Below are 72089 nucleotides of genomic sequence, written 5' to 3' on the forward strand. Positions count from 1 at the left end.
CCTAAATCATTGAAAACAAACACTCAAACATACCTACATACACACATGTTTATAGCAGCACTATTCACAGTAGAAAAATCATGGAAATAACACAAATGTCCATCAATGGATGAAAGAATAAACAAATTGTGGTATATACCTACAGTGGAATAGTAATTCAGTCATAAAAAGGAATGCAGCAATTAAATATCAAACAATTACACGTCCAAAAGCATTTTTTTAAGGAATGAAATACTAATACATATTACAGTGTGGATGACTCTCACAAACATCATGTTAAGTGAAAGATGCCAGACACAAAGGTCACACATTGTACGATTACATTTATCTGAAATATCCAGAATAAGTAAATCCATAGAGAAAGAAAGCAGATTGGTGGTCTCCAGGGCCTGATAGAGAGAGAGAAGTAGTATCTTCTCAATGGGTACAGAGTTTCCTTTTGGGGTGATAAAAATGTCTGTGGGAAGTAAAATTTTTTTAATTGGAAAATGATTGATTAAAAACTAAAGTCTGTGGGGTATTTCTTGGTACTGCCTTTCCCAATTTTCACAGTAAATGGTCAAGTACAGCAGCCATGGTTTGAGAAAGAAATGATGACCAGGGCTCAGAACACTCACTCAGGGACGAGGGTGAGGGTCACCCCACCAAGTAAGCCATCCATTTTAGCAGAGATATTATCCAAGGATGAGGGGAGTTGAGAATGGATGGCACAAGAGGGAGACAATGACTACCAGTTGTGGCCTTGAGGCCACCTACAGTAACAGAGGCTATAGTTCAACACACTGACCCTCCTTTCACTAGTAGTTCATCTCACTCACCCTCTCCCCTAAAAACGATCCATGGAAACTATGAAAGACTTGTTTCCAGAACTTATGCAAAGACGTTGATCCGAGTAAAGGCAACAAAAGCAAAAATAAACAAGTGGGGCTACATCCAACTAAAAAGCACAACAAAGGAAACCACCAACAAAATGAAAAGGCAACGTACTGAATAGGAGAAAATTTTTACAAATCATATATCTTATAAGGGGTTAGTATTCAAATTATATGAAGAACTCATACCAAAAACTAGAAAATAAATCCAACTAGGGCATCCCTGGTGGCGCAGTGGTTGAGAATCTGCCTCCCAATGCAGGGGACACGGGTTCAAGCCCTGGTCTGGGAAGATCCCACATGTCACGGAGCGACTAGGCCCGTGAGCCACAATTGCTGAGCCTGCACGTCTGGAGCCTGTGCTCCGCAACAAGAGAGGCTGCGATAGTGAGAGGCCCGCACACCGCAATGAAGAGTGGCCCCCACTTGCCACAACTAGAGAAAGCCCTCACACAGAAACGAAGACCCAACACAACCATAAATAAATAAATAAATTTTTTAAAAATCCAACTAAAAAATGGGCAGAGGATCTGAATAGACATTTTTACAAAGAAGATACAGAGATGGCCAGCAGGTAATTAAAAAGGCACCTAAAATCACTAATCAGCAGAGAAATGCAAATCAAACCACAAAGAGATATCACCTCATCCAGGTTAGAATGGCTAATATCAAAAAGACAGGAACTAACAAGTGTTGGCAAGAGTGTGGAGAAAAGGGAAGCCTTGTGCACTGTTGGTAGTAATGTAAATTGGCGCAGCCAGTATGGAAAACAGTACAGAGGTCCTCAAAAAATTAAAAATAGAACTATCATATGATCCAGCAATTCCACTACTTGGTATTTGTATGAAGGAAACAGAAACTCTAATTCAAAATGAAATCTGTACCCCCGTATTCACTGCAGCATTATTTACAATACCCAAGACTTGGAAACCCCTGTGTTCATTGATGGATAAATGGATAAAGGACATTTGGCATAATATGCCAAATTTTATATATATATATATATATATATATATATATATATATATATATAATTCAGCCATGAGAAAGAAGAAAATCCTGCCATTTGTGACAGCATGAATGGACCGTGAGGGCGTTATGCTAGGTGAAATATGTCAGACAGAGAAAGAAAAATCCTGTATGATCTCACTTTATATGGAATTTTTAAAAAAGCTCATAGATACATAGACTGGTGGTTACCAGAGGCAGGCGGTGGGGGGTGGGTGAAATAGGTAAAGATGGTCAATATGTACAAACTGCCAGTTATAAAATAAATAAGTCCTGGGGATGTGACTATAGTTAATAATACCGTACTGCATATTTAAAAATTGCTATGCTAGTTATTTTTCTCTCCACAGTGTATGCTGATTCAGTCAAGAACCCCCTCCTCATTTCTGATGGCCTGAAGAGCCTCAAATAGAGGTATATCAAAGAATGGGAAAGAGCTTCCTGAGAGATTCAGCTACTTGGTTTGTATCCTGGGCTCCTCTTGATTCACCTCCGGCCGCTGTTACTGGGAGACGGATGTGAGAACAAGCAGAGAATGGGGGCCTGGGAGTTTGCAGAGAATCTGTTCACCGACAAGGAGAGTCCAACTGTCCTCAGAACTTGGATTCTGGACACTGAGCTTGAGAAAGGGAAGCTACTTTGAGGCCAACACAGCACCTCAGACTGTCCTCTGGGTGACCCCTGGGGTACACGACTGGGCATTTTTCGAAATATGAAAATTGGAAATATTTCCTTTTTTGACATTAGCGATGGAGCCCATATTTTCTCATTCAACAAAATTTCTGCTGCAGAGACTCTGTGCTCATTCTTTTCACCTTCAAATCCAAGTACGTAATAGTGATCAGGGTACCCTGAGGATCTATCCAGTGTTGCATCCAGGTTCAGTAATCCCTCCAGTGCATGCTAGGGAAGACCAGTGAAACTCTTAACCACAAACACAAACAGAATACTTGGGGGGGGGCGGAAATATGTACGTGATACAGAAGTATTCTGCTAGTTTTACAAATTAAACATGTCAGAGGACAAAAATGTATGGAACCTTTTATGAATCATCAACCTAGATTTTAATAATTTAATAATTTGTATCTCTTGAACATTCAGATCAAGAACTTGTATTTTGTTCTAAGGACTATCTAATGTATTACAGAGATTTTTTTAACTCAAAGAAAATATTTTATAAGCTCTAAGTACGTCATGATTTTTTAAAATGATAGTAATATTAGGTTGGCCAAAATGTTCGTTCGGGTTTTTCTGTAAGATATGAAAAACCCGAACGAACATTTTGGCCAACCCAATATTAGGCCCTCTTATAAACCAGTAAATAAAATTTATATACTATAAAATTGAGAAATGAATAAATAGATTACAATTTATATTCTTTTTTCTTTTTTTGGTCGCACCACACGGCATGCGGGGATCTTAGTTCCCAGACCAGGGATCGAACCCGTGCCCCCTGCAGTGGAAACGTGGAGTCTTAACCACTGAACCTCCAGGGAAGTCCCTATAATTTATATTCTTAAATAAATATTTTCACCATTATGAAGTCATGGAGTTATTTTCTAATGTTTCACTACACCTGAGTGTCTCAAGGTTATCAATGACCCTTAGGTGCTGCAGGCATTGAATGCTGTTGTCTAAAGGCTACTGTTGGAAATTTCCAGTGGTTAAGACTCTGCACTCTCACTGCTGAGGGCCCGGGTTCGATCCCTGGTCGGGGAACTAAGATCCCACAAGCCACACAGTGTGGCAAAAAAATAAATAAATAAAATAAATAAATAAAGGCTACTGTTGTCAAGTTGGATATAATCATCATTCCTTTGCCCTCTAACTTTCTGCTGTTGGCTTCCCCATTGCTGTGCCCTCCTATAATTTCCTTACTGCACCACTGGTCAATTGAAAGGTAAGACTTTTGGGGGTCATTTTTTGATACTCATTTCCCAAATTATGACCTTCCACCACAGATAAAGTGAACTCAAAGTTTTCCTTCAGATCTGCAGATATTCTTTAGAGTTTCAGAACTCTAAGAACTTTCAAATGCAAAAATTATAACTAAGAACCTTCAAATGCAAAACTCAGCTATTATTTAAGAAGAGATTTGAGATTCCTGTTTCCAGAGACCCTGAGGAGCCCGTATTTCCCGTTCACATAAGAATACTGGAGATCTATCGCTAAATTATTTAAAGATGCACTTTCGGTCAAGTCAGGGAGATACGAGGACCCAGTTACGTGCCAAAAGCTAAATGTGGAGCATTAATTATCAAGTGCTGTTGGGATGACCTTGAGCAAAGCCTGTGTGTCGGAGCAGATCAGCTCTACGCCTCAATCTTGGGTTCCAGGACACATGTTCAGGGACAGGAGGTGGGAATTTGACCCCTGCTGAGTGAGATCTTGAAACACGGGGTCCAATCAAACATAGGAGACCTTTAAAGTCCACAGCTGTCAATGAGAGCGGGCAAGGAAAGCTTTACCACTGACCCAGGGGAAGGCGGGCAAGCTCCTCTCTGTGCAAATCTCCAAAAAATATTGTAAGTAACTCCAGGATCAAAGGGCCGAATCCCACCCACCTGGACCCTGTGAGGAGCAGGAGGTCTGATGACACAGGTGGGAGTGGTGACCCTGGTCCTCCCAGAACACACTCAACACGACCCATCATGAGACCTGCACAGTAGAAATGGGCAGAGACCTGGAATGCACATTTTCCCCTAAAAATCATTGTTCTTTCTAACACCCGAGCCAAACTTTGCCTCTCAATTAAAAGAAAATTAATATGCTTTAATAATAAAACCATAAATGTTTAATAATAAAACCATAAATAATAAAACCATAATATGTTTAATAATAAAACCATATTCTTACTGGAATAGACTGAGTAAGGTCACAGAAGATATTGCCTTTGAAAATAGAACACAAATTATATTTGTTTTCTTTATTTACAAAATTGGAAAATAAAAGAAATGTAAGTAACTTAGAATCCTAACTCCTTAACATACCCCCAAGGTAGCATTGCACTGAATTTCCTTCAAATTTTTGTGTTTTGCTTGATTTTTATTTGTTTATGAAAAATCGACAGAACCTCAGCCTGAGAAACGGTGCCATGAGCTAAGCCAGGCCCTCCACGGGGCTCCACAGAGGCTGAGGGGTCCGCAGGGCAATGAGAGACTCCCAGCTGGGCTTGGATCCTGCAGTGTCCCCTACTTGATGCCAGGGCTACCACATGCCTACAGGGATGCAGCAGCACTGGGCCAGGTGAGCTGTCTGCTTGCATGAGAAGAAGCCCCGGTGCCTCTGTCCTCCTCACCCTTTACCCAGGAGGCCTAAAACAGGGGAGGTCAAGGGCATCCCACACTGTCTCACCACACTGATCAGCTGAGGTGCTCCCTGTTCACCTTGAGAGGCTTGGGAGGGCAGGATTGGGTCCTGTGGGACTAGGATGTTGAACCAATCCAGGGACACTTTCCACAAAAAACACAACGCAACCTGCACCTCCCGAAGTCATGCATATGGCAGCCCTACAGCACCTAGAGTGCTCTCTTTAGGGCCTTGTAAGGACTGGTTATCCATTCCCTGGGATACGTACTCAGTTCATCCTTCACTCGCTGGCACTGATATTAACCATCATTTATCTCCCCTGCATGGTCACATGCAGTAGTGGCCACCCCAGAGCGCTCCTCCGGTTTTTTGGTTTTCCTCAAGTGCCCTTATTTGCCCTCTGTGCTTCCTCATGCCCCCTCTACACTCACATTTCCTCTTCTTGTTCTTTTTCATCTCCTTTTACTTTCTTGATTCATTCTCTTGAATCCAGGATGAGAGGATTTCTGAAATCAGATTCCTGATGGGATAATCCTTTTTCAAAAAATTGTGTAATCTTGATAGCTGAAAGGCAGAAAACAATTGTGCATGTCCAGAGCCATCCAGTGCAGAAGAACCCCCATAGAAGGGGTACACAGCTCTTCTGACACCCAGCCCACCTCTATGCCTGGGCCACTCAGGGTTTCTCAACATGGCTCAAGGGTGCAGACAGGGTGTCAGGAGACAGGATGACACTGAGAGAGTGGGGAAGGAAGGCTGGAGAGAGATTTTATAAACATTGAAGTTCCCAGGACCTCAGGTGCCTGGATGAGACCAGGCCCTTCAGGATGAGAATCATAAAAAGAGGGAACAGGGAAGAGCTACAGAGAGGAGTCTACAGATATGAAATAAACAGAATAAAAAGAGAGACATAAGTAGGAAATAAATTACGTGCCAATTGCTGGTGTCTGTATCCTAATCCTCAGAATCTGTAACACAGGCTTCTGCAGGTACCAGGGCAGTGATGGTGATGGAGTGGCCTTGGGAAGAGAAAGCACGGAGTTTAGGGTGGAGGTGAGAACTTGGGTCCCTGATGCCCCCTCTAACTTCCCCACCCCTGGCAACGCCCTTAAACCAGGAGTAAACCTGAGGACAGGACATGAAGGTGCTGCCACAAGACCTGAACGTGCAGAGGGAGAATGTCTGCTTCTCACCCAGCACCTGGATCACACACGAAGGACTCTGCAGGTTCAAGTGTCTGTGAGGGAGTAGTGTCCAACCAGATAGCCTGCATTGTAAGTCAACCCCAAAACCCAACCCCAGAACGCTAGTGCTCAATTCCCAAGAGATGCCAACCAAACACAACCTTATTTATCTTATAACTTGAAGTTTGTACCTTTTGACCACTTTCAGCTATTTCATCCACCTCCCGCCTCTGACAACCACCAGTCTGTTCTATGTATCTGTGAGTTTTTTTTTCTTTTTTTTAAAGATTCCACATATAAGTGATCTCATAAGTATTTGTGTTTCGCCGTCTGACTTAATGCACTTAGCATAATGCCCTCAAGGTCTATCTGTGTTGTCACAAATGGCAGATTTCCTTCTTTTTATGTGGCTGAATAAAATTCCATTATATATATATCTCTCTCACATTTTCTTTATCCATTCACCTGTTGATGGACACTGAGTTGTTTCCTAGTCTTGCTTTGCCTATTTTATTTTATTTTTTTATCCACACTGCATGGCATGCGGGACCTTAGTTCCCTGACCAGGGATCAAACCCGTGCCCCCTGCAGTGGAAGCGTGGAGTCTTAACCACTGGACCACCAGGGAAGTCCTCTGCCTTGCCTATTTTAGAATCAGATTATTTGGGGTTTTTTTGCTATGGAGTTGTGTGAATTCCTTATAGATTTGGGATATTAACCTCTTATCATATATGTGGTTTGCAAATATTTTTTCCCATTCCTAGGTTGCCTTTTCATTTTGTTGATTACTTCTTTTGCTCTCCAGAAGCTTTTTAGTTTGGTGTAGTCACATTGGTTCCTTTTTGTTTTTGTTCCTTGTGGTTTTGTTGTCATACCCAAAAAATCATCACCAAGACCAATGTTAAGGAGCTTTCTCTTTATGGTCTCTTCTAGGAGTTTTAAAGTTTCAGGTCTTACATTTAAGTCTTTAATCCATTTCAAGTTAATTTTTACAAATGGTGTAAGATAAGGGTCCAGTTTCATTGTTTTGCATGTGGGTATCCAGTTTTCCCAACACCATTTACTGAAGAGACTATCTTTTCCCTGTTGAGTACCCTTGGATCCCTGTCAATTAGTTGCCTGTATGTGTGTGGGTTTATTTCTGGGCTCTTGATTCTGTTCCATTGGTGTATGTGTCTGTTTCCATGCGAGTACCATACCATTTTGATTACTATAGCTTTGTAGTATAATGTGAAATCAGGAAAAGTGTTGCCTCCAGCTTTGTTCTTCTTTCTCAGGATTGCGGTGGCTTTTGAAGTCTAGTGCAGTTCCATACGAATATTAGGATTGTTTTTTCTATTTATGTAAAAAAATCATTGGAATTTTGATAGGGATTGCACTGGATCTGTAGATTGCTTTAGGTTGTATGGACATATACTCTCTGAGTGAGACGTATATGTAGGTGATTTGCCTAAGACTTATTAAAGCAAAACAAAAAAAGTCAAAGAAAATGTTACATTAGAAAAGACTAAACGTGTAGAGTATGGGCGGCTGATGTATGCTCGGGATGATCCAGCCCCTTCCAGGTCAGAGAGGTGGGTGAGAAGCAGCAACTACAACAGACAAGGATGATCCTCCCTGTTTACCCCTCCCCCGGGGCCCATTTTATTCTGGGCTGCATCGTTTAAATTCAAAACACACTTTTGATATAGGGCCCTTGTAGCCATCTTGTTGTGCTACTCTTCACAACCCATGAGCAGGGTCACAGGAAACGGTAAACAGGTCTGGCTTTCCATGTCACCACTCATACAAGCCAGTGCTTTTCCACACTTGATCTACAGATCACAGACAGGTGAGGATTATGAAAAAAACAAGAACAAAGCTTTATTATAAGTTATGAACACAACACAAGGGTTCTGGAAGGAAAACAGGGAGGGGGAGGAGTCAGCTACAGGCAACAGGGGGCATCCCCTTGTTCCAGGACAAGCACAGAGTTGTGCTTGATGCCACAGAAGGGGAAAGGACAGGAAGGCTGCGTGACGCCGAGGCCCCCGATGGCCTGGGTCTCACCCCGCAGCGCACTGTTGATGCGCCGGAGCACTGCTTCTTCCTCTGAGTCTACATCTTCAGCGGTCACCCGGAAACCCAGCTCAGGGGGTGAGGGTAGCCTCAGAGGCTCCCCTCGCCTGTGTGGCAGCAGAGGAATCCTGCGTTTTCGGGGCCTGGGACTGTCAGATGTGGGTGAGCAGTTCGTCCTGGTCCGTTTCTGCCCTCTTGCTGCCTCTGCATCCTTGTCAGGCTCACTTTTGCTCTGGGAAACCACTGGAGCTGCAGAGGGCGATGGAGGGCCCTCCTCGCTCCCTTTCTTTGAGGACTTCTGGGGCAGCCCTTGCGGTATAGCAGGACCCCTCCTTCTTTGCACTGGCGGGAAACCTCGGGTGGAGCTATATGAGCTCGTGATGGCATTTCTTTGGGGGCAGGAGCTCATATAAGAGGTCTGGAGTTTCCTTTTTTATCTGTCTTCTGCGCTCTTGGTGTGGAGGTTTCTCTGCAGAGGTCCAGGCCTGGGCATGAAGAAGGAGACCCCCAGGGGCCTAAATGCAGATCGTGCACCCCCCAGTGCCATCGGGGCCGCTTCTCTGGTCGTCGTTCCTCCCTGTGACTGTGGGGACTTCCTCCTGCTTGGCCATCCCTTTCCGGCTCTCTCCCAGGGCCCTCAACACCGTCTTCTCTGTGCACCAACTACTGTTCGGGACACACCTGGGTGTCGTGGGCGGCACTGGCTGCCCCCGCGCCACACTGACAGTGACTGTGTCCACTGCCGACACTGAGCTGCGGGACATCGTGGAAGTGTGAGCACCCATCAACGCCTTCTTCCGATGGCCTCACCTGCAGATGGAGATAAGGAGCCCCAGAAAGGAGCGCAGGGTCTGCGGGATGCTACAATGTGGTCTCAGAGACTCTGTGGCAAAGCTCAGATGCAGAGTCACTGGACAGACACTTGTGGGCTGGCCTGAGAGTGGATAGCGGGCCATGGACAGCTGGGTGACCCGGGCCGGCCACGGGAAGTCGGTGGGAGCGGGGAGCGGGCTGGGGGCGGCCGAGCCCTCCTGGCAGGTGCTGGTCCCCCAGTGCCCTGGGCGGGAGTGAGGGGCAGGGCCTGCCTAGGTAACTGCCTCTAGGGAACTTGGGTGAGGTCGGTCCTTGGACAGAGAGCTGGGCTCCGAGCGCTCTCCTTCAGATTCCAACTCGGCCAAAGGCGAAGTGCGCACTGTTTGGCCTGTTGCTGGGACGCAGCTCTGGAACCTGTGAGCGAAGAATAGGCGCGCGTGCCCGCGGCCCACGAGGAACAGGCGCGCGCAAAGGTTCCAGAGGGATGGCGCGTGCGCGGAGGACGCGTGAGGACCTGGGGCTGCATAGGTGTTTCCAGATCTCCCAGGGTCTGTGGGTTGCAGGTGTTTGCCTTGAGCGTGATGAGCTTCTTGGCAGGGCAGCTGCCCCTTCTCCCCTGGCCAGCTCTAACTGTACAGGATGGGTCCCCGGCCACCAGAGCGGGAAAGCTGAAGAGCAGGGTACCTGGCTCAGCAGCCGCCGCCCGAGGTGGCAGCTTTGGCATCAGCGCCTGTGCGTCCGCCTGCCCTTCCGCCTGGTGACATTGGAGGGAAGAGCTACTAAGAACAGAAGTGCAAAAAAAACCCCCAAAAAACCCAGAAGCGCCTAAGCCACCCAGATCCTGCTGGGGTGACAACTGAAGGGGCAGCCAGGGCGGGCTGGGAGGGACATATATACCAGGCCCAAACCCAGAAAGATCTGAAATGCATGAGTCAGAATGGAAGTCTAGAATCATCCTTGGGCTTTGGGCTGAGCTGGGAGTATAGCCAAACTTTTCAAGGTCTCCAGCTCCACCTGCAGTTTCTGCCACGCTGGGACATTGCCCCAGAGTGGGGTTAAGCTTAAGGAGTCAAAGGAGGCATACATTTCCATCCTCTAGATCACTGCTCACCAAAAAATACATAATGCCAGGCACATATGTAATTTTGAATTTTCTAATGAACACACCAGGAAAATGAAAATGGTGAAGTCAACGTAAATAATAGATTTTTAATTCAGTATCTGCAAAATGTTAGAATTTCTACATATGGCAGGAGAAATGTGGTCATATTTCAAGGGCTCAAGAGCCACATGGAGCTCGTTGCCTCCATATTGGGCAGCACAGATATACATCATTTCCATCACAGAAATATATATTGGACAGTCTGTTCAAGATATATACCCCAGGCTATACTTTCATTTATGAAAATAAGGAAATAATCCACTTCTTCAGGTTGGGTATTGAAAAATCTCATCTAGGCCCTGTTCCTAGGTCCTACGTTAGGAGTTCAAGAAGGATTTCTGGGGTAAGGTTTTATTGACTGTGGAAAGAGGAGAAATAAACCAACTTAAATGCAAATGGGATATGTGGGTGCCTTCTCTGATTGGGCCAAGGATTCGGTCTACCTGCTAAATTATTTTCTCTCTCCAGTGGCTATGACCTCACATGTAGATACATCCAATGACAACTCGTGATTTCTGACAACCTGAGGAGTGTCCGAGGTTGGCATTCATTTCAAATAAAATCAGAAAACCTTCAACCTGACACATCTTTATCAACCTGCTAAAAATCAAAGAGGAAGAAAAATCTTGAATGCAGTCAGTTAAACGTAAAAGAATACCAGTTTCAAGACGTGATTTCTCATCTGAAAACAGAGGCTAGAAGAGATCGGAATAATATCTTTAAACTACTGAAAGAAAAGAACTATCACCTTAGGATACTGATGTAGCCAAGATATCCTTAAAGATTGAAGGCAAAATAAAAATGAAAATAAAACAAAGGCTGATGAAGATGAAAGAAGACAAAATAGTTAATTATCAGGTGGCTAGATATAAAATCATGGGAAAGGAACTTCTTCAGGCTGAAGTGAAATGACACAAGAGTTCCTAAAGTTGGAACTTCAGGAAGAAAGACAGAGCCACAGAAGGGGAAGCATCTGGATAAATGAGATAGCTTAGTTTTCTCCTCTTAAATTCTTTTACTATAAGTATGACTTTTGAAGGAAAAAATTATACCACAATCTCAGAAGGTCAATTCATGCTGAGGTATTACATATGACAACTATAACATAAAGAACAAAGGGTAAGAAAATCTATATTGCTGTAAGACTTCTGTAATACATTTTACTTTCGTCAAAGCAAAAATTGCACCCAGGGACTTCCCTGGTGGCACAGTGGTTAAGAATCCGCCTGCCAATGCAGGGGACACGGGTTCAAGCCCTGGTCCAGGAAGATCCCACATGCTGCAGAGCAACTAAGCCCGTGCTCCATGACTACTGAACCCGCGTGCCCCAACTGCTGAAGCCCGCGTGCCTAGAAGCCTGTGCTCCACAAGGAGAGAAGCCACCGCAATGAGAAGCCTGCGCACCGCAAGGAAGAGTAGCCCCTGCTCTCCACAACTAGACAAAGCCCAGGCACAGCAATGAAGACCCAGTGCAGCCAAAAATAAATAAATAAATAAATAAATAAATAAATAAATAAATAAATAAATAAATAAATAAAAATTTAAAATTGCACCCAAAAGAGTTAAATAGGGAAGGAAGATGATATTGAAGACTACTGTAATAAGGGGGAAAGGCCAGGACTCAGTCTGGGCTCAGCTTCACTGAAACAAAAGGCAGGAGAGTTTCTCAGTGCTGAGGTGGGGTTGATCTATGGGGTGCTTCCAGAGCATTGAGTTATTCCTGAGTTTGCAATGGTTTTTCTCTGTGATTAGGACATCTCTGTGTGGTATTTAGTACCCATCAAAGTTAGACTTCTACTCTCCCACAGAGACTGGGAAATATATATGGTAGAATGAACCTAAAAGTCAAATGTAACCACTGTTTCTCAATGTTGGCATTTTATGTGTTTTGTACTTGCTTTCTTTTGTTCATTTCAAGTTTGGAAATGTTTGAAAATACACAAGAATAATGATAAGTGTGGTCTTTACTTCTCAGGAAATCACAAATAATTCATATACAATCTTAATATTCCCCCTTCTCATTGTTGTACCACAACTCATATCAGTTTCCTTTGTTTTATTCTTTGTATGATGTACAGTCAAGTTTGCTTGCTACAGTTTCATGATTTTTTAAAACTCTGCACTTGTTTATTATTGCAGTTTTTAAAAGTCCATCCCACGGTAAAATCTCTAGGTACAAAAAAACCCCACATGTGTTTGAAAGATAAACTCGTCTTTAGAAAAAAAAAATCAGATTTTTTAAAATGAGCATCAGAGGAGACAATAAATAGAAACTAATTGGCCAAAATGGGTACTTTCTAAATCAGAAAACCTTGGCATTTATATATTCTGAAAGTGTTGACTTGAAACAAATAGACTACTAGATATTTCTTCAGCAAAGACAGGTTTTTTCGGGATCAGCAGAGAATTGCATTTCAGGGTCGGCCACCATGGTGAGCTTCGTGTAAGTCCCCAAGCGGCAAGGGAAGGAGAATGTTTTTATAGAGGGGACAAAGAAGTTGGGAGGGCTCTAGTCAAGAGTTCACGGTTTTTCACTGGCTGAGTCTTGCCAGGAAAGAAGAGGAGTCTTTCTTCTTCCTGTTGGGCTCTGCTATGGTCACAGGGCACGAGAGCTCCCCCTGTGGTCTCCCAACTCTATTTAATTGAGGTTTCCCTTTATTAATTTTTTACACCATGGTCAAGCTTTGAAAACAAGGCTTGTCTTCTCTAGGCGTCTTTGATGAATTAAACAATGGACAAAGTAACGTACAGTACGTCTGTCTGGGTTATAAAATAAATATGAGTGGATAAATACCACCCACTTAATCAATGAATAAAATTACATTATTAATTCACAATTTTTTTTCAGCTTAAAACAATAGCCATTTTTTATTGGAGATTATTTATTTATCTTTTATACAGCAGGTTCTTATTAGTTACCTATTTTATACATATTAGTGTATATATGTCAATCCCAGTCTCCCATTTCATCCCACCTCCACCACCACCATTCCCCCCCTCCCCCGCTTCCCCCTTGGTGTCCATACGTTTGTTCTCTACATCTGTGTCTCTATTTCTGCCTTGCAAACCGGTTCATCTGAACCATTTTTCTAGATTCCACATATATGCGTTAATATACGATATTTGTTTTTCTCTTTCACAATAGCCATTTATTATCACACAGTTCTGTAAGTCAGAAGTCTGTTCTGGCTAACCTGGGTTCCTTACTCAGGGTCTGGAGGTATGAGGCCAGCTGAGTTCTTTTATTGTTTTAGATGACACCTAGAGGATCAGGAGAGTGTGGGGAGGATGGAAATCAGGAGAAAATATAAAGGAAGTCAGACTGATTTCAAATTATTACATACAATTGTCTATCAATCCAACGGTAATTGTTTGTTGTCTACTTTTTGCTGGATATCTTTGTATTTCATATCCAAAATCAAGGCCACAGACTCAGCTTTCTACTAAGTTTGTCTCATTAAGGAATTTTTAAGACCACACCAATCCAAATAAAAATGGTAACAGATTCTATTAGAAATGTTTATAAATTGTCCTGGGAGAGCAACATAAAACAATGTTTTGTCTTGGGACAAAAGGAACGGTTCCTAGAAGAAGGAGCAGCTGATCCAGGCATTGGGTGCAGCGGAGTTTTGCCATGTCACTCAGGGTGAAACGTCTCCGGGAAGAAGGAAGGCTGAACATTTACCTATGAATTTAAACTGCTGTAATTTTTAATAATCTTGTGAGGAGCAGATAGTCAGGATATCCTATTTATCAAGAGACAGACATGTCTACAAAACTGAGCCGTCACAGGATCAGACGGGTTCTTGCTTTCTGGTGAGCATTTCAGAAAGTAGAATCTAGGAGGCAGGAAACCTGGATCAGAACAGGGAAGAGCCAAATCCTTTCATAGACTTTGACATAGCGCCGCCTAGCGGGTAGCTGTGAGATGGCTGGAGCCTTTTATGATTACTTCATTAATCAAATGTTAAATATGTCTGCAACTGTCACTCAAGAACTAAAGCCACTCCAGGCTTTTTATATTTGAAGGAAAAAAGCCAAGATATGTGGGAAAAAAATTTTTTTTATATTTATTTATTCATTTTTGCTGCACCGGGTGTTAGTTGCTGCACGTGGGATCTTCAGCTGAGGCACCAGGGCGTCTTAGTTGCCACCTGCACGCAGGATCTAGTTCTTCCACCAGGGGTCAAACCTGGGTCCCCTGAATTGGGAGCATGGAGTCTTACCCATTGGACCACCAGGGAAGTTCCTGTGGGAAAATGTTTAACAACAACAACAAACTCTCAGATTTCATTGAGGGTTCGGTAGCACGGATAGTTTTTAAACATATGATTTATGACCTTCCCATATTTTGAATCTCAAAAACACTGAAAATGAGTCATGATTTTTGATCCACCTACATTTAAAAATTTCACTGTGCGGTAAAACACGATGACAGTAATAATAGATTTCTTCTTTCTAGTTATTCATTGGCAATAAAATGAAAGTGACTAGTCTATCTCATAGGATGGGAATTAAGCACGGCCAAATCCCATCTCACCTTCCCTTCTTACTACATGATTCCTTAGTAAATAGGTTGTGTGTCCATCAACCTGGACCCACATATTCTAAATAGTTGAGGTAAAGCCAGTGAGAATTTATATCAGGTATTAGTGAAGGGTGAATATTAATCAGTAAAGCTGAGGGTTTTAGGTCTTAAGAAAATATTAGTGAAATTAAAATGAGAGTTTTACCTACCATTGAGTAGTTTAGAGATTAAGCATGAAGTTTTTACAAATATACATACATACGCACATATATATACGCAGAGTAATATTAATGAAATTAAATGTAAAGGTCTGATTTTATCTAAAAGCCAAGAAAAAATTATAATTGTTGGCCATAGACAATGTTCTTGAGATTTATAAGTGCTCAAATACAAAATTTCTGAAAATGCAATTCATTTTGAAATTTTGGTTCAATGTTGAATAAAAACATTTGTGGTGACCTCTTAGTCATTAGCAAATCATATTTCTGCCAAAATTAAATCAAAATATGATCAGATTAAAGAGGTGAGGCCTGCTGTGAATAGGGTGGGAAGAGGATGCTTCAATATAAAAAAGCCCCTTGTAGGTGACTCTCACTCCAGAACTGAGTCACTTTAAGAAGGAGAATCTAGTAGAGGAGAGGTGAGTCTAATCTTACGTAATTTCTTTTTTACCTCTCAGTTTTCTACAAAAGGCAAATATGACAGCCAAAGTTTGGGGAATGGAGTAATTTTTTTTTTTTGGCCGCACTGTGTGGCTCGTGGATCTTAGTTCCCCAAACAGGGATTGAACCTCAGCCCTTGGCAGTGAAAGTGTGGAGTCCTAACCACTGGACAGCCAGGGAAGTCCCTGGAGTAATTTATTAATACAGTAAGTGTTGCCGAGGCCAGCTCAATCCCAGACCTAGTGTGTACACTTAGGGACCCTTGGGTCCTCTGCTCCAGGAGCTGTAGGCAGGACTAGGTTTCAACACCCAGGCTGGAGAGATGATGCTCTTTTTCCTTAATCAGATCCTGGTTGGAGTCCTCTACCACATGGTGAATCGAGTTTCCCCCATTGACTGATTCAACCTCTCAGCTGCTGCTGGGAATCTGAGCCACAGCCGAGTCGGACCAGCTGGCGGAATTTGGAGGATCTCTGAGTCTAGACCAGGATGTCCAGTAGAATGTAACCCACATATCTAATTATAAATTTTCTAGTAGCCACATTAAATGAAGTAAAAAGAAACAATTCAAAATAATTTTAATCAACAAAATGTTATCACTTCAACAGGTATTTACACTGACGATACAAACATTGTTTAAAAGATCTCAATGAGATAGTTTAAATTTGCTTTTTCTTATTCTGTCTTCAGAATCCATTGTACATTTTTACACTCAGAGCACATCTCTGTTCAAATAAGCCACATTTCAGATGGACAGTTGCCACCTGTGGTTGGTGGTTACAGTACTGGACAACCCACATCTAGTCCATTCACCAACTCAAGTTGAAGCTAAATGATGGATTGAGTCTTTCTTTCCTTTTTTTTTTTATATGTAATGCATCTCTCCATCAATGCACTTAATTTTTTTTTTAAATAAATTTATTTATTTATTTATTTATGTTGGCTGCGTTGGGTCTTCATTGCTGTGCACAGGCTTTCTCTAGTTGCAGAGAGCGGGGGCTACTCTTGGTTGTAGTGCGCGGGCCTCTCATTGCAGTGGCTTCTCTCATTGCGGAGCACTGGCTCTAGGCGCACGGGCTTCAATAGTTGTGGCATGCTGGCTCAGTAGTGGTGGCTCACAGGATCTAGAGCGCAGGCTCAGTAGTGGCGTACAGGCTTAGTTGCTCTGGGGCATGTGGGACCTTCCCTGACCAGGGCTTGAACCCGCATCCCCTGCATTGGCAGGTGGATTCTTCACCACTGTGGCACCAGGGAAGTCCCTGGATTGAGTCTTCATTCTAACTAGCATTCCAAATATCAGAAGTTCTGGGGCAAAAGTCAGTTATTTTATATTTATATTTATACTTATATTTATATTTACATTTTATGTCATTACCTAGCACGATGGATGGCACATATTAGGTACCTGATATATCTATACAAGTAAAAAAGATAGAGCCCCAAGCACTAATGGTCATTCAACTCATGGAAACATCTTGCTCATTTTTCCACAGAAAGTGACTATGGCTAAACATTTTAAAGAAGCAAGTAGAAGTCTCATCTGCTTAGGTTATCTTGAAAAACTTACGTACCTGAAATGCGGATATGTCTGCTGCCTCTGGTGCATCAATTCGACACAGAGGGAGTCCCATGGAAGCGTTCATTGTGCCCGTTCTGCTCTGTGGCCACTGATAAGAATGAGACCAAGACAAATGGTCAGTTGACGAAGCTGGTGTCCAAGATCAAGGACATGGAGCCCCACCTGAGTAATGTTCCACAGTTTAACCCAAGGACGCTGAAGCTCCAAGGGGAGGCATCTGTCCTAACTACTCCTCTCCACGGAGGACCCAGGAAGAAGCAGCTCTGCTAAGGTCTCCATTAAATATGGGCATTATTTGAATCCTGGCGCCTAAATTTTTATCCCCTAAACAATGGTGTTTCTCACCCTGAATATGAATTAGAACCACCTGGAGATTTTTAAGAGGATATAGTATTTAGGTCATGCCTTGATCTGTGTTGTTCAATAGGGTAGGCATTGGTTGCCATTAAGCACTCAAAACAGGGGTAGTGCCATAGAGAAATGATCATATTTTGGATATATTGAGCTTAATACATATCTTATTGAAGTCGTTTTTGAATAAGTTTACAAGAAACTTTAGAATTACACCTGTGACTCATGTTCTATTTCTATTGAGAAGCACTGCCTCAACTATGGCTTCTCAAACTTGAATGTGCATTTAATTACCTGGGGTCTTCTTAAAATGCAGATTCTGATTCTGGACTGGAATAGGGCTGGACTAGCCTGAGAATCTGCATCTCTGACATGAGCCCAGGATGATACCTCTGGTTCCTGACCACACGTGGAGAGTAGCAAAACCGGCACTGTCTGAATCTGCAATGTTTCTGAGCCCCCAGGTGATTCTAACCCACACTGGGTGTGGGCAACCGCTGTGATGGATGAATGTATGTTTGGTAAATATCTCAGTCCACAATATCACTTGTGAGAAAAATGAATTGTTGATTTTCTAAGCGAGTTTACTCTTTGCTCCATGCAAACTTGTATTGGGGATAGCAAAACCAGTCCCAGACATTTTGTCCTTGACAACCCACAGTCTGACTATCAGACATGTCCCAGCATCTTCCAGTGAGCCAATCATCAGAGAACCTAACAAAGTGAGTGGCACTGTTCCAGACAACAGGGGCACTTCTGAAGCTTCCTGTGGCTCCATCCACAGTCTTTTTAGAATAAGCAGTTCTGCTCCAGACTCTGATAATTAGGGCTAGCTGGAGATGCTGGCAGTCCAGAAAGCCATTCTTCTCCAGTTTCCCTTCTCGTCTGAGCAAGTTCTAGCTCTAAGTTGCCGTCAAGGTCCAAAGGCATCCCTACTCATGCCCAAGGAAATCTCTGATTGGCTGGGAAAGATGCCTCTTGCTCTGTCTTGACGTTGGCCCAGATAATACTTTTAATCGGTTAACAGACCCTAAGTGTCTCAGGTGAAAGGTACTGTAACGGGAATTGCCATCGTTAACAGCATTCCATACAGGTAACTCTTGACTGTTCCAATTTCTCAAAAATCTGGACACTTTGACTGCCTCTAGAACATCTCTAGGGTGTGTAAAAGAATGAAACAGGCCTGTACAATTTATTTCTCAAAATATACACAGAAATATTTTGCACATACAAACAGGGAAACCTTATAAATAATGTATGGGGAGAAATGTAATGTCGATAACGGAACTACTCATTTTGAAAGACAACACTGTCACCAAGTGTCCCCTCACCAAAACTGACTGGGAATTTTTAGGGGCCGCCAAACCAGAGATGGAGATTTATAGGAACCTGGGATGTTTGAAAAATGGTTTTGGACGACCTCCTTGAGGAAGGCACAAAGCATCATCCCAAATTGCAAAACTGGCTCCAGGCTGACTCCTTGTGTCCTCACTCTTTGCAACGTGACATTCCAACTTCTCCCATCAAGAGGCAGAGTTGATTTCCCCACCCTTGAAGTTAGGTGACTTGCCATGGCCAATAGAAGGCAGCAGAAACGATGGTGTGCCAGTTCAGAGCCAGGTCCCATAATGCTTCTACTCTCCCTCTCGGAGCCCTGCTACCCCCATGAGCACAAGCCCCAGTTACTAGCTGGGGCATAAGAGGCATATGGCCCAGTCAGGCCCCCAGCCTGGCTACAGCCAGCCCCCAGCTGACCCCACAGGTGTAGCAGCAATTCCAGCCATGATAAGCAGGGTTGTGAGGAAGAATTAAGAACATAAGCGTATGCTATAATTTATAAACCACTCTGTCAAGCTACGACATTATGTTTCAAAAGCATTTTTGTTATTTTGAATCCCTGTGTGGACATATTGAAAACAGCACTCCAATGATTGTTGGAGAGCAAAGGATGCAAACTGAAATTGAGACTAAAATATATTAGTTTATTCAGATTCACATATTTGTATAAATTACTAGAAAATCATCTGAAGAAAAACAGACACAAATGAAAAAAACAGTCCAAAGAACACGGGTGAAGAAATATGTCAATTTATCACCAACTAGTACATCAAAGATGTAATGGAAAGTGTATGTTTGGTTCTCTGTATAATGCTGTATAATTTTCATCACAAAAGGATTATTTGATTTGTACATACTTGGAAGAAAACAAAGCATTAAGATTATCTGCTGGTGTGAAAACTGGCCCCTATACACAGGGGGCAACGAGAGACTGAAGAAAGAGGCAGCCCGCTCCAGACTAGTCAGTGGCAGTTTTAACAAGCAAGGGAACCTGCTTACAAAGCTTGCCTTGGTCAGCTGAAAGACGAATAGATCTCAGCACCCACCCGCCAGGATCTTGAGTTTACACAGAGACCTTAACAGGGTTCAGTCACGTATACTGTCCACATGGTCTCAAGAACACATTACTCTCTCAAGGCTGAGTTCTTGAAAATGGTTCCCACTGTGGGAATGGTGGGCAGAATGTATATCCCAAGGTCAGGGGAGGGGGTGAGGAGTCTCTGACTGCCCGGGTCCAGCTCTTGGGTCAACTGGCGGTTATGCCCTCTCAATGGCCTCCTCTGACATTTCAGCAAGGAAGGATGCCAGAAAAGATAGCCTAGGGCAGAAACCACTCAACTTGTTATCACGAATGCCAGGGCAACCCAAGCAAGTGGATATACAAGCCTACGTAGGGCCTGGAAGTAGGAAGCATTTGGGGACTACACCTGGGCTGGTACTGACCTGCCTCCCCAAAGGGACAAGGAGAGCAGAAAACTGGATGGAGTCAAGAGAGAGAACAAAGAAAGGCAAGGCTGGATATGGAGCAACGTGTGGATCCAGGAGCATGTGTCTCAGAACTGCCGGGGCTCTGCAGACCAGCTGCATCCCCATTCTCCTTGACCCTCATTGGTATAATTAACTCAGGGTGGGCTTGTTCCGGCTGCCAAGTCACTTCCACCTGTCCATGGAGTTGACAGTTACTTGCTCACAGTGAACCAACCTCCTTGGACCTAACAGCTACTGCAGGAGGCGGTAGTGGAGAGCAAGGTGACGACAATGACCAGATGCGAAGGAGGAAGAGATGCTCAGTGGACCGATTGGGGACTGGGTGGATTGATGGTGTGGGGTTAAGTCTGCAGAGCTAAAGGGGCCAGATGTAGAAAAGGGAAGGGGAATCATGAGGATATAGTCAAGCCCCATCTTATGGATATTTCATCCATATGTTGTATACAAATTCCATTAAATTTGCTCTGAATGAAAAAGAGAGAACAAAATTATCCTTTAAACCATGTCAGTGACTTTATTTACCATCTCATTTGATGAGCTCATAGCTCAGGGTAAGAGGGAAATGGGAGCTGTGCGTCTGCCATCTCTCAGGAAGTCTCAGGACTCAGAGGCCCCTCAAAGCCAAACTACCTCACCTTTTGCACTTTTCAAGCAACGTTATTCCTAAGTGTGAGTCACCATCTTCCTCGGGTTCTCCAAGAAACAGCAATCTCTCCCAATGAGAGAGGAAAAATGGGCTACTTTGGCTTTTTGAGGAACAATATGTAGTTCTCCAAAATGGTACATGCCTGGGGGATTTTTCAAGAAAATTAACCATCAGTAGTGATTTGTTTGTCTTCACATAACGTATGACCCAGATGTGCTGAGAAATAAGAAAAGGACGAACGAATCAAGGGCAGCTGATCCAAGGAGGCATGGGGCAACTTCCACAGCCTACGTGGAAAGCTAGAGAAAGGGAACATCCAGCTGGTGGGAGCTGAAGACAGGGGCCAGTCCTCCTTGGGCTCGGGATGCCATCCTCTCTTCCTACATCTTCACGCTCTCCTTCTCTGTTGGCCCCTCCCAGCCAGAGTTAAAGAGCCACAAGGAAATGCCCTCCCCCACTCTATTCTCCTGTCCTTCTATCCACCCCTCCCTTCTTTCCCTTTGCCATCAATTTCTTGACTTGCTCCCCATTGCTCCCCTCCCATCTACACTGCAATCTGGTTTCTGCCCCACTACTCTCATGAAACTGATCTCCTTGAAGCCCCCAATGATTTCTAAATTGACAAGTCCAGGGGACTACTTCTCAATCTTTATCTATGTGACCGCCAAGCCGAGTTATATCTTAAACAACGTCTCTGTCTTGAAAATCTCTTCTCTTGGCTTCTGCACCACCTTTCCTTTTCTATTCATGAGACTGATCACAACCAGCACTGCAGATTCCATCGAATTAAGGAATGCTGTTGCCTACATGTGTGAATGAGCTGTGAGTAAAGTATTGAAGTAGAGGAGACCTAAAGTGAAACGTCTTCATGAATGTCCATGTGGCTGAGCAGCAAGTTAACCTTTCATAGATGCGCTAAAGAAGAAGAGTTAGGTTTTATTTTATTTACTTTTCCCTGGACTGTGTTGAATGACTATCATCTACAAGTTCAGGCTACGTTTTGCTGAGGATTAACGCACTGGGAGAGCTGAGAGAAAACTGAACAGTAGAGCTGTCTTTTTCTTGACCAGTTCACTTTACTTTCCCAAACTCTAAGTCTTTCCCTAATTCTTTCTCCTTTTTATTGTAGGAAAATGAACATAACACAAAATTCACCATTTTATCATTTTACAATTCACTGTACCATTCAGTGGAATTTTACTGTCACAATGTTGTGCAACTATCACCACTGCCTAGTTGCAAAACATTTTCATCACCCCAAAAGGAAACCTACACCCATTTTAAGCAGTCATTCCCTATTTCCCTCTCTTCCAAACCCCTGGCAACCACTAATGTATAATATTTTCCATGTGTATGGATTTGCCACTGCTGGACATTTCGTATAAATGGAACCATACAATATGTGGCCTTTCGTGCCTGATTTCTTTCACTTAGTTGCATCCATGATGTAGCATGTATCAGTAATCCATTCACTTTTATGGCTGAATTCCCTGATCCTGTTTTCTTCATACTGTTTGAATACAAACTTTAAAACATGTTGAGGGTGAAGCTCTGTTTTAATGGCACATCTATTAGGCCAATTCATTTAAAGAAGGTGAAAATGGAGATATTGTTGTGAAATGATAATCGTTGAGAAGCCTCAGCCAATTTGATAATGAAAAGTTTGGGAAATGTTGCAAAAAATTGTCTGCTTTATATTAAAAGCCTTTTAAACAAGGATTCAGGAGATTGTCTTTTTCTTGCAGGTAACTTAAATGAGGCAGAGGGAAATAACTGCCCTTTAAAACAGATTTTGAAAGGATTCTATTTATTCTTAATAGACAAATGGGAGTACAGGTAGTTCACATCCAATATGGACTCCCTGTTCAAACACTGTTTATCGTTCTAGCCACCACTATCGAATTATATTTCTTGAGAGTAAGGCAGCTCAATTCCTGCGTACCACTTTTTAAAATTCATCTATCAAATCCATTAATACAGTATAAACAAGAGATGTTCATGTTTAAGTGCAGTTCAAATATCAGCTATAAAGAACCCCCAGTAAGAAAAAGAATCTTATATCTCTTGCCAGAATGTGGTCAGCTCTGGGATGCTTTGTTAGCTGAAAGACACATTCATTGTTAAGAGGATAGAGGCTGCTTAAGAGGGATGTGAGCCAAAAAATTTTAACTACATGTATGTGTTAAGAACAGTGCTAAGTTATCTCATATTCTGTATCAGTCAAGGCTCACCATTTTACATATGTGAAAAGCAAAGTTAAAAGTGTTTTAGTAGGGCTTCCCTGGTGGCACAGTGGTTAAGAATCCGCCTGCCAGTGCAGGGGACACGGGTTTGAGCCCTGGTCCGGGAAGATCCCACATGCCATGGAGCAACTAAGACCGTGCGCCACAACTACTGAGCCTGCGCTCTAGAGCCCATGAACCACAACTACTGAAACCCATGCACCTAGACCCCATGCTCAGCAACAAAGAGAAGCCACCACAATGAGAAGCCCTCGCACTGCAACAAAGAGTAGCCCCCGCTCTCCGCAACTAGAGAAAGCCCGCGCACAGCAACGAAGAGCCAACGCAGCCAAAAATAAATAAACAAATAAATAAATCTATTTTAAAAAAAAAGTTTTAGTAACTTACTAAAAGGCACACAATCAGTAAATTTGAGCAAGAATTCAATCCCAAATCTGTCACACTGAAGTTTAAGCTAATACTTGAGATTAATAAAAACAGCACTAAATTAAAAGTTGAGATATTTTTTATTTCATACTCTTTCACTAACGCTCTTTGGAGATAAATCATTTCATTTATATGGGCCTTACTTTTCACAACCATAATAGTTGGAAGCTTGACTAGATGATCTGTATGTAGTCTTCCAATTCTAAAATGTTCCCCTAATTTGGATCCCTACAATAATTGCCCTTGCAATACATGCATGCTGCTACCAAGTAGCAGTAGAGACTACTAGTTCCTTTTTTATCCCAAGTGGGGAGTGTATTTTGACATCAGATTTATCCGTCAATAGTACAACCTGTTAATATAACTATACAATAACAAAATAATCTGGTATTATTTCCTGTAAAGCAGAAGCTTTACATTGTGTCTGTGTATCGTATCAGAATCATCTGTAGGTTTTTAAACATAGAGGAAATCCAGAACCCATTGAATGAGAATATTCAGAGACAGGACTTGGACATCTGGATTTTTGGGCTCCCATCATTTGCATATTTTATTTCATTTTATTTTTTGCCTATGTACAATATTTGTCACATCCTCTTGAATCTTTAAAAGTTTCTTTTTGTTTTAAATTTTAGAATATTCCATAATCTTCACCTACTTTTCATAAGGTGTTATCTGTTAGGTTTATTCGATCTTGTGCTTCTCCTGGTTAAGACTTCTTTTTTTTCTTTATTTTTTTCGGGGCCTTGCCTCATGGCTTGCAGGATCTTAGTTCTCTGACCTGGGATTGGACCCCAGGGCCCCAGCAGTGAAAGCGCCAAGTTCTAACCACTGGACCACCAGGGAATTCCCAAGACTTCTGTTTTAAATGACTTTTTTTCCCACTCTAATTCATTCCTGGGATCAGTTTCATGTTTAAACATTAAAGCAACCTTGCATTACTAGAATAAAGCTACTTTGATTGTGATATATGATTGTTTTACATACCATGGATACAGTTTGTGCTTCTGTTTACACATTTTGCATGCATGTTCAAAAGAGAAACTGGCCTGTGATTGTATTCTTGTAATATTCTTTTTACTTTTGATCTGAAGCTTATGTTGGCCTTATAAAGATTTTGAGCAATATATACTTTTCTGTTTCCTGGAAGATTTTTATGTAAGATTACCAATATTTCTTCCCTAAATATTTGGAAGAATTTACTTGGAAAGCCATTTATCCCTGGAAATCATTTTCTGTAAAAGTACTTAATTATACAAACAAATTTTGGAGTAGATACAGGTTTTTTAGATATTTTTTTCTTTCTTGGGTTAGTCTTGTTAGGTTGCATTTTTTAAGAATGTGTAATTTTGGATGAATTTTCAAATTTATAAATATAAAATTATCATAATTTTAACAGCTTTGTTGGGATGTAATTTACATACCATAATTTCAACACTTTAGTGTATACAATTCAGTGGTTCTTAGTGTAACCACTAAAAGACTTTGTAACAATCACAACCATCCAATTTTAGATTTTTGTCCCCCCACAAAAAACCCATTACACATTAACAATGTTTTTTTCATTCTCCTCAACCATCTCAGCCCTAGGCAACCACTAATCTACTTCCTGTCTCTACAGATTTGCTATTCTGGGCATTTCATATAAATTTGACCATACAATATGTGATCTTTTGTGAGTGGCTGCTTTTACTTTACATAATGCTTTCATTGTTCATCCATGTTGTAACATGGATCAATATTTCATTCTTTTTTATAGCTGAATGCTATTCTATTGTACGGATATTCCACATTTTGTTTATTCATTTATCAGATTGACATTTGAATTATTTCCACCTTTTGTTTTTAGAAATATGCTTCTCTGAACATTTACATACAAGCTTTTGTGCAGACATAAGTTTCAATTTCTCTTAGGTATATATTTAGTAGTGAAACTGCTGGGTCATAGGGTAACTCGATGTTTAACACTTGCAGGAACTCTCAAGCTGTTTTGTAAAATGGCTGCACCATTTTACATTCCCACTAGCAATGTATGTGGGTTTCAATCTCTTGTCTTATAGCCTAGCATGTCGTCTATGCTGGAAAATGTTTCACATGTAGTTGAGCAAGATGAGTATTTTACTGTTCGGTTGAGTGTTCTGTAGACATTTATCAGGTCTTGTTAATTCATAGTCTTGTCCAAGTCTTCTATATCGTTGATCTTCTGCCTAATTGTTCTATCCATTATTGACCGTGGAGTACTGAAGCCTCTACCTAATGTTGTGCAATTATCTATTTCTTCCTTCAATTCTTCATGGATTTTGGTATTTTCTTCTTCATGTATTTTGGTTTTATCTTATTCAGGGCAAATATGTTAAAAATTTTTGTATCTTCCCTTTTTTTATCATAAAATGTCCCTTTTCATATCTAGTAAATTTTTGTTTGTTTTAAAGGCTATATTTTCTGGTATTAGTATAGCCACTTCAGCATGCTTATGGTTGTTATTTGCATGATGTATTTTTTTCATCCTTTTACTTTGTACACATTAGACTTTTGAATCCAAGGAGTGTCTCCTATAGAAAACATTTTTTTAAACCCAGTTTGACAATATCTGCCTTTTGATTGTACTGTTTAATTCATTTACATTTAGTTTTTATTATTGATATGGTAGGATTTATTTCTGTCTATCATTTTACCTTTGGTTTTCTACATGTTTTATGCTTTTGTTTTTTTGTTATTGTTGTTGTTCCTCCATTTTCCTTTTATATTAAGTGGATATTTTCTACTGTAACATTTAATTCCTTTAATGATTTTTAACCATATTTTTTGAGTAATGGCTGCTCTAGGGCTTATGTAATACATCTTGTCAGAATCTCTTCAGATGTATACTAGCTTCATTCCAGTGAGAAACAGAAACTGTACTTTTATAGAGCTGTATTCCTTCCCCTCTTTTTTGTTTTTGTTACATTTCTATATGTTACATACTTAACAACATATTATTATAATTATTACTTCTCACAAGCTTATCTTTTAAAGGAGCTTAGAGAAGAAAGTAGAGCAAATAAATATTTTTGAGTTTGTTGGGTTAATCTATTTACCATTTCTGGTTCTCTTCCTTTCTTCCTGTGGATTCAGCTTATGATCTACTGTCATTTTTATTCTAATACAGCTTTGTTCTCACTGCCTTCTTTGTGCCATATCATCAAATATATGATATTTCTTTATGTTATATACAAAACAATCCAAATATAGTCATATTGTTTATGCACTTACTTTTTAAATTAGTTAAGAGAAGGAGAAGAAATTTGAAATTACATTATCTTTTATAATTCCCTACACAGCTGCTCTAGTCAGCATTCTTTGTTTTGTTCTTATGCCTTGAGTTACTGTCTGCTATCATTTGAAGAACTTCCACTAGTATTTCTTGTGAAGCCCGTCTGCTAACAATGAATTCACTCAGTTTCTCTTTCTGTTTCTGGGTTATGGTACAGTATTGATGATAAGTTGTGGAGTGGTAGGAAAAACTAAAATGCGATGTACTGTATGATGTATGTTTTACTGAAGTGGCTTGGTCAAATTATAATGATTTATGATAGAAATCACCTAAAGCAAGCATCACAATTCTCCAGGAATGTTCTGTAGAATGCTGATGTTAATGATGAATATGTGAATCCCAAATCTTTCATTTGTATTGACCTTATCTCATTAATTATTCTCCCAACAATGCCAGAACTAGAGTTGAGTTCTAAAGTGTACCTTCCTCTTTTCCCATAGAAATGGTCCCACAATTTCAGAAAGTTCTCAAAGGTGAAAAAGTGCACATGACGTTTATCACGTTTGCAAATGCCAATGAAAATGCTAAGGTAACACTGTCCAAAATGCAATATTCTTCTGTGAGAGCACCCAACTTCAAACAAATACACATATTCTAAATACAACTTAGATCTGTGACATGTTTTGGCCAATGAAGTGTGAGCAGACATGATGGCCTTAAATGAGCAGCAGAGGCCTTAAATGGGCTTGTGCAGTTGGGCTCACCTCTTATGTTTCAGTGAACTTTGTGAAAAGACAGGGCCTGGGAGCTGCGGCCTCACAGCAGAGTTCCAGAGGAAGATGTGTGGGACAGACCTCAAACTGACACAAAACATGGAGCAAAGCCAGCCATCTAGAGTTCTAAAAGAGAGCCACTGCAGCTAGCCCATAGGTCCAAGAAAAATAAATTCTTGTTTATGTAACTGAGTTTTGGGGCGATTTGTTCCAAAGCATTATCTCAGCAAGAGCTGACTAACACAGCATCCTCCAAATCATTGTTATGTAAATGGCTGCCACCATGCCTACATTAAGGCAATTGTGTACTCAGATTGTGAGAATTCTTGAACTATTGGTGCCTCTCCAACACAATGTACATGGCTAAATTTCCACAAATAAGTTTACTAATATACCACAAAGATCTCCCTAAACTTTTATTAAATGTAATGCAAAGTTCTTTCTTTTCATTTTCTGCTTCTACATAGTTAAAATGCTTTTTATCAATGTAAAATGGCTCTTGCTGTTTGGCTTCTGTGGTTAGAGTCTTTTGAACTCTTTGGCTTTTCAGCTCCTAGGCTGTAAGATTTGAATCAGCAAATGCCCCAAGGAGAAAAGCTGCGCTAAATGTCAAGCTTACGTCTGTGTTTCCCTTCTCTCCAGAACTTGGCCCACATGTCTTGGTGTCTCTCTAACATTCAGATGCCAAGGAACAGATGTTTTCTTACTTTATCCAGGTTTTCTAAAATTTCTTTAGACTTCACCTGATCTTATGTTATTAGTGAACTATCATCTCAATTACCACTAGGAAGAAAATTTACAATTTTTAAAGAAAAGGGAACCCTGGTACACTGTTGGTAGGAACGTAAACTGGTGCAGCCACTGTGGAAAACAGTATGGAGGGTTCTCAAAAAACTAAAAATAGAACTATCATATGACCTCACAACTCCACTCCTGGGTATAAATCCGAAAAAAACAAAAACATGTGTTTTCAAAAACATGTATTGGAAGAGATACATGCACCCCAATGTTCGCAGCATCATTATTTACAATTACCAAGATATGGAAACAATCTATGTGTCATCAAGAGATGAATGGATAAAGAAGATGTGGTACATATAACCAATGGCATACTACTCAGCCTTAAAAAAGAACAAAATTTTGTGATTTGCAGCAACATAGATGGACTTGGAGGGCATTGTGGTAAGTGAAATAAGTCAAACAAAAATAAATACTGTAGGATATCACCTATATATGGAATCTAAAAAATACAACAAACTACAGAATATAACAAAAAAGAAGGAAAGTCACAGATATAGAAAACAAACTACTGATTGCCAGCGTGGAGGGGGAAGAGGGGGCAATACAGGGGTGGGGAAGTGAGAGATATAAACTACTGGGTGTACGATAGGCTCAAGGATGTATTGTACAACACAGGGAATAGAGTCAATATTTTGTAATAAATGTAAATGTAAAGTAACCTTTAAAAAGTATATAAAATTTTTTTAAAAAAGAAATCATACCGAAAATTGGAAACAATTTAAATGTCCATCAACAGGAAAATGCACATATAAATTATTGTATTTCCCTACATGGGAATCCTACATAGCGAGGAAAGTACGTGAACTAGACACATCTTTACATGTCAGCATGGATGAACCTAGCAAAGATAACACTAAATAAAGCAAGTAACAAGAGAAAACGTAGTAGAATACTATATGCTGTTTAAGAATACTTAAAAATGTAGCCTAAATATAAAGACATCCATGGCAGTGATGGAGACCAAGTTCAGAAGAATGGTTACCCAGGGTCAGCTGGGGAGTGGCTGTGTTTGGGAAAGTGGTCACACCAGACTCTTCAACAGGAATGGTAATGGTTCACTTCACACGCTGGCTGGAGGATGGAGGAGTGTCTGCGATGTTATCATGTGACCACGCTGCATGTAAAAGCCATTGCTGACCACATCTAGGGGATCTGATGCGCGGGAGCTGGTAGTGGGTGGAGGCATCCAGAATATGGTGGTAGAAGAGGAACGTTGTACACGTAACGCCTAAGGCCTGACCAGAGGAGGACCACTGTTCTAGAAACTGTACACAAATCCAACTTCTACGGCCAATGTTAAAAGACAAACTGAGGCATATTTAAAATTTTAACACTTTATGTGAGCAAAAATAGATTCAATTCAGGCACCACAAAGCGGAAGTGGTGAGGAGCACTCCAGCCACAGGAGCTGCAGAGATTTTTATTTTAAAAGGGCAGAAGCAAAGCAAGGAAATGACTGATTTGCTATAGCTTTAAAGCCTAATTGGTGGTTTGTGACTGGTCGTCCTCAGCGGTGTTCGTCACCCTGAGGCGTTGACAGGCTTAGATTTTGATTGGTTTACGTAGGCGGCCGCATCACTAGAGCCACCGCAGGCTAACGGCCTCCTTGCAGGGTTAATTTACTAACACCAAGGGTCTGAGTCCTCCCTCTTACTCAGTCACTTCTCTTCCTACGCCTCAGTTTCTCTTCTGTAAAGTGGATATTCTGTAGTAAATTCTCTGTGGAGGTGTCAGTACAAAACAAAGTGATTATTAGTAACCACGATCATGTCCTGAATGCATGGAACACGTCACCATTTGCCAACCACTGTGTCAAGTCAGCAGAAACTACAGAAATTGAGAGCTCTCCGCAGAAATTCACACACCCGTGCACCAGGTAACAGACCACAGGCAGACGTTCACTCAGCCTTTCATGGGTCCCTCGCGGAGTGCACGCTCTCTCCTGGGCGGGGCGAGCACAGACACTTATCGGGAGTTCAACTACTTTTAAAATGTGTTGATACAACCATGTCTCACTTCTGTTTGGATCAGTCAGCAAACGCTTTTTGGAAACCCCAAATTCTCCACACCTCCTACCTTTCCCGCAGCCATAGTCTCGAAGCTCCCGTCCCTGCTCCTCAGGCCAGGTCCCCATGGGAGGCGGGGCTGCGTGCAGACGCAGGGCGAGTGCACTGACGTCCTTGAGCCCCACCCCCACGGGGCCGCACGCAGGCTTAAACCGCAGCCCTGCGGCGCGGAAGGCGTTGAGGTCGGCGGCGACAGCCGTCGATACGGGGGCGCGGGAGCGCGGCATGGAGGGGGCCTGCCTAGCTGGGGCCCGTGGCCCTGCGTCTTCTGGCTGCGACGCGGGTCCTGCACACGCTGCGGCGCTGCAGCCGCCGGGCGGTGGGCGCCCGAGGGGCTGGGTGGTGAGCCGGGACCCCCAGGCGGGTGTGGGCATCGTGTCCGCAGCCAGCGTCCCCGAGGCCACGCTCTGGCCGTGATCACTCGGTGAAGCTGCGCCGCGACAGCGTGGCCGACTTCTGGCCCTGTGAGGGCCTGTGTGCGCTGCAGGACTCGCTGCCTCTGCCGGCCATGTGCGCTTCCCCGCAGAAGGGCCTGCTGGACTCCAACGCTGACCGCCACCTTGGGGTGGACTGGACGCCGCTCTTGAGCACCCTCTGCCCCTGATCTGTATCCAGAGCTTCTTCCAGCCACGGCTTGGCGAGACAGGTTTGTAGTTCCCGCTTCCAGGGGCCCTCGTGTGGGCGCTGCGAAGCGGGGTTTTAGATGGTGCAAGGTGGAGGGTGGGCACTAGAACCGGTGCCCAGTGCCCGGGTGTGCGTGCACTAGATAGGGCGTGCGGCTGAGGACCCCTGCCAGCTTGGTGACCTCGGCTGAGTGCTTTAAGGCTTCTAGGTCTCAGTGTTCTCATCTGTAGCATGGGCTTAATAGGACCCACTCTCTGTGGAGGTTACAAGGTCTCACTCTGTTAATGCTTGTAGACTCTACAATGTAGAACACTTAGCACAGTTTGGAGCATCGTTAATTGTTGCACAGATGTTACCTGGTCTGTTGAATGACTTTGCCTTGTACACACCAAAGCGATTAGGAAATTGATATATCCCAGCTTCATTTCCTTTCCATTAAAACAGGGCTCAGGAAAAAAAATGTTTTTTTCAATAGTCATATCATATAGTGGAAAGAGCACCAGTGTGAAGGCAGCTTAGGGTTTGAATTCCAGGGCTTATGCTCTCTGTGGCCTGGGCAGGTTTCTTTTGCACTACAATCCCCACACTTGTAAAATGACATTAAAAACCACTCTTTCTGTGGGTTCTTAGAATTAATTAAGCAGGTTATGTGTGTAAAGTATCCTGGCACTTGAATGAGTTGTCAGAACCACGGGCTGCTGGAGACTATGCTTCTGCCCTAGGTAAGCTCCCCTTCTACTGGGTGGCAGGTAAACACAAGCACAGTAGTCAGTGCTCTGGAGGAAGTGAGTTCTGGTGCTACAGAGCACAGAATCTCTTTTTTCTTTAATTTAATTTTTATTTTATATTGGAGTATACTTGATTTACAATATTGTGTTAGTTTCAGGTGTACAGCAAAGTGATTCAGTTATACATATATCCATTCCTTTTCAGATTCTTTTCCCATACAGTATGTTACAAGATATGGAGTAGAGTTCCCTGTGCTATGCAGTAGGTCCTTGTTGATTATCTATTTTATATATAGTCGTGTGTATATGTTAATCCCAAACTCCTAATTTATCCCTCCTCCCCATCTTTCACCTTTGCAGAGCACAGAATCTTGGAAGGGAAAGTTCAGGGTAGACTTCTTGGAGGAGGTGCCATTCTTTCTAAGGATATGTAGAAGCTCCTGGGGTGGCAGGACGGAGCAGTGTGTGTTAAAGATTGAGAAATATAAGAAAATATGGCAAAACTAATGTACAGGACTGGAACTCAGGGTTTGGGAAAGAAATGAGAGTTGATACTGGAAACCTAGTGAGGCCCAACAGAAAGGGGCCTTGTTTGTCCTGTCAGAAGTTTGGATGTTTATCCTGAAGGCTGTGGGAAACACCAAAGAACAGTGAAATGGAATTCTGGTTTAGAGGCTCACTGGGACCTCCATGTGGAATGCAGTTGATTGGGTGCAGGGTGAATTGTAATCTAAGGGTCCCACTTAAGTTATAAAAAGTTGGACTGGATTTTGGAGATCTGAGAGAGAATGGGTGAAGCCTGGTGACCAGTTAGAAAAGGGAGGACAGCAAACGTGGGTGACAGTTTACAGCTGCATCTTTTTGTGAGATACAGAGCACAGTAGAAAGGGATTGGGGGTGGCGAGAGGATCTTACTTCATCTTCAGTGCTTTAGAGGGTCCTGGTAGATGGGTCTGGGCCCAAGATACAGATCTGGGCTTTTTGGGAGGACAGGTGTTTGAAGGCATGGGAGAGACTTAGGTTATCCACAAGAAGATCCAAAGAATCATAGGTTTGAGAGTTTTTTTTTTTTTTTTTTTTTAACATCTTTATTGAAGTATAATTGCCTTACAATGGTGTGTTAGCTTCTGCTTTATAACAAAGTGAATCAGTTATACATATACAATATGTTCCCATTTCTCTTCCCTCTTGCATCTTCCTCCCTCCCACCCTCCCCATCCCACCCCTCTAGGTGGTCACAAAGCACCGAGCTGATCTCTCTGTGCTATGCGGCTGCTTCCCACTAGTTATCTATTTTACATTTGGTAGTGTATATATGTCCATGACACTCTCTTACCCTGTCACATCTCACCCCACCCCCTCCCCATATCCTCAAGTCCATTCTCTAGTAGGTCTGTGTCTTTATTCCCGTCTTGCCACTAGGTTCTTCATGGCCTTTTTTTTTTTTTTTCCTTAGATTCCGTATATATGTGTTAGCATACTGTATTTGTTTTTCTCTTTCTGACTTACTTCACTCTGTATGACAGACTCTAACTCCAGGTTTGAGAGTTTTTTAAGTGGGTATATTTGAGGATGTTTATAAGCTGAGAGAAAGTAGCCAGCAGAGGAAGGGTGTGAAGATCTAGGATAGGAAATGATTGTTCATTTGTTTTTGAAAAGCTGAATACTTATTGTGTGCCTGGCCCTTTTCTAGGATCTGGGGTTCACACCATCTGTTGTCTCTCCTGCAAGGACCGTTCAACTCATTCCCTGGTGAAGAGAAGTCAGATTATTCTTTGCATCCCATTCAGGTGTAAGAACTGTTCTGTACCTCTGAAGGGACTTTACTTAACCAGAGTAATAAGTTAGAAATCAAGAGAAATTAGAGCTGGAAAGGACCTTAAAGGCCACTGTACTTAATTTTGCCTAATATTTTACATTGAATATAAGAAAAATTTATTGTAGAGCCCATTCTCTTCAGAGTTCCTTCACTGAACTTTCTTTATGTCTTGCATACAGTGGATCTAGCTTGTAAATTTTGGCCTCCTCTTAAATTTGCTTCTTCATCCATATTACATTTTGCCCAGACTATGGCAGAAACTCCTGGGTGGTTTCACGGCCCCTGGGCTCAGTTCCTCTAAGTTCATCTGCCTACTTGGGTTAAGTGATCTTCTAACATAAAAAGATACGCTTAAAATAATGCTGCTAATGGCTTGCCCACACAGAGTTAGTGCATACTAGCTGCCCAGCGTGTGTCCAGAGGCGTGTAGTCTGAACTGTGCTCGGCCAACCCTCATGGGGCTCTTTGGCCCTGAGGAAGGGGATCTTTTTGTGATCACTCCCTTTATCTAATCGGTCCTTCAGCAGCGGGATGCCTTTTTCTAATCAGCGGAGGCACCCTTACTCAGCCAGTGGTAGTCCCAGGCCTCATCACCTGTGGGATACAAGCCATGCTCTCTCCCAGGCTTGCTTTGGCCAGCATCTCTATTTTCCTTTCTGTCTCTTCTCGCACTTGGACCCCTGGCCTTTAGTCATCCCCACCTGCAGTATTTACTGTGCCCAGCAGGAATCAGGCTTGAGTGTCTCTTCACAGATGTTCCCTCTGCAGTTAATGCACCTCCTACTCCAACTCTGCATACTCTCATCTTTCTAGATTCTACTTCAGGGTTATCATGAAGCCGTCACTTAGATATAATTTTTTGCCTCCATAGGAACCTCTGTGCATAAAGGTTATGTTTACTTATCTCATGTGATTGAAATTTTGAGTTTATACATCTTCCTTCTTAATGAAGGCTTTAAAGGCAGGAGTTGTTTCTAATCTTTAGCACAGAGCAGATGCTTTTTTATTTATTTAGATACTTTTTAATGATGATAAAATGTACGGTTTAAATCACTCATTTTACAATAATTTTGCTTTAGGTTGTGACAGAAGTAAAGTTTACAGAAGTTGTGTTCCTGCGATAAGAAATAAAGATGTGACCTTCCAGTTGTGTAAAGCTCATGAATGCTGTGTAAGTGCGTCGGGTGCGCTAAGGAACCTGAAGCTAAATGGGCTAGTTCTGAGAGAGACTTAACTATGTTAACAAAGGTAAGCCTTCATTGTGTCCTGCCAACATTTGATACTTGCTTTTGGGGTAAACTAAAAAAATAAAATTTTAAACTGTTCCTCCCCATTAAAGGGATTGAATAATTGACTTCTTTGGTGCACCTGTGTCTTGAGAATCGTCCAGTTGGTGATGGAGGTTTAGAAAGTGAATTTCAGTCTTGTTTAAGTCTCTTCCCATCAGACTGGTCTCGTGATTTCCTACATACCATGTCTGTCTACATTTTCCTGTCTACCTTTCCTTGGTGTTGTTCATGCCTGGATTGTCGCCTGTACCTGCTCAAACCTTGGTCCATTCTCATTTGTACCATGGAAGTTTGTCATGCTGGATACTGTCAGAATTAATCTTACTTAAGTTTGTGTTAAGCCACAAACCACACGTTTTGTATATTTTCTGTTTTTTGTGTTTGTTTATATTTCTAAGGTTTCTCTTCAAAAAATATTATGGGAAGGGAAATAGCAAAACATAAAGAGCAAAAAAGTCATCATTCTCTTTAAATTGTTAGAACATCTATCTACAATCATAATTATAATGCACTGTGGTATGTGTTAAAATAGGAAATATATGTAACGTCCCGTAGGAGCAGCAAATTCAGTGGTGTTGGTGAGGGTGTGCCATGGAAGTAATCACAAAGCAGGTGACTCTTCATTGGGGTCCTGAAACATTAGTGTGCGTGCCCTATGTCCAGTAGTGGTCTGAGGGGGTAAGGAAGCCTTCCTTTCAATTTGAGGGAACAGAGGGTTTGAGGTCCTCTCTCTTCTATTGCTCTAGTATACTGCATAGCAGCTAATAAAATACTGGGTTTATAGTTGACATTTAAATAGCTGATTGATCATCAAGATTGGCATGTATCATTGGAAATGAAAATCGGAAGAGTCTTATGCTTTTTAGGTTTTTCTTTTTTTTCCTTTTTCTCAAAAGTATTTAGTACTTTACTGAGTGGTTGGCAATAAAGTTTGCAGTATTCAGTGTATTCAGTTTTAGTACCTAAATAGAATTAAACTGTTGCTGTAAACTGGAATAACACTTTGTTACTGACAAGTTTTAGAATGCATCAGTTCATCAGTTACCTGTTTGGGAAGATTGTAGTTAATGATTTTAAGAATGTGGCTATAAACCTTCAATTGACTCAAGAAAAGCAAATAAGTCAAGATTGACAAATGTATAGGCTCTTCATCTTATTGTGTGTGTGTGTGTTTTTTTTTTTTCCTTTTAGTTATTTGTCAAGGTATAAAGAACTCTATCACTCTTAAGACAGTAAACTTCACGGGCTGTAATCTGACATGGCAGGGAGCAGATTACATGGCCAAGATCTTAAAGGCGATTTTATGTTTAAACTTTCATGAAAACATATGTGATTGAAGCACATTACTACATTGACACAGATGGCCATTAATTTTTGTCTTTTGATACCTGTGAGTGCATCTTCACGTTGTTGAAAGAATATGACCAGTTTTCAGTTTGAGATCCTACCATTTAGTAAAGATAGTCCACTTAATTTTAGAAATAAGAGATTTAATATATAATACATAATAATACTTCTATGTATTTTTAGTTACTGAAAACATTTATTGTGATGCTGTGAAGAAACTATGCCATTATAGTCTTCAAGATTTAAATGAATCAAGTGTCTATTAGCTGCTGTAGTTTATAAACTAATAAAAATTGCTACATCAGCAACTTGTAAATACAGTTTTTAAACTAATGCCTTAACAACTTTACAGTGGTTATAATTACTGTATTTAGGCCTAAATTATTTAATAATTTGACATGAAGCCTTTTTAGTAGTTTGATGGTACAGATCAGGGATAGGTAAACTATGACTTGTGGGCCAGATCCAGCCCGCCGCCTGATTTTGTAAAGAAAGTTTTTATGGAACATAGTCGCACCCATTGTTTACATGGTAGCTATGGCTACTTTCAGCCTACACCAGTGGGGTTGAGTAGTTGCAACTGAAACTGTATAGCCCACAAAGCTGGAAATGTTTAAATTTAGATTTTAAAAATTGAAGAATTCTTTGAGCCTATACAGGGCAAGTCCATTAACCCCTGGGGGAGAAAAAAGTCAAGAACTTGGGTGCCGAAACCAAATGGCCTAGGTTCAAATTCCCTTTCTCCCTTTTCATAGCATTTGACCATGGGCAAATCACTTAACGTCTATGCCTCATTATGAGGTTTAAATGAACTAATTTGTATAAATAGTGCCTGGTGCATACTAAGCACTGTGTAAGTGATTGCTGTTATTTTTGCTTGGAGCTTTTATAAGCTATTGTTAATAGGAGAATGACACTAATGATTTTCCTTTTAGAGTGTCAAAGGCACTTTGAGTCTTTTATTTTTTCAAGACTGTAACAAGACTTTTTTCATTTAAAGTCAGTGTTCCCTGTTACCAGAATTTATTTTATGAATGTAAAGAATTGAATGTCTTTAAGACAAGACTTGTGGTTAAATGTCAAACCATTATTTTCCCAAGGCACATTAAACTGGCTCTGCATAGTCCAGGCCTCTAAAGTTTGTGTGCATACCCTAGGTAGCATGTGAGATCCATTTTGTAAATATAGTTTTTAAAATAATGCCTGGGATTTCCCTGGCGGTCCAGCAGTTAACACTCTGTGCTCCCAATGCAGGGGGCTTCGGTTCGATCCCTGCTCAAGGAAATAGATCCCACATGCAATAAGTAAAAGATCCGGCAGGCCGCAACTAAAGACCCGGCATAGGCAAACAAGCAAACAAACAAATAAATAAATATTTTTTAAAAATAAATAAAATAAAATAATGCCTTAGAAGTTAGGAAAAGAAAATATTAGAACCTATTTAGCTTTGTATCATTTAAAAAATATCTGTGTAGTTTATAATGTACATAAATTATATGTATAGAACTTCGTGTATATAATTTGTTAAAAAATAAGATGCATATTAAAAAGTTTTCTTATGGGTTGCCCAGTCAGGTGGTTGGAGACCATTGGAGGACAGAATGATGACATTTAGAGCCTCAGCAATGATAGAATTTAGAACCAATTCCCTGACTTAGAAGATAAGGAAAATAATTCTTAGACTGTAATTGAGTTGTCCAACTTTACATAACTGTTCAGAAACAGGTCATCCAGTGGCTGGAATCTAATCACTGACCGACTAGAATCTGGGTCACTAGGCTCTTAAAGCTGAACTGACTGTTTAATTTCTCAGGTTGATTCTCCTGGCATATATGCTTGATATGTGTGTGTGTAAATCTCTGACATATAAGCCATACTCAGTAGGCACACCCTGTTTCCTTCTTGAAGCATCTTAATTTCATCCCATTAAATCTTTGAAGTATCAGACTATCAGAAGGCATGAAGAAACTTGGGCTGAGAGTCTTCGTTCCAGGATACTTGATTTTGACTGTATGCCTGGTTTGAGGCGTATCTTCCTGAACTGTAACAAGCTCATTGGTGACCTGGGTGCTCGTGCTTTTGCAGAATCTCTTAGTGAGGAATTATGGCTTGGAGGTAAATTCTAAAATTGAAAATATTGAATTTTTAATATAATATATGCTTAGCTTTTGGCATGATACTGTTGTGATAGGATTTTTTTAAAGCCTCATTTTTCTAATAGCTTTTATGTTGCTTTTAAACTTTCTCTAAGAGTTGCATATAGTCTTTACAGAAAATGCAGAGTAACAAGAGAACAATTACCTATAAACTTAATACCCAGACATAATCACTGTTCATTTTGGTGTATATATTTTCAGTCTTTTTTTTTCTATAAATATATTTGTACACTTAGGGATTACTAAAATAGAATTGTAGTATACTTGCTATTTCATATTCCTGCTTTTTTCACTTAATGAGGTATCATGTAGTATTGCATCATATTGATGTCCCATAGTTTAATCAATTCTTTGCAATTAGATTTAGACAGTTTGCTTTTCCCTGTCACAAACAATGTGAATACGTTGTATATACATCTCTGTGTCCATCGGGATTACTTCTGTAGAATAAGGTACTAGAAGTGGAATGACTAAGTGTGACATATTTTTAAGACTTTTGATACACATTGCCAAATTACCACCCAGAAAGGCTATGCCAATTTGTAGTCCACCCCAAGAGTGGATGTAAAACCTGCCTCTCACAAACACTGGCTGGTAGCACTTTTAAAAAACTGTAAGGCTACAAAAATGAGTACCTCTCCCTTTTTTATGCAAGTGGGATTACTCCAAATTTTATAACTTTTTTCAGTTAATTTAGTATGACCATCTTAGCAAGTCAGTAAATTTGCATCTACTGCATCATTTTTTTGTGACTGTTCAGTGTTCCATTATATGAATATGCCACAGTACACATAGCTTATCCAATCTTGTATAAAATGTATGTCCAGTTTTTCAGTTACAAATAGTACTCTGATATATATCCTTACCTATATCTGTGACTATTTCTTTTGGTTAAATTCGTAGAAAGAGAGTTGTTGGGTCAAAAGAGTATAGACATTTTAAAGACTTTTCTTACAGAATCTTGGCTTAATCTGATAGGAGAATAACCACATTATGTTTTATTTTGTATTCATTTGATTTACTGGTGAGGTTTACTGGCTGTTTGCATTAATTTGGCTAGTTGGTTAATTACACCCTGTGTCCATTCTTCTGTAGTGAGAGTTTGTAAGGGTTGTATCATATCCTGTCAGATCCGTATGTCTGACTTGCTATTTCTGTGTGTCATGGGGTGTTGAAAGACTCTAGTTATTTTAATGTGATGGTCCACGCAGCACTTAAATAAATGACTCATGATAGTTTCCTTTCATGTAATATTTTTTAATACCTGTTCTTTTGTGATGATCCCTTTTGTTTAAATGAGTAGGTTGTTCAGCCCCAGAACTACTAGAATTCATGATCATTTGTTCTGGTTTTTGTCTGACCTTTTACTGCGAGAGTTCTTGACCATCATACTTTCATGATAGGTTTTTAGTATGTATTCTCTATTCACACATTATTTGAATTTGTTATTATTTGTATCCTAGAAAATGGTACTTTTCTAATGTTGTACGTCCCTTAGGTTTTTAGCAGATAATTTACTAATTAAAGTGAGTTATACTTGTAAATTGTTCTTATCTCTACTCAGAATAGAGGTGAACCTAGATACTAAGCCTGCTTCCACCAAGAGCATTATTTCCTTCTTGTGCAAACCCTGAATTCTTGCAAGGAGTACTTTATTCATTTGTCAGTTTCACAAGTAATTTTTTTAATACCTACTGTGTGCCAGATACGGGTTTAGGCACTATGGATAAAGCAGTGAACCAGACAGACAAAAGTCTTGCCCTATGGAGCTTACATTCTAGTGAAGGAGTTCAGATAGAAATGAGTAAACAGATAAGTAATATAATTTTAGATAGTAGGAAGTGCAAAAATATCTTAATGTAAGGAGAGTGAGTGGGGGCAGGTAGGACTCCATTGGATAAGTTTGTTAGGGGACAGCTTCACTGGAGAAATGGCATTTGAACGGAGACCTGAATGAAGAGAGGAGCAAGCCATGGAAGATCTGGGGTAAGCACATTCCAGGACAAGGAGGCAATGAGCATGCAGGCATGTAGGTGGGTGGAGTATTTAAGGAAAAGCAAGGAGGCCAACATGACCAGAGTACTGAGTGAAGAAGAGTGTGGTATGACATGAGGTCAAGGAGCTAGCCAGGGGTCTGATCTTGTAAAGTCTTGAAGGCCAGAGTAAAGATTTGGATGATTCTAAATGGGTAGAGGGTTTTGAACTGGAAAAAGGCATGATCCAAATAGTATCTGAATAAGGTGACCTGGTATGGAGAATGGACTTGGGAGGATAAAGAAGAGAAACAGGGAGACCAGTTAGGAGACTATCACAGTGGTCCAAATAAGAGATGTTTATGGCTTAGCTTAGGCTGGAAGTTTGGAGCAAGTGAAAAGTGGTTGAATTCAGGTTGTATTTTGAGGGTGTAGCTAACAAGGCTTGCCGATAGATTAGATGTGGGGTATGAAGGAAATAGTAACAAGGAGACAAGTCGTTGACGATTATGTGTGCAACTGGGTGGTATCACTTAGAAAAAGGGGGCTGATGGGAGGAGCAGCTTTTGAGGGAATATCAGGACTTTGGTTTGTTATCTTAGATGCCCTTTAGGTATCTAAGTGTCTGGACAGTGCTCAGACTGTACTTTCTATCCAGAGGTATCCAAAGCCACTTTAGATGCAAAATGTTGAAAGTTGACCTTTGCTGCTGCCAAAATAGTAGCCACTGGAGGCAGTCTGCAAGATGGCATCTTAGGTGTTTGAGGAAGAAATTAGAATACACAAGGGGGAAATAAGTGTATAATTATATAATGTAGATTTCATATTTAATTTTATGGGAAAAGCAATAATTAGTTGGCTTTTGGTTTTAAATGGAAATAGCCACTCACTGGGAAATAATTACTCTAATTTCAATTTATTTTACTTTAGATCATTCTGTGATGAAAGCAGTTATAAGAAATGTTCTCCAGATGGAAGGAGTGCCAAGTCAGAGGTATATAACATGTTTTAGTTTTCTCGGAAGAATTTCTCTTTAATGGCTTGTTTTTCTTTCCTTCTTAAAAGAAAATTATCAATTCTGCCATCTTAAAACTAAGTTTTTCGTCAAATCAAATGGCTTTTCTGTTTTTGAAAATGTTGTGTGATGCTTTAATTTAGGTTCCCAGAAATGCAGATTGAAAACCTTTGATTAACTTAAAGTATCTTAATTTCCAATTAAGATCAAACCGTCATAAATTACCTGTAACTTAAATGGCATATTTATCATTTCTGTCTCAGTACCAGTGGATAACTTCTCCATCGTGAAGGAACCATCCAAAGCTGCTAGACAGAAAAAGAGAACTATAATTTTGGGAAGTGATCAAAAAGGAAAAGCTACTATTAGAATTGGTAACTCTTTCTTGTTTTTAATGTTACTAGAACTTATACCCCTTATGTTTTCCGGTGTGCTAAAATTAAAACAGCCAATATTAACCACATGCATATTAGGAGACCTATGATTATTTTGATACTTATGAGAATTTATAGAATATAGATATAATAAATGAATTTAAAGAAATGTTAATATTAACCAACATTATTGTTTGGATCTCATAAAAACTTCGTTATTTTGAAAATATTTCCTGGTTGATAATTACTTCTAATACTTTGCAATTGAAATTTGGGGTGCACTTTGATGATAATTTTAGTAGTGGTGCTTTTGAGGAATGATTTTTTTTTAATGCAGAATTACCTTGTGTGCTATTAGAAATAAAATTTCTTCCCAGTTCCAACCTTCCCATTGTTTCCTGCTTCTTTCTTAGAAATGCTTACTTAAATTTTTGAATCAGGTAATATCTTGTTTCTCTCAATGATAAAAAAACTTGAAATATGTATTATCCTTACAAAAGACTTCTACAGACAAGTTCATTGACCTAGATTGAACATTTTAGAAAAACAATGTTTACTGTAATGTATATTTAATTTTCCAAATGGTAGTTAACCCAGGATTTTACAACTAAGCCTATTATTTTGTTACCAAATGTAATAAAAAGCTTTTAAAACCCTTTAACAATCAGTGGTGTAAGTTTCACATTCTCCTGAATATAGAAATTTGCTATAATTTACTTCTACTGATAATGTTTGTATTGTTTCTAAGAGACCTTAACTTTTTATTTTCTGGAACATATTATCGTTAGTCACAAATAGTCTTTTTTTTTTTGGTGATGAGAATGAATAGTAGGAGCAGCATTTGTTAAACCAAATCTAATATGAAACTGACTCTTTCTTGTGAGTAAGTTTGAATTTTGAAACAGTAAAGCAATAAGGTTTAATATAAAGCAAAATAAATTTTTTATGTTTATGATCTGCCAATTTCCCAAAAAAAGTTCTGTGGTGACTTTAGTTATATACCAGATACATTAAAATCACCAATGGACAACACATCTTTTATTCAGGTGCCCTCTGAAAGTTTTAAAAATTTGTTGACTTAATACCACTGAACGGTACACTTTAAAATGGTTAAAATAATAAATTTTCTGTTTTATGTATTTTACCACATTTTTTTTTTTAAGAATTTCACTTTAAAAAAAAAATTAATTAATTAATTTATTTATTTTTGGCTGTGTTGGGTCTTCGTTTACTGTGCGAGGGCTTTCTCTAGTTGGCGGCAAGCAGGGGCCACTCTTCATCGCTGTGCGCGGGCCTCTCACTATCGCGGCCTCTCTTGTTGCGGAGCACAGGCTCCAGACGCGCAGGCTCAGTAGTTGTGGCACACGGGCTTAGTTGCTCCGCGGCATGTGGGATCTTCCTAGACCAGGGCTCGAACCCATGTCCCCTGCATTGGCAGGCAGATTCTCAACCACTGCGCCACCAGGGAAGCCCCACAATTTTTTTAAAATGTGTTGTTTGAAGATTTTTGGGTTTTATAAAGGTATTGTATTAGCATAACAATGAAAAATTTAAAAGACCACCTCTAATCCCATTATCCTATCAAGCAATATATACATTTTTATTTTCTCTTCCTGCTGTCTATAAACATAATTCCACATAGCTTCAATATAATTTGCCATGTTTATCTTTTCATACTAAATTTAAATTTTATGATTCATAGTTATACTTTTTAACATTGTATTCACAAGGTTTCATTGAGATGGTCAATTTTTTAAATTGGTGAAAAATTGGAAATAACCTAAAATCAACTATTGTAAACATCTTCATAAATACAGCTTTTTTTTTTTCTACTTAAAGATGTATGTTTTTGATTCTCTATTAATCAACTTGCTTGGACAATAGTGTATTAAATAGAAGTTGTTAAGAGTGTTTATGAAGTCAAAAAAAAGCTTATGATCGTCTGCCAATTGTTATTTCAAGAGAGTGATATTTTAATAATCAAATAGTACAACTAAGAAGTTAAGATTTGTGATATCACACTAATTAGATATTATTATTAAAACTGTATATCATATGTAAAGTGTTCTTAAAATAGCTAAGTTGACTTTTGCTATGATATTAGAAATGGAAATATATATAAATAAAACATGTATATGTAAAACATATTAGGAAATCTGTAAAATTAGTACCTGGTGGTATATAATAGGGCATCATGGAATGAGAAGAAAACAATTAAACTTTTTTAAAAATTTAGCATGATTAAACAAAGTGGAAATGTAACTGAAGTATACAAGCTCATTGAGCTATTTGAAGAGTAATTTTATTTCTTGGGCTTTATTTTGTATTTGCCTCAGTTATTTGGAGACATAGAGGTAAGCCAAATCAGTATCTGGGTATATACCTAGATCCAGGTGAGTATAGGCGTGAAATAATGGTGTGAATTGTGACACATTTATATTGTAATTATGTATGCCTAAAAAAAGATGGGAACTTTTATTAGAAATATTTTTTATCTCCTAACAAGAAAAGTGTAATTAAAAAAAATTTTAATACAAATGTATTTGCATTAGTTTCTGAAAGTAAAGGAAGGGTATACACATACAAACCACGTGCATACAAACATTTTTTTTTGACGGTAATTAAGTTAAAAAACACAATAAAATAGCACAAAATGAACTGAGCTCCTATATATTTTTAAGAGGCATGTAAATCACACAGGATTGTGTGGTGATTATCAGTAAGCTACACTCTATGAAATATTTGTCCTATATTACCACATACACTCCATTTTACCCTGCATCCTAATGCTGCTAAAATATAGCAGAAATGAGCAGCATAGCACAGGGAGATCAGCTCGGTGCTTTGCGATGACCTAGAGGGGTGGGTTAGGGAGGGTGAGAGGGAGGCTCAAGAGGGAGGGGATATGGGGACATGTGTATGAATATGGCTGATTGGCTTTGTTGTGTAACAGAAACTAACAGAATTGTGAAGCAATTATACTCCAATAAAGATCTATTAAAATAAATCAAATAACATAAAATATAGTAGATTTGAAGGATAAATATAACAATTTTAACCTATGATATTTGTTTTCAGTAAATTCAAATTAAATATTTAAATGTGAATTTTAATATATGGCTTGTTCTAAATAAAATATTAACACATAAGTCTAGTTTTTGCAACCAAATATTTCATATAAAGATACTTGCCTCTTTACTACTGAAATATAGGATAAGTCTCCACATTTCACTCTTTTATCCAGTGGGTTTCATTTGTTTTTTTGTGTATTTTCTATATGAAATCAAAGGAGCAGTGAAGGTTGACAGGCTTGTAGGAGAGTAACATTGACTCACCTACCACCCAGCAACTTGCAGCCTTATAACTTTTATTGTTTTTACATAGAAAAATTCATCTTAAATTGAAATTTTGGTCTAATTCTGAAGATTCTGTTTGGCAGAAGTCATGGGTGTATCTGTGTTTCTGTGTCCTTGAGATTCAGAAATGCCAAAGGTGTTCCAAGATTCAGTAAACTTGAGTGTTTCTGCATGATACATGAAATGTATCATACTTTGGGATTATTTTAAAAATTTATTTTTGCATTTCTGCACATCTCTATACTTTTGTTTTAGTTAAAATAACTTGTTACGGTAGAGAACTTATACTTTTAAAAAATGCTGGCTTATGTAAAACCTTTGTACAAAACGCTCCTCTTTTTAATGGCCTTGGCATCATTGTCAAGTGCCTGTTTGATTCCTTTCAAAGTGTACACATGTGACAGTTGCTCTGTAGACCTTTGGTGCATCTTGATTCCTTCTTTTCATGCTTTGTCAAACATAGGCTTGGCTGCAAAGAAACCTGTAAGTAAACACTCTGCTGGTAAAGAATGTTATGGTCCTGAACCTCTACCACTTGGTGTGTCTGGTTTCCTGCCGTGGCGTACTGCAGAACGTGCAAAAAGCAACAGGTAACGTGTTTGCATTCCCTGTCTTTTTCAGTCGTTCAGAATTCTTTATTTTGGAACTTCTATTATGTGGGAGGTCTCTGGTGCTTTCTATAGAGGCAAAAAGATAACTCACACATGGCTTCTGCCTAATGATCCCTCTAAGGAAGAAAAACAAAAAGTAATTGGGAGTTTCAAGTTGTTTCTCAAGTGTCACAGCAGAGGTAACCCCGTGGGAGTTTTGAGGAGACTAAAATTATCTCCAATTGTGCAGGTGAGAAAAGTTTCACTAAAGGAAGGTGTAGTTGAGCCAAGCCCTACAGCACAGAAGTAGGAATTCGGATATGTACGAATGGGAAAAAAGACATTTTAGGCATGGGAAATAGTTTAATGCAGAATGGATGAGAAATATGCATTAGACCTATTCTAAATCAACTGGCTTATTAACTCAGTAAATCAGATTTAGTGAGTCAAACTAGCTTTAGCTGATTGCTTATCCAGGGGATAGCTGTTCATAGTAATTTTTGTCATAGAACAGTAAATAAAATTGTTGAACTATAGCTTTAGGCTTGCTAAGTGAAATAGATTGCTCTAGATGATTTTTAAGTGACTTACTTGGTAGTATTCACGAAATTGGGGATTAACAATTGCTTAAGAAAACAAAGAGAATTGATTTTAAATAGTACTTGAAGTAGTTACTGTGTAAAATATCTGTTCAGTTGCTCATGTTAAATTGATGTTTATAATCCCCATTGGACAACCGACTACTTTTTTGCGAATGGTAATGTGAATTGCTGTTGCATAAACTATAGTGTTGAATCCCCAGTCTTTGCACTTGAGTTTAACAACTCTGTGGTTTCCTATCTTCTTCTTGAGACACTTAATATCAGGTCCATCCTCGTCACACAGAGTGGTAGATTAGAGAATGATTAATATCACCATTTAAAGAAGGGAGACTGAAATCTCAACCATCCTGAACATAGGAACTGAAGGGGCCTCTCAGCAGTTCAGAGAGTTATCACCAAGCCAGTCGGCTGAATTCTGTTCAGTTTTCTCTGTAGCAGAGCCCTCCAGGTCCTTCTTTTGAGCTTATTTATTTTTATACCCAATTCTGTATGGATACTGTACATAATACTAAATAGTTGTATTAACTGAGTTTAACTGGTGATGTATTTACATCAAGATCTAACTTCATTTTGTTGATATCTTTTTAGGGGCTTTGCATTCATCAAAGCTCGTGATGTATGTAATCAGTTGCTGGTGTGTAGCTATCATATTTATGATATATAGGGCTTGAGTTGGGAAAGGTGGATGGTCATTCTTCTTGCTTTTTAAACTGACAGAGCCTTACAAGAAGCATTTCCCTCTCTGAAATAAATCCATGTAAAACATGTTTGGTCACTCTCCCAATGCAACTGTGTAGTTGTGTGGATTTGGCACACAACTGGCAGCCTTGTGGTTGTCTGTAAACAAGGAAGCCTGTTCTCCAGTCCGCAAATCAGCTGTTACCCAGTGAAACGAACTTGACTGCCATTTCTGACCCCTCACATGGAGCTGTCATACTCAAGAGTGTTCATATGTTTGCAAGAAACATTGTTTGCAGGCTAGATGTACAAATTCCTGATCTGAAAGCCAATATAAAGCAACATCTCCCTCACCTCTGCTCTCTCACCAAGGCCACACACATTCCCTCGCTTATGGCCTCATGGCAAGCTAATACTGTCTGTATCAGATTCTCCTTCCCAGTGGTTCTGGGAGACTGCATAGTTGCTCTGTGAAAGGCACCACTGCTGAGGTTGAGAGAGGAGCATCTTGGGTGTCAGTCCTGCCCTTGCATGCCCAGAGAGAGGAGTATGCACCTCGTTCTCCTGTTGGGATTTTCCTATGCTGCAGGTTTGCTGCTTGTTGTCAAAATGGTGTCCTAGTGACTTGTCTTCTGCGTAGTTACATAATGCCAGCACACTTCTTTATGATCTGTAGAATTTATGGGGTTGTGGCCAGGTCAGGTTTTAAATATTTGGAAATGTCCAGTTGAACAACATTGCAGTGGCAGTGAAGCTTGACAGGAGAATTGTATTACTGTTACCCTAGTTTTGGCTTAAGGGTGATGAGAAGGTGAAATTTTTGATGGGTCAGTTTTAGTTGTGTATGTGTATGTGATTTATTTTTTAAAAATTCTAACATCTATCATACACAGCTTAGATATGTTGACTTTCTGATTATTCTTCTGATTCTTTCAGTCCCTTTACTGATGTATTTTCCTCTGAAAAACTACATTTTCTTCCAGACTGTTTTTGTCTGATAGTGAAGAATAAATTTTTTATTTGCAGTATAAAGTTGATCTGAGAGAAAATGTTTACCTTGGCTCTTCACTTGGCTTCTGTGAAAGAACCTTAATAAAATAATATGGGCAATTCCCATTACTAATCCTAACCATGTACAACAGAGGTCTGTACAGTAACATAGCAAAAAAAAGTTACTGTAATTTTACTTAATCATTGCCTGTTTTAGACTAAGGAGCAGTGAGAGACATTTATAAATAATGATACCTCAGATCACTTTTGTTAAATGTCCTCTAATATTTGGATATTTGGTACCTGACTTGTGTTATCTTTTTTACAATCTTGTCTTCTTTCTTTGCACTTTAGTTTAACAACTCTGTGGTTTCCTATCTTCTTCTTGTGACACTCAGGTCCATCAGAATTTCCTGTGACTGTGACAGTAGAGAGTCCTTCCTCCTCAGAAATCAAAGAGGTCAATGATTCCTCAGAAAGTGTTCAGGAAGAGCCAGAGAAAATCAGTCTGAAACAAGAAGCATTGCCGGTACAAAGTTATCACTTTAAAGCTATAGAGAAGATTATTTTTCAAACGGAAGCCTGATTGCAACACGGCACAGCTTGTGTGAGGGTTCTGTTTTTCCCTCCCATCTGCATTGTATCCCCTTGAATGGTTCCTTAAGCTTAGACCAAGGTGAATGGTGGACATTTGAACTCTAAGAAATAAAAATCAAAACATGTCATTAGTAATATATTTTCCTTTCCTTAGAACCTTAGTATATTAGATTTAGGGAGAACCTTAGTGATCATACGATAAAGAAATTGAGTTCTGAATGAATATAGTCAGCTGATTCAGTGCTCTTGTTTTACAGATGAGAAACTTGACAGTTCTAGTTGAACTCTCTTTTTATAAGAGGAAAATATGGCCTCATTTTAAATAAAAGTAAAGTTGAAAAAAGTTTTGATGTTGATATTCTCCTTTCCTAAAATAAAAATATCAAGAAGCTACATTATATTACCAAATAAACCTGACCTCTAATGTCATTCCATACTTTTGTTTGTATGGACAGAAAAGAAAAATTGATTTTCATAAGAAATTTTTGCACCTCAAAAATAATATATTTATTTTATTTGAACTTAATGCAGAGCTGAACATTTCTAGTAAATAAAGGAACACTATTTGGGGGGACCTTGTCTTTGTGCTACAAAGTCCATGTTTAATTTTTTAAAATTATTTAATATGATTTTCTTTTCGTATGAAACTTGACAGGTTTCAGAACTAATTATCCCATTGTTGTAGGATTATGGTAATTACTCTTTGATTTTTCAAAAGAGAAAGTTAGATTTTTATTTTTTAAATTAAAATTAATGATAATGTAGAGACATTTTAAGAAAAAAAACTTAGAAAATTATGAAATGTTAGAGTAGGAGAAATCTATACTTCATGTAGAGTTACCCCCTTTCATTTTATAAATGAGCACCTACAATTTGTAACATGTAAGTGGTTTATTAGTAAATGGCAGAGTACGACAAGACCCTAGAGCATCTAACCCACATTCCTTGTCATTTTAGATGTGATGTATTCATTTCCTTCACGAGAAGACCAGGAGATTGTATTTCTAAAAGCAATGATAGACACTGGGGAAGACCAAGAAGTTTAAACACTGGGACCACAGAGTAGCAGATTCAGAATGCACTGAGAACGCTTGCAGCTCTCCTCCATTTTCACAAGACACTACAATGATGGTATCAGAGTGTTTAAGTATATAAGCCCACAACAATCAAGAGATTTCAACATAGTTTTGAAAGACGGAAATCAAGTGGAAGAGTGTGAAACTGAAGCAGTAGAACAGATGAAAAGCTTCACCTAGAATATGCACAGAGACCACCTGCAACTGAGGAGGATTCTGACGCCACCTGCAGAAGTAGCCCCATGCTTAGATGCGCATGTAGGGGAGAGGGTTGAGTTAGTTAAAAGTGTGACAGAAATAGGGGAGCTCATTGAAGGTTTGGGTTTGGAGGAGTGGACTCCCAGCCCCGCCCTCACGCTCCTGAAATGAGATGATTTCATTTTGAAAACAGTGAAACTGGCGAGAACTAGGGCAGCTAGTATGAGTTTTTACACCCTAGAAAATTGTGTTTGGGAAGGATCCTATTACAGTTACTCCCCGCTTCTTCCTGCATAAGAAACCAGTCAATCGTTGACTTCAGGGAGCTTTCTGCACTCATTCTTAAATAGAAAATAACTGTCATTTGCCTGATAGTTGAGTAAAGTTTACAACATGAGAGAGGGGGAAAAAGAGTGAAAACATATCCTAGTAGGACCAGGGACAATTTAGGGAACAAAATAATTTAAGAAAAAACCCTGATTAGTATCCTGAGAGGTTTAAAAAGAGCTAGCAACTATAAAATAAGACTAGGGTGTTAATTAAAAAGAGAATGGTCAGAAAGCAAGAGAGGGGTCTTGGAAATAAAAATATGGTTGCTGAAATAAATTCAGTATGAATTAAAAAAATTTCTCAGTATATAAAAAAGAAAGACACAATGCAAAATGTGATAGAAATATGTTAGAAAGGCTGCATCTGGGAGATCCAACATGTTACTGTTAGAAACTCGACCCAGAAAAAAAATGGAGGGAAGCTGTCAAAGGGCAACAAAATTCCCCATAGCTGAAAGTAGATATCAGGCCTTAGATTGAAAATAGTTACTCAAGTTTTGAGCAAGATGAATAAGAATAGACTCATACCTAAGCACCCTTCATTGTGAAACTTTAAAATACTGAAAAATTAAAATAGAATAAAATACTGAGAGGATACATCCATTCCAGAGAGAAAAATACTGGTCACCTAAAAAAAAAGTTAGAATCTGACTTTATCATACTTGTCATCAGCACCATGGATCCTGGAAGGCATTAGAAAAGATACCTCCAAAGTTTTTCAGGCACATAATTTTCACCCTAGGGGTTTGTATCCAGCCAAACTATTAGTCATAAGTGGAGGCTGAATAAGATATTTTGCACACAAAGAAATTTGAAAATTTTACCTCCTGTGCTACACCTTAAGCTATTTATAGAAATAATCCAGCAAAATGGGGTAGTAAACCAAGAAGGAAGGTAATAGGGGATTCAGTGCAGAGAGCAGCTAGTCTAGATTGTAGAGGCTTCTATTGATTGTGTGATTGAGAGCTTAGAAACACCTTGAGGCATATTGTACTTACTAGGTATTAGACACTGTTGGAAAGGAGGAGGAAGAGGAAGAGGAGAAGGAACTTGAACTCCAGAGGAGAAAAGGCTATACTGACATAAACATGAAGCAAACTAAACTATGGTTGATTTTTAACCTACTAATGGTGAGGAAGAGAAGAATCCACTTAAACTTGACACTATAGATGTCCCCTTTTTCAGTGACACACAGGGGTAATGACCACCTATGTAATTTGTTGTCCAAACCAGAACTTGTCCAAACTCCTTACACTTCAATAGTGTAAGGAGACGCTCTAATGCTGTAACATCAGGACAACAGGTATAAACTGGAACAGCCCAAGGCGGCTTGGGGTATGTGGTCACCCTGCACAAGGGCAGTGACACTGACACAGTATGGAACGAGGTGTAGTCTATACACAGAGACACAGTACGTCTGCAGTGGGCAATATTAATTTAATTGTAATAATGGCAATACTGTCTTGGTTTGCAGCTTTTATTGTCAACTTGCATGTAATAACAAATAACTAACCTAAACTATACTTAGTATGTATTAGTATTAACTTGGTATGTACTGAAATGTATTGTGTACTAGTATGTAATTAGTATATATTAGGCTCTAAGTGTTTTTGCATATATTAACTCATTTAATCCTCTGAATAGCCTTATGAGGTTGGTGCTAATATCATTCCCACCTTTGAGAAAAGGAAGCTAAGAGACAGGGAAGGAACTTGCCCAGGCTGTACCTAATTTAGGGTTGGATCGAGGCTTTGAGTTTAGGCTCTCTGCCTGTTCTCTTAAACCTTACTCCGTACTGACTCTCAAATAACAGAAGACTTAACTGCACATAGAACAGAATATAAATTTCAACTTTGACAACGTAAAAGCTAGGTTTCGAAGGTAGACAGGAGGTAGAAAAAAGGGAAGATAGTATGAATGTCCTCATTTTACAAAGCGTGACGTTGAGAGAGTTTATAGTTGATCAACAATGTCGGTTTTTAAGTATATCACTACAAGTCAAAGAGATCATGAGCAGTGGAATAACTAATGATGACATAACTTTACTGAGCAGGCATAGGAAAGAGTGTAAAGGAACTAAACTCTTACTTAGTAAGTTAGAAAGTGAACAGATAATGCCTCCAATTTAGTGAGAAAATAGTCATGTAAGAGTATTACTTGGAAATGGAGAAGAATTCAAAATAACAATAGTTGGGCCTCCCTGGTGGTTCAGTGGTTAAGAATCTGCCTGCCAAGGCAGGGGACACAGGTTCGAGCCCTGGTCCGGGAAGATCCCACATGCCATGGAGCAACGAAGCCCGTGCGCCACAACTATGGAGCCTGTGCTCTAGAGCCTGCGAGCCACAACTACTGAGCCCACGTGCCACAACTACTGAAGCCTGCGCACCTAGATCCTGTGCTCCACAACAAGAGAAGCCACCGCAATGAAGAGTAACCCCCACTCACCACAACTAGAGAAAGCCTGCACGCAGCAACAAAGACCCAACACAGTCAAAAATAAATAATAATAAAAAAAAGAATAAAAAATAATAGTTGACGTAAACCTCATAAAAAAGGAAATCCAAACAGCCAGTAAACACAGAGAAGTGTACAACTTCATTAAGTAATAAGAGAAAAGTGAGTCAAAACCAATGAAACTACATGCCAATCAGATTGACAGATACATAAAATCTGGTAGTATCAGGTATTGTAGACCTGGAGTACTATGGGAATCTTCTACCCTGCTTATACTGGAGTATAAATCGACGCAACTACTTTGGAAAGCATTTAGCACTCTCCATCAACTGAAGGTATATAAATAGCCTGTGACCCAGCAGCCCTCACCCCCGCCCCGTGTAAATGCACCAGAATAACCGGTACAGCGGGATTCCTGTCCATGATTTGCATTAGCACAAACTGAAAACAAACCAAATGTCCATTAAGAGTCAAAAATTAAATAATGTGTATTCGTACAGTGGGAAAACTATCAAGCAATAAAATTGAATGAACGAGATCTACAGGCAGCAATGTGGATGAATTTTTTAAACCAATGTTGAGTGAAAGAAATAAGATAGACAAGACTTCATATACTATGATCCTCTACATAAAGTTAGATGTTGAGAAAACTAAACTCTTTTGTTAGGGATGCATGCAGGTTAAAGGAAATGATTGTCAAGAAGTGAGGATGGTGTTTAACCGGGAAGAGGGAAGGAGCTTGTGATGAGAAAAGGATATGGGGGGGTTTTGAGATACTGACAAATATCAATACTTTCAGATTTGAGTAGTGGTTATGTAAGTATTCTCTTTTTATTTGTCACATTGACAGTTTTGTTCTGTGCACTTCTCAGTACGCATATCGTATTTTACAATTAAAAACCTGAGTAAAGAATCGGTCGCTTCTTGAATGCTGGATGTGGGAGTGGGATGAGACTATTTCATTTTAAGCCCTTCACTACTGCTTGCATTCACATGTTCATTCATTCAGCATTAATTGAACATATGCTGTGTACCAAACACTCTTCTAATTTTATATGTGTTGTAACTCGTAATCCTCACAAGAGCTCTGTGATATGGGAGCTTATCTCCATTTTATAGATGAGGAAGTTGAGGCCTAGAGTTATAGAACTTGTCCAGGGTTATATAGCTAATGGGTAGTGCCAGGCCCATTTGCCTCAGAGAATCTGAATTTTTACAATATAATCTAAAAGAGAAATTTAATTACTAATTATAAGCAAAAAAATTGCACATTAAAGAAGGTGACAAGTTTTCATCTATCCAGTTAGAGAAAAAGACACTGTGTTTCACACACGTACATCTTGTATTGGCAGGGATTTTCCTTATTAAGCAATTATTTATTGACCTTCTACGTTGTGCTAAGCACAGGTGCTGGGGATAAACACTTAATAAAATACACCCCCTATCTTCAAATAACTTGCACTCTAAGTGAGGAAGTAAGCCAACAGTTATAGTAGAGGTTATATACTAAATGATACATCGCTGATGGCAGTTTAAAATCTCAGAAATCTTTTGGAAAGAAGTTTGGAGATAGGTACCTCAGAGCCTTAAAAATGTTCACTTGCTTTGATCTCAAACTCATTTTTATGGACTTATTGCAAGAACGTTATTCTCAATATGGAAAAAAGCCTTCATGCATAAAAACGGTTATTTTGTCTGATAATGTTGAAAAGTTGGAAAGAATTTAAATGTGTAAAATGGTTAACCAGTAAACCCACTCAGTGGAATATTTTGTAGCCCACAAAAAAAATCAAGGTTATGAATCCCTTGATTATATGAGAAATGATTGATTTCAATGTCAAATGGAGAAAAGTTGAACATAAAATTTGATATCCAATGTGATGGGAGCTTTGTCCCAGAAAAATCACGCTAGCCAGTGTCGAGAAGGGAGGAAGGAGAGCAGATGACAGGAAGGAAAATTATTCCAAAGCCTTATCATTAGTCTTATTTAAGTAATAGAATATCAAGCAATTTTACTTTCTAACTTTTTTGGTTCCATATTTCCATGTAAGGGACATGAATTATGAATACTTTGTAGGAAGAGGGTACACTTTTTCACAGAAATTTAACACTGTGTTCTAATTCCCTCCATTAGAGGGAGAAACTATTTCATGTAATTGCACTTTGATGTGCTATTTAGAACCAGTCAGGAATTTTAGTCTACTTTGCTCTGACTGTGGGGAGGGTTTTTTGTTTGTTTGCTTATTTGTTTAGAATTTCTTTGAAATCAGTTTTAGAAGATTGATTAAACCATTATATTAAAAGTAGAGGAAGTTTGTAATTTTTTTCCCTTTTTCCCAATTGAAAACTTGACTGGCTTTAGTAATGAAACATTAAAGAATTTGAAGTACTTAGACTCTCAATTTTAAAAACATGTTCTGAATATAAAAATAGATGTTCATTGAGCAAATGTTTGAAAACAATGAACAACTTATTGAAGGAAATAAAAGCCACCTCTGCATGTACACACACCTAATCTGCTCTTTTGTCTTAAAAAAGTATCAAAAATATTTTGCCATATCCCTAAATATTCTTCTACATCAGAGAATTTGATTAAGCTTATGCATCATCTCCCAGGAAAAACGCACAGATATATTTTGAATGTAGAACTCCTGAATCCCATTCATTAACTCTGGTGGAGACCTCTTGTCATTCTTTTCTTAGTGGCTTCATAGCGCATTCCTTCAGACGGTGAGCTGTTTTTTTTTTTTTTTTCTAAGTAGTTTATTGAATATGAATTAGCACCACCATCCCATGAAAGGGAAAATGATGTTGCAGTTTGTCTATTTCTTTTTTTTTTTTTAAACATCTTTATTGAAGTATAATTGCCTTACAATGATGTGTTAGCTTCTGCTTTATAACAAAGTGAATCAGTTATACACATACAATATGTCCCCATATCTCTTCCCTCTTGCATCTCCCTCCCTCCCACCCTCCCCATCCCACCCCTCTAGGTGGTCACAAAGCACCGAGCTGATCTCCCTGTGCTATGTGGCTGCTTCCCACTAGCTATCTATTTTACATTTGGTAGTGTATATATGTCCATGACACTCCCTTACCCTGTCACATCTCACCCCACCCCCTCCCCATATCCTCAAGTCCATTCTCTAGTAGGTCTGTGTCTTTATTCCCGTCTTGCCACTAGGTTCTTCATGGCTTTTTTTTTTTTTTCCTTAGATTCCGTATATATGTGTTAGCATACTGTATTTGTTTTTCTCTTTCTGACTTACTTCACTCTGTATGACAGACTCTAACTCCATCCACCTCATTACAAATACCTCCATTTCATTTCTTTTTATGGCTGAGTAATATTCCATTGTATATATGTGCCACATCTTCTTTATCCATTCATCTGTCGATGGACATTTAGGTTGCTTCCATGTCCTGGCTATTGTAAATAGAGCTGCAATGAACATTTTGGTACATGACTCTTTTTGAACTATGGTTTTCTCAGGGTATATGCCCAGTAGTGGAATTGCTGGGTCGTATGGTAGTTCTATTTGTAGTTTTTTAAGGAACCTCCATACTGTTCTCCATAGTGGCTGTATCAATTTACATTCCCACCAACAGTGCAAGAGGGTTCCCTTTCCTCCACACCCTCTCCAGCATTTATTGTTTCTAGATTTTTTGATGATGGCCATTCTGATCGGTGTGAGATGATATCTCATTGTAGTTTTGATTTGCATTTCTCTAATGATTAATGATGTTGAGCATTCTTTCATGTGTCTGTTGGCAATCTGTATATCTTTGGAGAAATGTCTGTTTAGGTCTTCTGCTCATTTTTGGATTGGGTTGTTCGTTTTTTTGTTATTGAGCTGCATGAGCTGCTTGTAAATCTTGGAGATTAATCCTTTGTCAGTTGCTTCATTTGCAAATATTTTCTCCCATTCTGAGGGTTGTCTTTTGGTCTTGTTTATGGTTTCCTTTGCTGTGCAAAAGCTTTTAAATTTCATTAGGTCCCATTTGTTTATTTGTGTTCTTATTTCCATTTCTCTGGGAGCTGGGTCAAAAAGAATCTTGCTGTGATGTATGTCATAGAGTGTTCTGCCTATGTTTTCCTCTAAGAGTTTGATAGTGTCTGCCCTTACACTTAGGTCTTTAATCCATTTTGAGTTTATTTTTGTGCATGGTGTCAGGGAGTGTTCTAATTTCATACTTTTACATGTATCTGTCCAATTTTCCCAGCACCACTTATTGAAGAGGCTGTCTTTTCTCCATTGTATATTCTTGCCTCCTTTATCAAAGATAAGGTGACCATATGTGCGTGGGTTTATCTCTGGGCTTTCTATCCTGTTCCATTGATCTATATTTCTGTTTTTGTGCCAGTACCAAACTGTCTTGATTACTGTAGCTTTGTAATATAGTCTGAAGTCAGGGAGCCTGATTCCCCCAGCTCCATTTTTCGTTCTCAAGATTGCTTTGGCTATTCGGGGTCTTTTGTGTTTCCATACAAATTGTGAAATTTTTTGTTCTAGTTCTGTGAAATATGCCAGTGGTAGTTTGATAGGGATTGCATTGAATCTGTAGATTGCTTTGGGTAGTAGAGTCATTTTCACAATGTTGATTCTTCCAATCCAGGAACATGGTATATCTCTCCATCTATTTGTATCATCTTTAATTTCTTTCATCAGTGTCTTATAATTTTCTGCATACAGGTCTTTTGTCTCCTTAGCTAGGTTTATTCCTAGATATTTTATTCTTTTTGTTGCAATGGTAAACGGGAGTGTTTTCTAAATTTCACTTTCAGATTTTTCGTCATTAGTGTATAGAAATGCAAGAGATTTCTGTGCATTTATTTTGTATCCTGCTACTTTACCAAATTCATTGATTAGCTCTAGGAGTTTTCTGGTAGCATCTTTAGGATTCTCTATGTATAGTATCATGTCATCTGCAAATAGTGACAGCTTTACTTCTTCTTTTCCGATTTGGATTCCTTTTATTTCTTTGTCTTCTCTGATTGCTGTGGCTAACACTTCCAAAACTATGTTGAATAATAGTGGTGAGAGTGGGCAACCTTGTCTTGTTCCTGATCTTAGTGGAAATGGTTTCAGTTTTTCACCATTGAGGACAATGTTGGCTGTGGGTTTGTCATATATGGCCTTTATTATGTTGAGGAAAGTTCCCTCTATGCCTACTTTCTGCAGGGCTTTTATCATAAATGGGTGTTGAATTTTGTCAAAAGCTTTCTCTGCATCTATTGAGATGATCATATGGTTTTTCTCCTTCAATTTGTTAATATGGTGTATCACATTGATTGATTTGCGTATATTGAAGAATCCTTGCATTCCTGGGATAAACCCCACTTGATCATGGTGTATGATCCTTTTAATGTGCTGTTGGATTCTGTTTGCTAGTATTTTGTTGAGGATTTTTGCATCTATGTTCATCAGTGATATTGGCCTGTAGTTTTCTTTCTTTGTGACATCTTTGTCTGGTTTTGGTATCAGGGTGATGGTGGCCTCGTAGAATGAGTTTGGGAGTGTTCCTCCCTCTGCAATATTTTGGAAGAGTTTGAGAAGGATAGGTGTTAGCTCTTCTCTAAATGTTTGATAGAATTCACCTGTGAAGCCATCTGGTCCTGGGCTCTTGTTTGTTGGAAGGTTTTTAATCACAGTTTCAATTTCAGTGCTTGTGATGGTGAGCTGTTTTTATTGAAACCAATCCCAATTTGGAGGCTCTTAGCTTTCTTCTAGGGTTTGGTTATAAACAATCTTATGTCATCATGTTGGTAGGTAAATCTTTGCCCACATCTTTGATTTTCTTATGGTAAACTCCTGATGTAGGATTGTTGTTGGGTACCAAAAGCTACTCTCCAGAAAGTGATACCAGTTCCTCTCCCAATGATGGCATATAATAGAGTTCCTCATTCTTTAAGTGATTGTTCAAAGCAGTTAAATTGTATAAATATACCTTACTGTTTTCATAAGTATAGGTATTCTGATTGTTTATCGCTGCATAAGAAACCACCCTGAAACAGTGGCCTAAAACAACGACAGTCATTTATTTTGTTCACAAACCTGGAGGTTGAGTAGAATATTAATTCTTTTACTACACTCTTACTGATTGAAAACAATACCTATTAGACTAGCTCACAGTTCTGCAGGTCAGAAGTCCAGGCACAGCGTGACTGGGTTTCCTGCTCAGATACAAACGGGAACATGTGGTTTCCCTCCTGAGAGTGTTAAAGCACGTGGAATTTAAGTGTAACACATTGAGCCCCAAAAGTTGGATGTTCACCATAGTTTGTGTGGGTCACAGAGCTGAAGTCAAGATGTCAGTCTGGCTGTGTTAGCATCCAGAGGCTCTGGGAAAGAATGTCTCCAAGCTTCTTCGGCTTGTTGGCATAATTCAGATTCTGCAGTTGCAGGACAGAGGTCCCAATTTCCTTGCTGGCTGTCAGTCGGGGGACAGTCTCAGCTCCTAGAGGCCTCTCGCTTGCCTTCCCTGCCACAGCATTGGACTTCTTCAGAGCCAGCAATGGAGAGTCTCTCTCTTGTCCCTTTTGTACTTCAATTCAGAAAGAGTTCAGGTCCTTTTCATGGTGTGCCGGAGTAGGTCACATCCACATAGAATAATCTCCCTATCTTAAAAAATCAACTGATTTTGACCTTAATTCCGTCTGCAAAATCCCTTCACTACAGCACCCAGATTTAGGGTTTGATTGGATAAGTGGTGTGTTTGTGTACTTCAGTAAGTAGGAGATTTAGGGGCTCTGTTAGAATTCTGCCTATTGCAAGCAGTGTCCCCACTTCAAGGACCGAAGTGTCTTAGTTCCTAAAACTCCTAAGAGAGTTTATCAGTGTTCATTTTATTTTTGTGACCTTGGTGAATGGGAAGACTACCACCTCCGTGAACAGTAATGGCACCCAGCTTCTTGAGTCTACAGTGTGGCTCTGCTACTTAGTGGTGTGACCTTGGCTGTGCTGCTCTACTTACTCTACTTCTCTGCCTCTGTTTCCCTCATCTGTAAAATAACATGGAGTTAGTTCATTAGTCATGGATTGAATGTTAGAGGAGTGGAACAATGAGCAAGATGTAGCGTTGGCCCTTTAGCAGTGGAGTGAGAGGGGAAGACGCACAGCAGATGTCTCATCCTGCACGTGACATGCTGTGACGGGCATATTCAGGGCGTTTAGTCAGTGTTTGTGGAAGAAGAGGGGGAGCTGTGAGGCAAAAAAAGTCATCTAAAGAGGCAGTCCCTAAGCTAAGTCTTAAAGGACTCGTGAAAAACTGGTGAGTCAGCCGGTGAAGGGCAAGGACACTCAAGGCAGAGAGGACAGCGGAAGTCCAGAGCCGAGAGTGTGAGAGGGGTGTGTTACAGAGCCACAGGCACAGGCTCTGGAGCATCAGTGCAGTGTCACCAGGCAGTGGCAAGTGCCCCTAAAGGAGGCAGCGAGGAGGAGGAGAGCGGTCTTAGCCATCCATGTGCGTGGAGCTGGTTTCCTCAGAAAATAGCTAAGGATGGAAAGGACAAGTTCAGGTGGCATTTTAGACCACTGACGTCAGTATGGATGAGGAATTTGAAGAAGCTTGGAGACAATTATGCCCCACTCTTCTGAGGAACAGTGTTTTTTATTTTCGAGTGGGACTTTCACGCTGCCACCTCCTCTCCTGTCCCTACTGAAATGTTTATAGGCCGGCAGAAGGGAGAACCTGGCTTAAGTAAAGTTAATCAGGTTTCTTTACTGTACAGCTTCTCGGGGCTGCTGTAGGCTAATGTTCATTCTGGATCGTCACAGCAGGCGTATGGTACACAGCCATCCTCAAAGCTATTTGACTCTAGAGTCCTTTTTTAATAGAAGTGTCTAACAACTGGTTCCACCAAACAGCAATTTGGTAACTTCTAGACCAGGTAATAGCAAGAAGAAAAGGGTCTGAAATAAGGTATAAATGAAGGGAGGAAATAAGTTCTAATTTTATTTAGGAAATTACAAGCAAGACTTGATCTTGGGAAGTAAGGAAGAAGTAGGAGGCAGAGGCTGAACCCCCATCTGTGTGACTAAGGTTGGGTGGTGGTATCATTGAGTTTGGAAATAGGGGATAAAGAACTGAATTGGGGAAAAGACTTTAGTTCTGCACATGTAGAATTTTAAAGCACCTGTAGAATTCAGGAGAGAAACTGGTAGATAACTGGACATGCACGTGAAGACATGGAAAGATAAAAATTTGAATGTCATCAGCACTTAGCAGTCATTAAAATCATGAAAATGGATGAGATTTCAGAGAATTCTGAGTACTGACAACGTTTAAGTAATAGCAGAGAAAGAATTCTGGGAAGGAGAGTGGTGATAGAGTTTCAAGAAGGAGGAAGTAGATGACAGCGTCATCCTTCAGAGAATGTAAGTGTCCTTTGGATTTGGGCAGTTGGGTCTGCAGTGACCTTAGAGCAGTTCAGTGAAGTGGTGGACAAGAAAGCCAGGTTGCAATAAATTGAGGGCATAGGGCTGCCTGTCGGGGCCAGGCGGGGCTAGTGAAGACAGTGGGAATAGGCTGCTCTGAAGGAGTTTGGATGAAAAGAGAAAATAATTAGCAAAAAAGAATTTTTTAGAATGAGAAGGACTTATATTTTATATGTTGAAATGAAGGAACCGATAAAGGAGATCCTGAAGATGTAGATAATAATTTAGAGAATTGGGGAAACATGGGCATATGAATAAGAAAAAAACCTTGCACAGTATATAAAAATCACTTGTATCCTTCGAGTTGGATGGATACTGGTAAGTTTGGGAGGAAATAAAGGTAAGGAGATAGAAGTTAAATGAGTTTATACTGATAGCCGCAGTTTTCTTTGACACAGATTTTTCAGAGACACATATATACACATACATAATTACAGTTTTAAAATTCTTTCATAGTTACATGTTTTCTTAACCACGTCTGAGAAAAGTCATTGATTTTCATTTTGTACAGCATTATCTTGTAAGTACAAGATACAGTGACAACTTCCAAGCTTTTTGCATATCAGAGCTGAAACTGAAAGTATCTCCATAATTGAATTTTCACTTCTTATTTGTAATAAGTTTATCCTTAGGAGGATACTTCATAATATTTGATCACAGATGAGTTTGGGCATTGCTATCACTCAATAATGTTAAGCATCTGTCAGGTTCTCTCCTATACTATATATTAATTTTTTCTCCATTAAGCAAATATTTATTGACGGCCTGTGGGAATAAGATACACCTAGGTCCTCGTTCCTTGGTATATTCACAAAAGCCTCTGAAACTAAATTTCCAAGTCAGGCCATACTAAGGCCTGGCACAATAAGTTTTCATCGTTAACAGTTTTTTTGTGTTTGTGGTTTTTTGTTTTTTTTTTGTTTTTTTGAAGCAAGGATAAGACACTGTCTTAACTCAGTAGTTGTCCATTGATTAATAAGTCAAAGAAGACATTGATGAAGCATGGTATTTTGAATATCCTTTCCACAGAATTGGTAATGGGCCGTCCTGAAACTCTGGTGAGATGCTTATCATTTTCAGATTTTGGAGTGGCAGAGAAAACCCCTATTATACCTTGAATTATCTCTAGAAACATGAATTCAGCCAAATAAAAACAGTGCCTCTGCCTACTGAGGTTGTCAATTTCCATCTTAAAAAAAGTGAACATTTCTCCTTTAGATTAAAATCAAGAAAATCCCCTCTGTCCAGGATGCAATAATGGGGTACAAGAAAGAGGAAAACTGAAGGTATTCCCTCTTTACACCTGAACAGTGAATTCATTCTGATATCAAATATTTGTTATGATTCTGCTATAACCAGGTGCTTTATTGTGTTTAGAGATCAAGTTACTGCTCATTCTTGGTAAGTAAGAAAAATCCATGTTTTAGGACTCTGAATAGTAACTTTATATATTATATATATATATATATATAAAATAAATATATATATTATATATATGTTCCACCTATTCAACAAAATTGTAATTTTCATCATCTCTTACAAATGATGAACTGTACTTACTCTTTGGAAAGGGCTTATAGGGAATTAAAGTCTCCATATACTTTTTATATAAGACCATGGAAACCAAGTTCTCAACTGGGAGCAAACTTAGGTTTTGCTATGAAGGTTTATGCTTGCCTGGCCTTAGAGTGGTAGGCCAGGAACTCAAGGTGAAGTTTTTTTCGTCTAAGTTACTTTCATTGAGGCCACCCTGAAAAAATTTGGAGGGAGTATTTTTTGAAATAACTTTATCCCAGTAACCCTTTAAAAATGCTTCAGGGTATGGGGAACATAACTGTCAAAATGTTCAAGCAACTCTCGTTGATTTAAGTGTAATTGATCAGGAGCAATAGAGGAAAGAGCTGGGTACAAAAGACAAAAGACCCGAGGCTATTTCATGTATGTTTTTGGCTTATTGTACAAAACAGAGACAGTCTCATACACTCACGCAGCCAAGGTCCCCTACTGTTCTCTCCTTTTAGTAGAAATAAAAGAGAGCTAGTTTCTCAATAGCAGCATTCTATCCTTAAGTGGGTACACAGTGATATTCTAATGGGCTCTGGAGCAGAGAATAATTCTGTGGCAGCTCTGACCTCCAGTCACCGGGTTCTCTGTAACTTAGTCTTTCATGGCCAAGGACTATACTCATTATTTCGATTTATATTTAACATCTCAAAATTGAAAGGATTCCATGGACAACAAAACAGTAAGTGGCTTCATGAAGTGTTTTAGTATGGATAAAATAATAAACTATAAAAATACAAATCATCAGTAAAGCTTTTTTCTTTCCGGAGAACTATATTCAGAAATTACTGTAAGCATCTAAGGTGTGCATGTGTGTTTTTTCACCCATGATCATGTTTGTGTGTGTGTGTGTGTATGTGCATTCCACTGCTACAGGAGACATGCAAAATAATATCAGATTTGCTACTATATGAAGTACTGGTTTCTCCCAAGAACTGTGTGCTCGCAGGGTTCGTTCAGGAAGGTGAGTGCCTTACCACCACATCGCAGTCATGTCTCATCACCTTCGGCGGGAATAATTTACACTTTAACCTTACATACAGGCGTATTAAATTAGTATTACTCATCAGAACTTGCTTATTAATAAAACAAGCTGAATTAGCCACTGCAGAATCATATTTGGAAATTCAATGACACTTTTACATTTTTAATAAAGGCTCAGAAATATTATTGCAGAGCAGGTGGTACAGAAAACTGTGGTCAAATTTGACATTCATTAATAATTGAAGTGTGGAACGTGACAGGTGAAAATTGATATTGATTTCTTTCCTCTAATATTTGGAAGAGTTCTAAAAGGTAAATAAAATGAGATAACAAGACATATCAAATCTCACTGATTTCTTTGATCACCTCCTCCCCACATATCACTCCTTCACCTACCATGTTTTGAATATTTCAATGCCCATAGTCTTTCCAGTTCAGTGCATTATAAAACACACTCAAGCTGGGTTTCAATCATATTAGACTGAAAGCTGAACTTTTTATGAAGGATTATTTAAAACAAAATGCATCTTGTGCCCAACAGCCTTTGAAACCAAACAGTCCTGGGAGTTCAGTAAGGAAATGTCAACACTGTGGAGAACTTTTGGATTCAGAAAATTCAGTAATCCTATTTGATGTATGTTAACTGTATCAATATTAACAACCTTCTGCTTGATTTCAGCACTGATTTGAGAGCTGAGTTACTACTGGTCTTGTATTTTAACTAGTTGTGAAAGCACTGAGAGAGTTGTTCTTGGGTTGATCTTGACCTGCCTCTGAGAATGCTCTCTGTTCTATCCATCTTGAAAAGCTTTATTCAAGGGCATTTCTCTGCCTTCCTTCTTCTCATCTGCACCCCTCGGGAAAACGAAAGATGCTCAAATATAGATGTTAACACTGCAGATGCTCTGTTTGGCAATGGTGTCTTTCAGCTTCCCAATAAAAAATTATACTGCTGACCACCCATTTGACTGAAAAGTGACTCATTTTACTGACAGATATCTGGATTGAGATGTCAAAAGAAATAGGTCATTTCAAATTTCCTTTTTAATTTTAAGTCATAGCTTTGTGTTGCAACACTACTTGTTCAAAAGTTAGATCATGAAGGTTCCTTCCTATGACCTCCAAATAATTAATCAAAATGTTCTTCAATAGGCTATATAAAAAGCAAGCAGAATATTCCTAATTATCAATCTTTCTCTTGAGTCATATTGTTCCTATAATTTCAAGGAAGAGAAACTCAAATGTAAAGTGTTACAATAGCCAAGCATACCAGCGCTGTTATCTAACCATTCAGCAATTTTCTCTGCCAAGTCACTCTGAACCTTAGACTACTGAGAATGTCTTTTTAATTAATTTTTAAGGTTCTCCTCTTTTGAGTTAAAAAATGGTCACAATTTTATAAGTAAAATTAAAGAAAAAACACAAAATAGACCATCTGAGATATTTCCATTAGGCATTATATATATATATAAATATATATATATATACATAATTTTAATATCTATACATATATAAATGCACTGGGATAAATCTCCATCTTCTGTGTCAGTCGGACATAGGTCCATTTTCTTAGGAATAGGGAACTCCTTTCACAATGGAAGTGAGGAAATTGGCTGGACCTTCCTTCTTGAATATAATTCCATGAAGCAGCCATTTAAGGTTGTCTGGATCTTGGTTCCTTCTAGCAATCTACTACTCCAACAGTGTGTAGTTCATCAAATTCAGGTCTTTCTGAAGCCAGGCTAGAAACACAAAGTGAGGTGGACGACTGAGGTAACTGACCAAAAAGGAGGAGGAAGAGAGCAAAACAATTTCCCAATTTCATTTTTTCCCATATTCTCTGTGCTTTACAAGGGAAAAAATATTTGGGTCTGAGTTCCTTTCATTCATAGCCATTGTTGGTTCAAAGTCTGAGGAAAAAAAAAAAAAGGTAAAAACGAAAATATGGAGTCCAGAATTCCGTTAGCTCTCTTGCAGGCAATATCACAACTTAAAAGGCCTTCCAAAATGAAGGGATAAACTTTTAAAAATATAGCCCAATCTTTTCAATCTAAACAAGTAAACACTAAAAATACACTTTAGAAATCCAGCAAACACACTAACCACAGTCAAAGCAAAGGAAGGCTTATGGCTTACCAAATGACAGTGGCTATCTACAAGAGAGAGAAAGAGAATACTCCAAAATTCTATCTGACCTGGCAGAGCTCAGCACAGCTACTATTCTTCTTTCCTAAAATCAAGGCATAAAGAATTTGAATAAAACTTACCTAAATGTCATCCACTGCCTCCAAAAGCAAATTAAAGAAGGGAGTGTCCAGAAATCAGGATGAAGAAAACTGCTTAGAGAAGACCATTCTCCATCAGTGGACCACCAGGGTTTTTCTGGGTAATAAAATGATAATAGACCTTTTTGTCATCTTCTTTTTATAATTTATACATGTAAATTTCAGTTAACATTTAAAAAATATCCAATCAGAATGACAGGCATTTCCAGAAGTATCAGTTTTTTTAATCCTCACCCTTTTACACATGTGAAAACTGAGGCTCAGTATAGCTGTCAAGGAATTTTCCTAAATCATTGAAGGTGTAAATTTGGAACCTACGTCTAAATCAGTTTCTCATTTTATCTTGGCTAACTTCTTAAAATTCTGTTTAGGGACATGGGGAGGGGGAAGGGTAAGCTGGGACGAAGTGAGAGAGTGGCATGGACATATATACACTACCAAATGTAAAATAGATAGCTAGTGGGAAGCAGCCAAATAGCACAGGAAGATCAGCTCGGGGCTTTGTGACCACCTAGAGGGGTGGGATAGGGAGGGTGGAAGGGAGACATAAAAAGGAGGGGATATGGGGATATATATATATGTATAGCTGATGCACTGTTATACAGCAGAGACTAGCACAACATTGTAAAGCAATTATACTCCAATAAAGATGTTAAAAATGTATATAAGAAAGCTATACTATAAAATAGATACAGTGATAATATATCTGAGAGGTGAAATTATGGCTGCTTTTTAATCTATTTTTGGATTATTTGATTACATGATTTCTCTATAAAGAATATGAAGCCCTTGTGTAATAAAAGTTACTCAAAACGAAAACCAAACCAAACCAAACAATTCTTTTTAGGAAGAGAGGATAAAATGAAGGTTTGAGCATAGAAATCATCTAGAAATCACTGAAGATACTGGACCTGTAATGCAGTTTCATTTGTAGTGGGTTTGGCTTACATTCTTATATGTAGTTTTATTTCTATACAATTATCAAAGAAAGAGAAAGAAGTTGGGTAATATTTGCATTTGCAACTAATCAAAGCAGAATTGCTTTTAGCTTTAACAAAAAAATCGTTTTGTGATCTCAGATTAACATCTTTATTCTTAAATGGAGCATAAATAACATTTATTGGCTAAGATTATTTGCAATAAACAAGACTGTTTACTGTTTACCACTTAGAAGATGACTATTTGTCTCACTGAGTATGCTAAAAGCTTATACTGAGCTCTCATTTTACCAGAGTGAATTTAAATTAACTTCAGCAGACAGAATTAATGAAACCGGGTAAATGATGCAAAGATATTCCACAGGGTATTCTGTTTTAATTAGAGATAGAAAATGTGAGTCATTAGAGGTTTTTAAAAATGTTGCATTCTATTACTTTCTCATATTTTAAATCTAGGAATATAGATGAAAACTAAAACATGTTAGCCACCTTAGTTCAGTTTTTAATGTATATCAGCTCTGAATTTATATTGAGTGAATAGTAAAGAGTCTGAATGAAGAACATAATCTGGAGGCATTCAGGTACAAGTCATAAATTTTATTAGAAGTTGAGTGTTAATTAACAGGCAGCTATATAACTTAACTATAAAGCCACTACAATTCAAACATTGTAGCATTACTACATGAATGAACACATATACAAATTAAACAGAAAAGAATATCCGCAAATACTTCTAAGTATATCTGGGAAGTTTGATTGTGATAAAGTCAAGGTATAATCTCTAAAACTGATGCCTAGAAAACTACACACCCATTGAAAACTAAAGTCTGTACCTCACACTACATACCAAAATAAATTACACCAGTTGCACATGTAAGAAGCTTGCAAGTTGCCACTTTATCCTAACAAGATGTGTCTTTTACAAATGTTTTCTCCCACTCTGTGGCTTTTCTTTTCATTATCTTGATAGTGATTTTCACAGAGCAGAAATTTCTATTTTAGTGAAGTCTAGCTTATCAATTCTTTCTTTCATGGATTGTGCCTTTGGTGTTATATTTTAAAAGTCATTGCCATACCCAAGGTCATCTAGGTTTTCTCCTATGTTATCTTCTGGGAGTTCTACAGTTTTGTGTTTTACATTTAGGTCTGTGGTTCATTTTGAGTTAATTTTTATGAAGGATATAAAGTCTGTGTTAGATTTTTTTTTCTTTTTTTTTTACTATGGACATCCAGTTGTTTCAGCACTATTTGATGAAAAGACTATCTTTGCTCCATTGTATTGCCTTTGTTCTTTTGCCAAAGATCAGTTGACTGTATTTATGTGGGTGTATTTTGGGGCTCTTTATTCTGTTCCATTGATCTCTTTGTTCTTTCACCAATAACAGCCTGTCTTGATTACTGCACCTTCATAATAAGTCTTCAAGTTGGGTAGTGTCATTCCTTCAACTTTGTCCTTCTTCAGTGAGGTGACAGCTATTCTGGGTCTCTTGCCTCTTCATTGGACTTTAGAATCAGTTTGCCAATATCCATAAAATAACTTGCTGGGATTTTGATTGGGATTGCACTGAATTTCTAGAGATTAAGTCAGAAAGAACTGACATTTTGATAATACCGAGTCTTCCTATTCATGAACATGCAATATCTCTCCATTTATTTAGTTATTCTTTGACTTCATTCATCACGGTTTTGTAGTTTTCCTCCTATAGAGGTTGTACTTATTTTAATAGATTTATACTGAAGTATTACATTTTTGACAGTGCTAATGTAAATAGTGTGGGGTTTTTCTTAACCTATTCCACTTGTTCATTATTGGTATATAGGAAAGCAATTGCTTTTTGTATATTAACCTTGGATCCTGCAACCTTGCTATAATCACTTATTAGTTACAGAAGTTTTGGGTCAACTCTTTAAGATTTTCTACATAGATGATCATGTCATCTGTGAACAAAGACAGCTTTATGTCTTCCTTCTCAATCTGTACAACTTTTATTTCCTTTTCTTGCCTTATTGCATTAGCAAGGACTTGCAGCACAATATTGAAAAGTTATAATAAAGGAGGACATCCTTGCCTTGTGCTTAATCTTAGTGGGAAAGCATTGAGTTTTTCTCCAGTAAGTATGATGTTAGCTATTGGTTTTTTGTAGATCGTATTTATCACGTTAAGAAAGTCCCTCTCTATTCCTAGTTTACTGAGAGTTTTTCTCATGAGTGCATGCTGGATTTTGTCAAATGCTTCTTCTGCATGTATTTATATGGTTTTTTTTTTTTTCCTTTTTTGTCTTGGATGGATATTAATTAATTTTCAAATGTTGAACCAGCCTTACATACGTGACACAAATCCCATTTGGTCATGGTATATAATTGTTTTTATACTTTTTTGGCTTCAATTTGCTAACATTTTGTTGAGAATCTCTGACACAATTTTTATCACATTTCTACTATAAAAGGTTTGGGATTCTAACGAATTTAAGGTATTAATTAGTCTTATCAAATTCTGCTTTTTATTCAAAGATGCACCATAGCAGAACCCTGAGGGAATGGATGGTGAATGGTAAGGCCTGAATTTACACTTCTTTTATTCTTTATACCCTGAACCCGTCTCTCAACAAGTGTTTATGGTTGATGTTTATTTTTTTGGAAATTAGACATAGCTCACTCCATTCATTCATTCAACAGATTCTACAGCAGAAGGGAGGCTTCTAAGGAGGTAGGGTGTATTAGTGGGGCTGCAGGTTATTACAGGGAATCCAAGCAAGGCCTCATAATAGAGACGGTGATATTTGAGAAAAGACCTAAAAAAGTGAGTGGATGAGTATTGTAGGTACTAAAGAGAACAGCAATTCAGGTAAAGGGAACAGCAAGTGAAAATGTCTGCTACTATACTTGTTGAACATCAAGGACTAAAGAGTATAAGGTGTTTGGAAAAGAGTGAGCAAGGAGTAGAGGTGGAGGAGATGAGATCAAATATATAATGTGGAGGGTAATCATGTAGCAACTTTCCAGCATTTTAAGAACTTCAGCTTCAACTATGATGAAGGGGAAGACACTGAAGTCACATAATTCTTCTGACTTAGATTCTCAGAGGGTTCTCCGGCCACTGTGTTAAGGACACATTTCAGAGGGATAATAATTAAGATGACAGACAACGAAATCTTAATCCTGAGTGGTAATAGTGGAAAAATCGAGAAATTGTCAAATTCTGGTTCTATCTCAAAGATACGGCTGACACATTTTGCTTCTGTATTGGATGTGAAAGGAGAGAGAAAGAAAAAAGTCAAAGATGAATCACATTTTGTAACTGAGCACCAGGAAGAATGGAGCTGCCCTTTTCTGTTTTGGAAAGTCTACAGGAAAAGCATGAGTGACTGTGTATTTGATTGCAAGGTATAGTAAGTTTGGGATGTCTATTAAATGACAAAACAGTGATATTCTGGTAGTAACCAGTCTTGTTAGGTGGACCCAGTCTGTAAAGGACAACCATCAACCTACCTAATCTGCTCAATTTGAAGACCCATAAAGGACTTTGGGGCATTAGTGTGAAGAGGGCTTCCTTCTGCGTTTGTGTGTATGTGTGTTATTTGCTTTGACACTGTGGTTAGGCTAAAGTAGCACTATTCTGGGCTTTCATCTTTGGCAACTTTTTTCTCACCAAGAAGCTTTTTTATTGGATTGACGCCAAATGAGTATTTGCCTGATTCTTCATGTCCTGATTCTTTAAATATTTTCCTAGTTTGGACAGCCACAAATCTGGTTAGTATTTGTTAATTTCACCCTTCAGCTTGGACACACTTGAAGCCAAGTGAACTCCCACCACACTGATGGTAGACTTCATCTGAGCACGCTCAAAAGAGCACAGAAGTTTGTCCATGGGGAGGGTACTATCAGAGGCTGATTGACAGTATTTGTGTTGTAGACCAACTTAAGGGCAAACACATACGGTTCTTATGCTTTCCTGCTCCTGATAATAGGCAATGGCAGGCTCTGGATCACAATGTTTGAACCCAGCAGGAATAGTTTTGCACTATATGTGGCATGACTATGATAAGGGGTATGTATCTTATCTAGCCTGTATCTTCTTTTCTATGCTACACAAATACAAGGCTGTCACTTTCTGAGACAATAAACTTTCTCTGGCTGTGACAGATTCAAAGCAGATGCCAAGTTAGAAACATTTCTGAATTAGGTGATTTGGGTTCCTTGACCAGGTTAAAGAAACAAAACAAAACTCTTTTTCTTCTTGGTTTCACATTAAAACAATATGAGTTAGTCTAAACTATATGACCAGAAAATAGAAATACTAAAATAACAGGCCCTTATCATTATTATTTTGATATAATAAATAATAGAGGGATATTATTTTACTAATAATTACCAGCATTTAGTAATGACAAGCCAAACATTAAGCCTTTAGGAAATTTGTGAACGCCTTCATTTCTTACAATAACTCTGTCAGATTGGTACCAGTATTTATCACCATTGATGAAGAAACTCAATTTCAAAGGAAGACACTGAGGCACAGAGAGGTTAAGTGTAACTTGTCCATAATCGCCCTAGCTGCTATGCTAGTCAGCTTCATCAACCACTATCACCACTATCACATTTCTTTAATTGGACTTTAGATTCAGATAAACAATTTTTCCTGGTTGCAAGGAAATCATTTAACAAGCCCAGATTACAATGCTTGAAATGTAAGTCTGAGCCCAAATCTGAGAACCCTAAACCATGTGATCACTAAAAATACTGTCAATTCTGAGCCTTCTAATATGAGTTTGCATTTAAAATAACAGGTCCTATTAGGAATAAGTGTACAAATGGCATTCTAGGAGGGGATATATCCAACAGGTGTTTTAAATTCCTTTAGTGGCAATGAAAAAGTATGAAGGCATTTCCTAAATGAGCTGATTTGCTTTTGGTGGGTGAACACTGAACTTTGTTTAAAAAACTTAACCTGAAAGTATTTTCTAAGTAGCCTGCTATTACTCTACTCAAAGTTAGCCTTGTTATCTCCTTTTACAAACAAGAATGCTAAGACACAGTCTCAGTTAGTATAGTATAGATAAATCATTTGCAGTCTTGGGTAAGCTTGTACCTTAACAAGTGTCTTCAATTTGGGGAAGACATGAATT

The 72089-nt window shown here is 39.1% G+C and overlaps 1 protein-coding gene and 1 long non-coding RNA gene across 3 annotated transcripts; one reads left to right on the forward strand and one right to left on the reverse strand.

Moving 5' to 3' along the window:
- Positions 1-14453: 14453 nt before the first annotated feature.
- LOC137772490 (uncharacterized) lies at positions 14454-30648 on the reverse strand. Its single transcript, XR_011075484.1, has 3 exons — positions 30571-30648; positions 17168-17263; positions 14454-14655 (listed from the first exon to the last, which is right to left on the reverse strand). It is a non-coding gene; the product is annotated as an uncharacterized lncRNA (long non-coding RNA).
- A 63-nt stretch (positions 30649-30711) lies between these two features.
- Positions 30712-51797, forward strand: LOC137772466 (centrosomal protein of 78 kDa-like). Of its 2 annotated transcripts, XM_068556409.1 has the most exons (7): positions 30712-31206; positions 34811-34979; positions 41427-41490; positions 41775-41885; positions 45705-45831; positions 48500-48777; positions 49656-51797. In XM_068556409.1, the coding sequence occupies exons 3-6, from the start codon at positions 41457-41459 to the stop codon at positions 48567-48569; spliced, it is 342 nt and encodes a 113-aa protein (XP_068412510.1). In that variant the 5' UTR covers positions 30712-31206; positions 34811-34979; positions 41427-41456; the 3' UTR covers positions 48570-48777; positions 49656-51797. The 2 variants fall into 2 exon arrangements, with proteins under 2 accessions (XP_068412510.1, XP_068412512.1); XM_068556411.1 differs by lacking the exons at positions 30712-31206; positions 34811-34979 and adding an exon at positions 40108-40509.
- The last annotated feature ends 20292 nt before the right edge of the window (positions 51798-72089 follow it).

Source organism: Eschrichtius robustus, chromosome 11 (genome assembly GCF_028021215.1).
Source record: "Eschrichtius robustus isolate mEscRob2 chromosome 11, mEscRob2.pri, whole genome shotgun sequence".
NCBI lineage: Eukaryota > Metazoa > Chordata > Mammalia > Artiodactyla > Eschrichtiidae > Eschrichtius > Eschrichtius robustus.

What these genes read in the sequence shown, in the direction of transcription:
- LOC137772466 (XM_068556409.1), top strand. Translation starts at nt 41,457, where the DNA reads ATGTTCTCCAGATGGAAGGAGTGCCAAGTCAGAG. An exon ending in AAAAGCTACTATTAGAATTG is followed by an intron (nt 41,886 to 45,704) that starts GTAACTCTTTCT and finishes TGTCAAACATAG; the next exon opens with GCTTGGCTGCAAAGAAACCT. An exon ending in GAACGTGCAAAAAGCAACAG is followed by an intron (nt 45,832 to 48,499) that starts GTAACGTGTTTG and finishes TGTGACACTCAG; the next exon opens with GTCCATCAGAATTTCCTGTG.